The sequence below is a fragment of the Lactuca saligna genome, chromosome 8, assembly GCF_052625555.1.
Source record: "Lactuca saligna cultivar CGN05327 chromosome 8, ASM5262555v1, whole genome shotgun sequence".
Lineage (NCBI taxonomy): Eukaryota > Viridiplantae > Streptophyta > Magnoliopsida > Asterales > Asteraceae > Lactuca > Lactuca saligna.
In genome coordinates this window covers 89,470,739-89,531,686 of record NC_136424.1, presented here as the reverse complement: position 1 = coordinate 89,531,686, position 60,948 = coordinate 89,470,739, and the positions used below count along the sequence as shown (strand labels likewise).

Sequence of the window (60,948 nt, the reverse complement as noted above, 5' to 3'; positions counted from 1 at the left end):
AAATTCTAATCTAAATTCTTAATGAGCTTAACCATTCTTGGAACAAACACAATAATAGGCCTTAAGGCCCAAATCCCAACTTATAACACTTAAGGCCCACAAAATCCATCCAAAAACTCCCTTAGCCCAAAAAAATATTCTGGTGGCCCAAAATACAACCTTAAATTCCTAGGGTCCTAGATGGAGCTCAATACCAAAAATCCCAATCAACCATAGTTCAATGTTAAGTACACGAGGTGTACTCAGCTTGTACGCTAAGCGTACATGCTTAAGGGCTTATACGCCAAACATTCTCACCCTGTTTGGCTAACTTCATTTATCTGCTCTTAATCAGTTAAGACATTAGCCCAAAAGTCAGATTTGACCTATTTGAGGTGGTTTATCACGTAAAGTTGCCAACTTTACGTGCATGCATGGCTTAAAGAGGTCCTAGAGCTCAAAAGAGCTTAATAAATGACTTAATACTTGCATGGGGGGTCACAAACACCAAAATTTTTACACCTTTAAGCTTATGGAACCCATCAATCAACCAGATCTACAAGATTTAGCATCTCAAATGGTCTTAACTCTTCAAGACCAACCAAAAGGGACTAAAAGGACCATAAAAGCTAAGGAAGTAGATTTAAGCAAATCATAGGCAAGGTATGAACTTTATACCTCCACAAGCTTCCTAAGATGAAGTAGATTTAGGATCTTGAAGCTCAACCACGTCCAAGGCTTGCACATTATGCTCTTCTTCTTGCAAACACACCAAAAAAGGCCACCAAAGTCACTTTAAAGCTCAAAAATCACACTCACTAGCAATATAGGGTTTGAGGGACGATAACAAGCAGTAAAGGCTAATAAGGGTGAGGGTCCACGAGTCATAAGTTAGCTTAAATAGGGCTCAATAATTAGGATTTTTCTTCTACCACGTACACCCCACGTACGGAGTTCGTATGCCCCTCATACGTGGTTCAAGTCCACCATCACATCCGCCCTTGTACGCTAAGCATACATATATGTATGCCCAACGTATAGAGGAAATTATTATCCAACATATGAATTTTGTTACAAGGACTTTAAAATAATACCTGCATTTGATTGTTACAGCCGTGATAATCACGACCCTGGAGAATTGATATGTAAGCTTGTTTCAAGTTATTCCAAGAAAAAATATGTATGAAGACTAGGGGTATTTAGAACGTGATTGGTCTTAAGTTTAAGTTAAAAAATGGATGTATGATGCTACAATTAAGTAATTTTTCAAAGTACAACATCATAATAAGAAAAAAAAGATACAATGTTTTTAAATGTTGACTTTGCTCCACTTAATTGATCACTACAACCGTTCAAAGAATCTTGTTTCTAGTCAATACCAATAAACAAGAATTATCATTATCCAGTTAAGCAATCGAACCTTCTTGATCTTTTTATCTTCTTTCAAATCACCATCATTCGTTTCCATGCCTACGTTCGACTAAACTTGTGATTTAGAGCATCATGTGACTAAATTTGTAATTTACGCAAAAACCAACCTTTAAATGCTTAGAAAGTTAGCATATTCTTCTATTGCAGAAGCTAATTCCCTTTCCAGATGTTCCTGGATCACAAAAAGTGGAAATGATAAATATAGATTCAAACAAGTAACACTAATTATTAAGAAAAAAACAAATAACTACTACATGGATACCATGACCATGAAACGATTTAACGAAAACATATATGTAGGAAGGTCTAGCCATAAGCGTCCACGTAATAAAACTACCGAAACTACCATCCAACCCTTTAAAAAAACAAATGAGCACCTTATTAACTCCACCAACCATCATGTGCTTGCATTGTATCTATGCTCAATGGTAAAGACATATTACGTACCAATACAATATCAAACTCAAAATAGATTGGCTTGATTTTTTTTTCCAGGTATCATTTTCAAAAACTTGAACGATAATAACCCTTAATTGCAACTTTTACTGAATTATTTTGATGCATCCAAATTCTCAATAAAAATATTGGTAATCTGAGAGTCTCTTGGAGGATCAAATAGTATTTTGAATACCTTTTATCTGAAATATTTCAAGGACATTGTTGTCATCACTACTTGGATTAGTATCAGGGCCATTTTTTTTTTCATTTAGGAACTCCAGTTTCAACATATGTCGTAAAACTTGGATGAAAAATTCTAGTAGTAGCTTGCAAACCAACTGAGTTTGTAGAATTTAAAAGGAAGAGTGAGTTGAGTCTGATCCTACAAAAATAACATGTATTAAGAATAAAATTCCTTTTTTTTTCTTCAATCCTACAAAACATCAAAATGTAATCTTATCACATCATGTATTAAGAATCTACAAATAAGAACTTAATAAAGTTAGATAGTGGATTTACCTAAAGTAGAGTCATACATCTTGACTCTCCCATCCTTACGATCTTTCAGGTACATATGGCAGCTTCACATCTAATGCCCCTTCTCTTGGAAGTAGAAACAAACAGACTCTTTTGGAACAGCACATGGGACAATCTCAGATTCAACCTTTCCCTTTACCATTTGATTAAACGGTTTGACCTTGGCCAATCCCTTTCCAGTAGGAAGAGAAGACTTTTCTGGGCTTCCAATGTTGCCATTGTCAATGTCTTTGGAAGTTTGGGAGGTTGATATTCCTAACAAGTTTGCTTGACCAGTGCGCCAAATCATTGTTGATTCAGCATCAATAAGCGAATATGTAATATCAATGAGGGTCACATCATGGTCCATCATATAGTACTCCTAATGAACTCACTATATGATTCGGGAAGTGATTGAAGAACCAAGTCAATAGCCAACTTCTTGAGACAATGACACCCAACATTCCCAACCTGTCAATGCGTGACTTCATCTCCAAGACGTGTCCACACACATACTTTCCATTTTCGTGTTTACTTTCCAATAAGGCTTAAGTGACTTTGAACTTTTCAAGTCTTTGAACACGTAGGTTAAGGAGAACTATTAGAGGAGGTGGAGGAAGTGAAACATGATTTCTATTTCCACAATCCAATCGTGGAGCATCACCTTCAAGTAGAAATCTTTTTCCAATGGACTGGGGAAGACCATAGTCATTTGACATCTACAAAATGGGAGAAAATTCAAGTTAGTTGATAAGAATCCTTGATATAACACCCAAATGAAATATCAAGGCTAGAATCCAACACAATATTCTGCAATTAGGAAGAGGGATGCCACAATCCAATTGCAAAATATTTGAAGGTAGGTAAATGACGATTTACCAATTTCCACAATGAAAAACGAAAAGAAAATTAGGTTGTAAATGTTTTGAAACTTCTAGATCTTTTGAGATTCATTGAACTTTTCAATTGCATGTTTAATCTTGATTATGCCCTTCAAGTTTGTGACTGGGATGCCGAGGATCACAAACAAGGTGTGGATAACCATGCAAATTAGCTTGGTACTCTCGATGTCGATCACCACCCAATTAATGTGCCGGTTAACCACACACGCTCCATTGATCAATGATAATCTTATGAGAAACCCATTTCCATCCTTCATTGGTCACATATTAGTGTGCCGATTAACCACACACGCTCCACTAATGACCAACAAGGTGTAATGTGCAATTTCATGGATTAGCACTGATTCCACATTTTTCTTAAAGTAACTAAGATTTAGGAATTTGTAAAAGTGTTTAGTTACTTCATATTTCATTATACTTATAATGGAAGGTTGTGTCCTATCCTACCCGTTCGGCTAACAGATGTTTTTAAGCCACCCCAAAGCTCCATGTTGCAGATCCAACCTCCTAGGGCATGGTTTCCACGTAAAGTTGCAAAATTTACATACATCCATGGTCCTAAATACCAAAACTAGACTAAGGGAAATGTTAACTTAAAGGGAAAGGCCCAAGATTGCCAAATCTCATAACTTTATAGCTATAGGGACCAAGGGGAGTCCAGATCTGAAGTTACAACTTCATATCTTGCCCTAATACTCAGAATGACTCCCAAATGTGCTAAAGATAGCCCTAAACCCAAATATAAAGAGATTTAGCTAAAGATAAGCCAAGGTAACGACTTGTTACCTTTAAAATGAATCCAAGATAAAGTAGAGTCTGATCCACAAGCTCCTCTTTGCTTCAAGCTTCTTATACTTCACACCTTCTTCACAAAAAGCACCAAAATCACTCTTTAAACATTACAGTCACTTAAGAATAAGGGTAATAACGATTAGGGTTTCTCTTAGCCATCAAGGGGGTGGTAAAGGACTGGAGGAAGGGACTTAAGGTCCTTTAAATAGGGTGCAAACCTTAAAAATTAGGGTTTCATCTCCCAGCTCATACTCGTCGAGTAGATCCAATAATCCACACGGGCTAACCCGCCTCTACACGACAAGTTGGGGGCAACCAACTCGTCGAGTAGGTCCATACACACACACACACATATATATATATATAATGCTTTAAAACTTGTACTTGGGAGTCGGGGTGTTATAAAGATGAAAAAAGAAACCACCAGAAATTTGGAAATCGAAAATCATAAAAACAGAATCCAGCTTTAGGTAAAACCTATATAAAAAATACGAGTGTGATTTTCAATAAGAGGAGGCTCAAAAAAAGGCGATGAAAGACCGATATGGCTGCAAACACCAGTTGCATATTCCAATCGGATATGCCTTCCGAGTTGCCTTGCCAAAATATAACCTTCAAGTTCACCATGGTCGACAGTACACATATTTTTTATAAATAAAACTCGTCATCGCCTCAATCTTTGTAAAGAAGAATCAAAATCGGAACCCATCAAAGGAATTACATGTAACACCGTAAAATTTAAAACAATTTTTCATTTAATTTTTAATAAAACATTTCATTATTTAATCTTCCAAAAGTCAAACATCCAATGTTTCCACAAAATACATAACATAATCCATAACCCAAGATCTCAAAAACATGACATCTGCAAGTGTGTACTGATCAAGCTGGCGCATTCCCACAATCCTTGCTAGTACCTGAAACATATAACGCATAACACTGTAAGCACGAATGCTTAGTAAGTTCCCCAAAATACCACATACTGCACATGCGCCTTTTCAGGCCATAGGATCTTCCGATTCAAGTGTCTCAGGGGATTTCCATCCCAAACTCTGTTGACCTTCCGGTCCATATCATCTTGACCTTCCGGTCCACATCATACTCATATCATAAAACATATCACATATAACTTACATCACATATACATCATACACATAAGACCTTTCGGTCACACATAATTACCCCATCGGGTAAGGCATAGTGAGAAGACTCACCTTGCTGATGTCGGATAATCACTCGTGCCCAATCTCCCGACCTATCGTCCTCCTACATCATAAGTACAACTCTCATTAATACTTTCCTGACTTTGTTTGATTACTACTATCAAGTAAACACTAGTCAACCCTGGTCAACACTGGTCAACGGTCAACCTTTGACCCGACTCGTCGAGTGCCTTCGGATAACTCGACGAATTCCATCGCGTACTCACGTCCTCTAGATCCCTTTTAACTCACCGAGTCATTCCCCAACCCGGCTAGTCACCAACTGTGTGATTTGCGGGGAAACCCTAACCCTACTCGTCGAGTCTGTTCTTTGACTCGGCGAGTCCATCCCATGTACAAACCAAACTGACCTCCTGAGGTCAGATCCGTTCCATTAATCCATAGATCCGACCTTCCCAAGCATGATAATCACGTAAAGTCCATATCTTGATGCACAAACAACATCTATTTGATCCTATATGATGTTTTAGCCCCATTTATCATAACCCATGGTCAAAACCCCCATTGATCTTCATAAAGCTTGATGAGTAAGGCTCTCTGGACCTCTATGGATCCAGATCTAAAGCCTCATCACAAATAGGGACTAATTGGACATCAAATCTAGCCAATAAAGGGTCCAATAAACCCTAAATCCATATGATCATCATAACAAAAGAAGGGGAGCGAAAATATTACCTCAAATGTGATGCTTTGAGCTCCAAATCCACAGAATGTCCACCTCATTCGCTTCCTCTTGGATAGAACCTCCTTTTCCTTGCTAAACAATACTTCAAAGGTCAACAATGGCCTCCTCTCTCTCCCAAAACGCTCAAGTGATCTCGGGTTTCTCTCAAGGGACTGATAGATGCAAATAACGGCCCTAAGGGCCTTTAAATAGGTCTCAAACCCGAGAGATTAGAGTTTCATTAAACAACACAAAATCGCTGAGTCCACCCATGAACTCGCCGAGTCCGGTCATCAATCCGGATGGGAATTCGCGACCCTACTCGGCGAGTCTAAGCACCAACTCGCCGAGTCCCTCCACAAACTACAAAAATAAATGAATAAAATAATATACCTGGGAATCCGGATGTTACAATTCTCCCCCACTAGAATCAGACTTCGTCCTCGAAGTCTTACTCTGCAAACAACTTTGGATGCTGCTCACGCATCTCACGCTCTGGCTCTCAAGTTAACTCTGACCCCTTCCGATGTTGCCAATGGACCTACACCAAAGGCACTTCCTTGTTCCTCAGAACTTTGATCTTCCGATCCCTAATAGCCACCGGTCTCTCAACATAGTTCAGGCTCGCATCCACCTGAATATCCTCTAATGGTACCACTGCCGACTCGTCGGCTATACACTTTCTCACCTGAGATACGTGAAATGTGTTGGATAAGGTGTCTAAGTCCATAACTATTTCTGGTATGTACTTGACCCGACCCGGCATGGTCCATTTGGGTTGCATGGCACCATGCAATTGGATAGACTAAATGAGAGAAATAACACTTGGAGATTATTAATATATTATAAGTTCTAATATATTAATAATATTATTTGATTAGTTTGATCAATAATTAATTTAGAATTAATTAAGTGATCATAAGAGAACTAATTAAATATATGGGTTGATTATGTAAATCATCCATATCTTGTATAGTGGGTTAAGAGGCTCCATGGATTATTAAGTTGGGTTCTACCCATAGGATGCTCCATGGGAGTTACAAACCCATGGGTCATGGAAATGAAGAGTCATGACACATTAGGGTTTACATGGTGTAACCCTAGATGTGTCAACACTATATAAGGATCTCATTCTCCACCAAAATCGGCTACACTAAGGAAACAAGAGGGCTAGGCCGATTTCAAGAAGTGTGCATTCTCTCAAAAGTCTTTCCAAGAGCATTTGGTGTTGTGTGAAGCATTTGAGGCATCACACTTGGGGTGCTAGGCTCATAAGGTTTCAAGGAACATAAGCAACAACAAGGTAAGTTATTCTATCTATCATTCAAGTTAAAATTGTTCCCCATGTATGCTAGTTAGGAATATAGCCTTGGAATTCAACTTTGGATGATAATTAGACAAACATAGATCCAAGGTTATTAGGGTTGCATGTACACTTAGGAAGTGTTAGAATGCTCAAAACCCATCAGTGGTATCAGAGCCTAGGCTTGTTTGCTTTTTATTTGTGCTTAAAAGTTGAAAAAAAGTCGAAAATCTTGCTGTCTAATATATTATAAGTTCTAATATATTATAAGTTCTAATATATTAATAATATTATTTGATTAGTTTGATCAATAATTAATTTAGAATTAATTAAGTGATCATAAGAGAACTAATTAAATATATGGGTTGATTATGTAAATCATCCATATCTTGTATAGTGGGTTAAGAGGCTCCATGGATTATTAAGTTGGGTTCTACCCATAGGATGCTCCATGGATGCTCCATGGGAGTTACAAACCCATGGGTCATGGAAATGAAGAGTCATGACACATTAGGGTTTACATGGTGTAACCCTAGATGTGTCAACACTATATAAGGATCTCATTCTCCACCAAAATCGGCTACACTAAGGAAACAAGAGGGCTAGGCCGATTTCAAGAAGTGTGCATTCTCTCAAAAGTCTTTCCAAGAGCATTTGGTGTTGTGTGAAGCATTTGAGGCATCACACTTGGGGTGCTAGGCTCATAAGGTTTCAAGGAACATAAGCAACAACAAGGTAAGTTATTCTATCTATCATTCAAGTTAAAATTGTTCCCCATGTATGCTAGTTAGGAATATAGCCTTGGAATTCAACTTTGGATGATAATTAGACAAACATAGATCCAAGGTTATTAGGGTTGCATGTACACTTAGGAAGTGTTAGAATGCTCAAAACCCATCAGTGGTATCAGAGCCTAGGCTTGTTTGCTTTTTATTTGTGCTTAAAAGTTGAAAAAAAGTCGAAAATCTTGCTGTCTAACGAATGGACTCGTCGAGTCCATGGGGGGGACTCGTCGAGTAAGTTCATGCACTCGACGAGTAGCGTCGACAGATTGCAGAATTTCAACTTTAGTTGCTGGAAATGGACTAGAAACATTACCCTAAATTGTTTTGGTACTTGAAAACTTGTTTTGATGGTGTACTGTTCTTTCTAATTCATTTACAACAACTAGTTATCAAAATTACAAAGTTTTAAGTGTAATTTTGATTTATGAATGTGTTCATATCCATGTTCTTGTTCTTATGATGTTTTAGATGATCATAGGAATTATTTGTAACCTATGTGGTAGATTAATTCTTGATCATAATGTGTTTTAATGGAATCCATAACTTGTCCTCAAGTTATGGAAAACCAAGAGTCACACTTGAATTAAAACCATTAAAAAGAACACAAGAGTTAGAAAAATGAAGAGTCTTCATTTTATTACTCTATTAAACTCATAAGTTACAAGAAATGAAAAGTTTTGAAAGTTACAAAACTTGCCCTCAAGTTTTGGAACAAGTAAAGTTAAGTTAAAACTTTAGTTCCAACCCTTAGAATTTTAAAAGTTAAAATTCAATCCTTATACTTATATTATGATGATTTAATAATTATATATATATATATATATATATATATATATATATATATATATATATATATATGTATGTATGTATAAGAACAAAGTCGTCTTACCGCTAGTACGCCTCATTCACGAAGCCGGTCTATAAGGTGGGTATAAGGTTGTTGCCTATAAAATGGTGACTTAATGGGTGTCTACTCTCACCCACCGCTTGCTTGACTGGTGGAGGGTCGTTAGCCGAACGGGTAAGACAAGGACTTATAAATTCTCATTCAAAGTATGATGAATATAATAAAGTAACTAAATGTTTTATTAAATTCCCAATCTTAGTTACTTTAGGAAAATGTGAATAAGGTGCTAATCCATGAAATTACACTTTACACTTTGTCTAAGTCGTTGGTGGAGCGTGTGTGGTTAACCGGCACACTAACTTGGACTTAACAAGGTAGGTAAAGGGTGACTTAAGGTTTATTATAGTATCGGTGGAGCGTGTGTGGTTTACCGGCACATCGATTGAGTGATAAACTTAAAGGGTACCAAGTGATTTGCATGGTTACTTCACACCTCGTTTTGTGATCCTCGGTATCCCAGTCACAAAACTTGGAGGGACACTCGAGATTGAAACATGCCTTTGAAAAGCTCATTGAATCTCAAAGAATCTAGGAATTTCTAAGAACCAAACAAAAAAACCTTATACTTAAATGTTTCGGTTTTCGTGGTGGAAATTGGTGAATCGTCATTCACCTACCTTTCAAATATGGTATAGCTTAGACTACGACATACCTCTTCTAAGCTATGTTATATTGTGATTGGATCCTAGCCTTAATATTACATTTGAGTGTTTTATTAAGGACTCTCATATATCTATACTAAACTTGTTCTCTTCTTTCAGATGTCTTCAAACAATGCTGCTTCTGGCTCGAATCCTAATGGCTCCTTTACTATTATGAGCTTGTGTGGGAAAGTTACCTTTGATGGATCCAACTTCAATGAGTGGATCAGAAACATCAGGATGATTACCCGCTACGAGGACAAAGAATATGTCCTTGACAAGGAGCTTAAGGAAATTGATGAGTCCACTGCAACTCCCCAGGAGATCGCTGACTTTCATACTCATGAAAGAGATGCGACCAAGGTGGCTTGCATCATGTTAGCCACAATGACAGCTGAACTCCAAAAGTCTTATGAAGATTTCTACCCTTATGAAATGCACCAAGATTTGATGGAAAGATACCATCAAAGTGCACGACAAGAGAGGTATGAGATCATCTGCTCCATGATAACAGCCATGATGAAGGACGGGGAATCCGTCACGAGCCACATGCAGAAAATGCAAAGGTATGTGGATTGGTTGCTGAAGCTTAATGTGAACTTCCCTGAGGAGCTTGCAATAGATATCATTTTGCACTCCTTACCATCGTGCTATGATCAATTCCGCATGACATATCACATGAACAAGGAAGAGGTCACCCTCAGCAAACTTCGGGGACTTCTCAAGACCGCAGAAATAGGTCTTAAGGGGAAGTCGGTTGCTATCACTCCTACTCCAAACTCAACTCCGGTTTTGGCAATCGGGAAAAGTCGAGGGAGGAAGAGAAAGAGATCTTCGAAGGGTACCAAGGCTCGGACCCTTGATGGCTCTTCTTCAAGTGGAACTAAGAAAGGTTTCATTACTCCTTCTTCTGACCCAAAAGAGGCTGAATGCTTCTATTGCCATGAAAAGGCTCATTGGAAGCGGAACTGCCCAAAATACCAGCAGGATGTGAAGGATGGGAAAGTCAAACCCAACCATGCAGGTATTTACACTATTATTTCTAATAACTCACCCCATTCTAAATCTTGGGTCCTTGATACTGGTTGTGGTATTCATATTTGTTATGACTTGCAGGGACTAAGAAGAAGTGAGGATGTGGAGCAAGGAAGAATAAACTTGATCATGGGGAATAGGAAAGCTTCACCTGTCACCAAGATTGGAGTTTATACTTTATCGCTAAGTAGTGGGTTTAGTTTAGATTTGAATAAATGTTGTTACTCGCCAGGAATGGCAAGAAATATTATTTCCTTTCATGCTTTGTACAAACAAGGGTTTACCTTTTCGTTTAATAATGAAGTTGGTTCTATTGATGCTTTCTTTAATAATGTTCTTTATTTTAAAGCATTACCTTGTGATGGTGTGTATGAAGTTGTGTCTGTTGTAGATAACTTAGGAAATAATGTTTTGTGTATTGATTCTGCTAATAATAACAACTTGGATAAAGCATCATTATATCATTGTCGCCTTGGACATATAAGCAAGAAACGTATAGGCCAACTCCAAAAGGATGGAGTCTTGGAGTCGTTTGACCTAAAGTCAGATGATAGTTGCGAATCATGCTTACTTGGAAAAATGACAAAGTCACCCTTCACAGGCTCGTGTGAAAGGGGTGAAGGTTTGTTGGACCTTATACACACGGATGTGTGTGGACCATTCAAACATGCCATAAGGGATGCTAATCGTTATTATTTGACTTTTACTGATGATTACAGTAGATATGGATATGTCTACTTAATCAAACATAAGTCAGAGACTTTCGAGAGGTTTAAGGAATTTAAACAGGAAGTCGAGAATCAATTGGGCAGGAAAATTAAGATGCTTCGATCCGATTGAGGTGGTGAGTATCTTAGTTCAGAGTTCCTCGACTATCTAAGGGAATGTGGGATTGTCTCATAATTGACACCTCCCAGGACACCGCAGTTGAATGGTGTGGCTGAGAGGCGTAATTGAACCTTGTTAGACATGGTTCGTTCCATGATGAGTTGAGCTTCGCTACCAATCTCATTCTGGGGGTATGCCTTAGAGACTGCCGCCCATATTCTTAATCTAGTCCCTACAAAGAAAGTTGCCAAAACTCCTCACGAGATGTGGACTGGTAAAGTACCTAAACTAGACCACATCGAGATTTGGGGTTGCGAGGCTTTCGTGAGACGCGAGACTCATGATAAGCTCGCACCTCGAAGCGAGAGGTGTATTTTCATCGGCTACCCACAACAATCCTTTGGTTACCTCTTCTACAGACCTAGTGACAATGTGGTCTTTGTAGCAAGAAGAGGAGTCTTTCGAGAAAGAGTGTTTATAAGCCAAGGAGACAGTGGGAGGCAAATTGATCTTGAAGAAATTCAAGAGTCAAGTGGTGAAGGAACTTCAAACTCTAGCCCTCAACTTGAGGAGGAAACTCCTGTTGAGCCAATTGACGAATCTGTACCTCTGAGGCGTTCCACGAGAGTTAGGAGTGCACCTGAGCATTACTATGGATTCCATATTACTGCAGAAGGTGAGACACTTATTAGTGATGGGACACTAGTAAGTCAAGATGATCCTAACAGCTACGAGGAAGCCATGGTAGGCCCCGAGTCTGCTAAATGGAAAGAGGCTATGGATAGCGAGATACAATCCATGTATGACAATCAAGTTTGGAACTTGGTTGAAAATGTACCAGGTCGTAAGACGGTGGGGTGCAAATGGATCTTCAAGAAGAAGACCGACATGGATGGTAATGTACACACTTATAAGGCTAGACTGGTTGCAAAGGAGTTCTCACAAATTCCTGGAGTGGATTATGATGAGACCTTTTCTCCGGTAGCCAAGATTAAGTCTATTAGGGTTATGTTAGCCTTAGCCACATTTCATGACTATGAAATTTGGCAAATAGATGTCAAAACCGCTTTCCTTAATGGAAAATTGGCTGAAGATGTTTACATGAGTCAGCCAGAAGGTTTTGTTAGCAGCAAGTACCCTAATAGAGTGTGTAAGCTTGAGAAATCCATCTATGGATTAAAGCAAGCACCTCGCAGATGGAATCTTTGCTTTGATGAAAAGTTCAAGGAATTTAGCTTTTCTAGGAGTGAAGATGAATCTTGTGTGTATGTCAAGGATAGTGAGAGTATAGTTAGCTTTTTGGTATTGTATGTGGATGACATACTACTCATAGGAAACGACATTCCAACCCTGCAGGAAGTAAAGTCCTGGCTTGGGAAGTGTTTCGCTATGAAGGACCTTGGTGAAGCTGCCTATATTTAGGGATAAGGATCTTGAGAGATCGGAGTAAAAGACTAATTGGACTTAGTCAGAGTACCTACTTGGATAAGGTGCTGAAGAGATTCAACATGCAGGACTCCAAGAAAGGAGAGTTGCCCATCCAGAGTAACGCCAAATTGAGTAAGACACAAAGCCCTAGCACTGAGGCTGAGATAGCAGAAATGAGTCGAATACCTTATGCTTCGGCTGTAGGATCGATCATGTATGCTATGATGTGTACTCGACCTGATGTAGCTTTTGCCCTGAGCATGGTTAGCAGGTTTCAGGGGAACCCTGGCAAGGCACACTGGACTGCGGTAAAGAATATTCTCAAGTACCTACGAAGGACTAAGGACTGGGTCCTTACCCTCGGTGGGAGTGATGACTTGAGAGTTGTAGGGTATAGTGATGCTAGCTTCCAGACTGATAGGGATAATTTCCGCTCTCAGTCAGGCTGGGTCTTTACCCTAAATGGAGGAGCAATTTCTTGGAAGAGTTCCAAGCAAGAGACAGTGGCAGATTCTACTTGTGAATCATAGTATATTGCAGCTAGCGAGGCGGCAAAGGAGGCGATATGGCTGAAGAACTTCATTGGAGACCTTGGAGTTGTACCAGCTATTAAAGAGCCAATGGAAATTTTCTGTGATAGTGAAAGTGCTGTTGCCTTAGCCAAGGAACCAAGGGATCACGGGAGATCCAGACACATCGACAGAAAATACCATTTCATCAGACATCGGATCGAAGAAGGACTCCTCGTGGCAAAGAGGGTATCATCAGATAAGAATTCGACAGATCCCCTCACTAAGGGACTGACTCGGGTTAAGCATCTCCAGCAAGCTCGGAGCATAGGGCTGAAGGATGATATTAGATTTAGTAGTTAGATAACCTCGAAATTTGTAAAGTGTAATTGACATTTGATGATGAATAAAAAATGTTTTATTTATGAGTAAAGTGTTTCTATATCTTGTCGATCGTTTACTATATTTCTTTTGAATGTTTTGACTTCCAGAATAATTTTTGTTTGGTATAACATATTATTCAAACCTCCACAGTCAGTCATATGTTGGAAGTAGGTATGAATCAAGACTGTCATGTTTGGTTGTAGAGGTCTTGGGCAAGGCTACAACAATCATGAGTGCTCATAAGTTCTGAGCATTGGACTCAACCCACTCTCACTGGAATCACTTCATGGAATTCTATCTCGAGTGATCGTGAGACGGTAATATCGTATAAGTCTTCAAACCTAGAGATATGATTTGTTACTTACAAGTTGGTTATGCATTGATTGTACGAAAACGCATTGGTAACTCGATGTTATAAATCGTGCTCTTGTGTGTAATTCAATGAGTGGTAGAACAAACATATGAGTCGAAGTTTATCTGTTCCTTCTTGGATTAGAAGCTGATATCTGGGCCCCTCGATGATTTTGTTTTGACCCATGTACCGGGCCCGTTCAGAACTAAGTTGATGTGTTCAATTAAGTTCTTTGTCAAACAAATCGGAAATCGGGAAACAAACTGTTGGACAATAAGTAAGACATTGTTCCATGTATTTGTCAGACTGATATCTAAGAACAGAGGATTATATGATCACTTATCTTAAATGGCGTACCATCATCTTCTCAGTTCCGAGAAACCTTGAAAAGAGCTACGATTGCCGATCGGTTCCTGAAGTCATACTTGCAGTAATAGTTATTAGACTTATCCAAGTGGGAGACTATTGGATAAGGTGTCTAAGTCCATAACTATTTCTGGTATGTACTTGACCCGACCCGGCATGGTCCATTTGGGTTGCATGGCACCATGCAATTGGATAGACTAAATGAGAGAAATAACACTTGGAGATTATTAATATATTATAAGTTCTAATATATTAATAATATTATTTGATTAGTTTGATCAATAATTAATTTAGAATTAATTAAGTGATCATAAGAGAACTAATTAAATATATGGGTTGATTATGTAAATCATCCATATCTTGTATAGTGGGCTAAGAGGCTCCATGGATTATCAAGTTGGGTTCTACCCATAGGATGCTCCATGGATGCTCCATGGGAGTTACAAACCCATGGGTCATGGAAATGAAGAGTCATGACACATTAGGGTTTACATGGTGTAACCCTAGATGTGTCAACACTATATAAGGATCTCATTCTCCACCAAAATCGGCTACACTAAGGAAACAAGAGGGCTAGGCCGATTTCAAGAAATGTGCATTCTCTCAAAAGTCTTTGCAAGAGCATTTGGTGTTGTGTGAAGCATTTGAGGCATCACACTTGGGGTGCTAGGCTCATAAGGTTTCAAGGAACATAAGCAACAACAAGGTAAGTTATTCTATCTATCATTCAAGTTAAAATTGTTCCCCATGTATGCTAGTTAGGAATATAGCCTTGGAGTTCAACTTTGCATGATAATTAGACAAACATAGATCCAAGGTTATTAGGGTTGCATGTACACTTAGGAAGTGTTAGAATGCTCAAAACCCATCAAAATGTGTCATGAATCTGACCTAACTCTGCAGGTAGTTCCAACCGGTAGGCTACCCAGCCTACCCTTGCGATCACCCAGAAAGGACCAATATATCGGGGTCCCAGCTTGCCTCTTTTCCTGAATCGGATCACTCATTTCCAAGGAGAGACCTTCAGGAGCACAAAGTCGCCAACCTGAAATTCGAGCTCGGATCGGCTCCTGTCCGCATAACTCTTCTGGCGACTCTTAGCGGTTAGCAACCTTTGCCTGGCCTGTTGTATCTGCTCGGTCGTTTGAAGCCCAACCTCTGTACTACCCATCACACATTGCCATACCTCTCCCCAGCAGATAGGATTCCGACACCTCCTCCCATACAACAGCTCAAAGGGTGGCATACCAATGCTCGAATGATGACTGTTGTTGTAGGAAAACTCTGCCAAGGGCAAATAGGTGTCCCAACTCCCGCAAAAATCCAACACACATGCTCGGAGCATGTCCTCGAGTGTCTGAATCATCCATTCACTCTTCCTGTCACTAAAATGTAGCCTCGTACCCAATTCCTCATGAAATTTCTTCCAGAATCTGGAAGTAAAAAGCACATCTCGATCTGAGACAATTGAGATCGGTACTCCATGCCGCGATACCACCTCCCTCACGTACACCTCTGCCAACCTCTCAGTGGAAGAGCTCTCACTGATAGCAAGGAAGTGAGTGCTCTTCGTCAACCTGTCTACAATCACCCAAATTGCATCGACGCCCCTTGCAGTCCTCGACAATTTGGTGATAAAATCCATAGTAATCTGTTCCCACTTCCACTCGAGAACCTCTATTGGCTGAAACTTACCATGCGGTCTCTGGTGCTCGGCCTTAACCCTACGACAGTCTAGGCACCTCTCAACGAACCATGCGGTGACCCTCTTCATACAGGGCCACCAATACTCCCTCTTCAGGTCCAAATACATTTTAGTGGCCCCGGGATGGATTGAGAACCTCGATCTATGCGCCTCCTCCATCAAAATGGTACGCGTCCTGCCCATAAACGGTACCCAAATCCGACCCTGAAAAGTCATAAGCCCTCGACTATCGGTAACGAACTCTTACACCTGCCCGATAACCCTCTCTCTCTTATGATTCTCCGGTCTCACTGCCTCATCCTGGGCCCCTCGAATGGTGTCCAACACCGGAGTCATCACTGTCAATCTCATACAAATGTCTCCTACTGGGGCACTTTCTACTCCACGACTCAGGGCGCCGGCTACCACATTAGCCTTGCCCGGGTGGTACAGGATCTCACAATCATAATCCTTTACCACGTCCAACCACCTCCTCTGCTGCATGTTCAAGTTGGGCTGATCCATGAAGTACTTCAAACTCTTGTGGTCCGTGTATATGGTACACCGAACCCTATACAAATAGTGATGCCAAATCTTGAGGGCGAACACTACTGCCCCCAACTCCAGATCGTGAGTGGGATACCTCATCTCATGAGGCTTCAGCTGCCTCGATGCATACGCTATCATATGCCCCCTCTGCATGAGCACTGCACCTAGCCCGGATATAGATGCATTGTAATAAACCACGAAATCATCAACTCCCTCTGGGAGAGATAGCACCGGGGCTTCACACAACTTCTGGCGAAGAGTCTCAAACGAGGTCTGCTGCTCTGGACCTCATGAGAAATCAACACCCTTCCGGGTCAAACTAGTGAGTGGCACTGCAATCTTGGAGAAATCCTGAATGAATCTCCGATAATAACTGGCCAACCCCAAAAAACTCCTGATCTCGGAGGCAGACTTCGGTACCTCCCAGCTTATCACCACCTCAATCTTGGCCGGATCGACCAATATCCCTTTCTGGTTAACGAGATGCCCTAGGAATTGGACCTCTCGTAACCAGAAATCACACTTGGAGAATTTGGCGTAAAGCCTCTCTGATCTCAACACTCCGAGGATCTCTTTCAAATGTTCCTCATGCTGTTCTCTGGATCTCGAATACACCAATATGTCATCAATGAACACGATCACCGAGCGATCCAACATCGGCCTACACACTCTGTTCATGAGATCCGTGAACACCGCCGGTGCATTGGTGAGCCCAAAGGCATCACTACGAACTCGTAATGATCGTAATGAGTCCTGAACGCTATCTTCTGGATGTCCTCATCTCGCACCCTCACCTGATGATATCCCGACCTCAAATCGATCTTGGAGAACCAAGATACTCCATGCAACTGATCGAACAAATCGTCGATCCTCGACAACGGGTAACGTTTCTTGACTGTCATCTTGTTAAATTGCCTGTAATCAATGCACATCTGGTGTGAGCCATCCTTTTTCTCAACAAAAAGGATAGGCGCTCCCCATGGCGAACTACACGGTCGAATAAACCCCTTCCCTAGCAGCTCCTGAAGCTGCGAGGATAACTCCTGCATCTCCGGAGGCGCAAGGCGATAAGGAGCCTTGGCGATAGGCACAACCCCGAGAACCAAATTGATGCTGAACTCAACCTGCCTCTCGGGAGGCACACCCGGTAACTCTTCCGGAAATACATCTGGGAACTCACGCACTATCGGAACCTCATCTACTGACCTCGGTCTCTCTGAATCAACTCTCGCATCCATCACATATGCTACAAATCCCTTATAGCCCTGCTGTAGACTCTGCCTCGCTCTAGCGGCTGAACAAAATGCCGACCCAGAACGCGTACCCTCGCCGTACACTGTAAGAACTCCCCCACTAGGGTCTCGTATGGTCACCAACTGTCTCTCGCAGTCGATAACTGCTCCAAACTTGCTCAACCAGTCCATGCCCACGATGACACAGACATCTCCCATCGCAATAGGAACTAAATCAATCGGAAACTCACCGCCGAAAATCTCGAGTACACACCCTCGGATCACCTCGGTGGCATACACCACTCTCTCTTCAACTATGGAAACTCTCAGAGGTCGACTCAACGCCTCTTGACTAATACTGATGTGCTGACTAAAAGCCAAAGATACAAAAGACCGACTCGTACCCGAGTAAAATAACACCAAGGTAGGTACAGAATTCACAAGAAAAGTACCTACGCATATCATAATATAAGCACAATATCTCAGCATAAAAGTAAATATATGATAAAATACATACCAGCCACGATGCCAGGTGCTGCACAGACCTCTTGCGCTGTCAGCTGGAACACCCTCCCTCGCGCCTTAGGCGCCTCGGCCTTCATCGGCTGACCCTCACTAGCTCTCGTAGCAGCAGGGGCAGATCCCTGAGATGCTTCCTGCATCATCCCTCGCAACTGTGGACACTCTGCCTTCCAGTGCCTGGTTTGGTTGCAATGAAAGCAGACCATGAATCCCTTGGGGCAATCCTTGGCGATATGCCCCTCCATGCCACACTTGTAGCAAGTACCAGCCTTACAAACTCCATCATGATCCTTGCCGCACTTTCCGCAAGTGCGGCCCTTCTGACCCCCAGACCTCGAATCGGCGGGCTTAGCCCGCTTGACTGCCAGTTGAGACAGTACCGACCGCCGATACATCCTCTGAGACTCGGCCTCCTCCATGGCCTGCGTCTCCAACTCAATCTCCCTCTTCCGGGCATTTTCCTGAAGCTCAGAAAATGTCCGGTATGATGAGTTTGCCACAAACTCACGAATGTCTCTCTTCAGAATGCTTAGATATCGACTCATACGTGCCTGCTCGGTCGACACGTGCTCAAGGCAGAACATCGCCCTCCCGTGAAACATCTAGGTAATCACAGTAACTGACTCAGTACCCTGCTTGAGGGTCAAGAACTACTGATCCAAACGCTCCTTTTCCACTGGGGGAACGTACTCGTCACGAAACATAGCGGTGAACCTCTTCCAGGTCACCGCAGCAAGCTCTGCTGAAGAATAGTGCGCTGTCACGAACTTCCACCAGTCCTTCGCCCCCAAGCGAAGCTGGTTCAGCGCGAACCGAACTCTCATATGCTTCGTACATGAACATGTGTAGAAGCACCCCTTTATGTCAGAAATCCACCTCATCGCGGCTATCAGATCCTGAGTGCCATCAAATTCTGGTGGCTTCGTGTTGCTAAACTCCCGATACAACAATGAGTCACCCCCCTGCGGCCTGGCAGCAGCAACGGCCGCAGTGGCTGCTACAACAGCAGCATCAGAAAGAGCAGCAGGTGGTCTTAATAGACCCGAACATCTCTGGAATCTCAGCCCTGATGGCCACAGCCACCTCCTCGTGGATGATCCTACGAATCTCCTCATCACTCGTCCCGCTGATCTCTGGTGTGTGGCGTGTCCTAACCATGATCTACCTCTGAAATACAACATAAAGAAATATCAGGGACTCGCTCGAGTATACATACACTCGATAAACCCACCATACTTGTTCCTTGGTACCCTAAGGATTCTTACTTGGACTGTGCACTGACCCGATGTCTTCAGTAGTATGGGCCCAATACTACCGTCCACACCGCATCAACATCCACCCCAAGTCCTCCTCCAAGGATCCCAAATCACAAGTACTCTATCTCTTCTCACGTATAAACTACCCTTCGGTAGATTCTCATAGCACCTCACTGATACCTACTTACTCTAAAGCATCTCATGGCAACAAAAATCTTCCTAGACTAAGGCATCACAAATCAGGTCACTCTAGCCCTAATATGAATACATAGCCTACTCTAGCATGCATATCACATTTCATTATATCTCATAACATAAATGTAAGGGTATTTTGGGAAATCACCGTTCGGGTGCTGGCTGATCGTACACACTGCTCACTTGCGTATCTTTTCAATTCTTTTATTTTTCAGAAAAATTGTTTATCTTATGAAAAATCTCTCAAATCCTCAGATTGAGTTCAAATACACCTAAAGGTGAATCTGAATCCCTCAAACCAAGGCTCTGATACCAATTTGTAACACCGTAAAATTTAAAACAAATTTTCATTTAATTTTTATTAAAACATTTCATTATTTAATCTTCCAAAAGTCAAACATCCAATGTTTCCACAAAATACATAACATAATCCATAACCCAATATCTCAAAAACATGACATCTTCAAGTGTGTACTGATCAAGCTGGCCATAGGATCTTCCGATCCAAGTATCTCAGGGGATTTCCATCCCAAACTCTGTTGACCTTCCAGTCCATATCATCTTGACCTTCCGGTCCACATCATACTCATATCATATAACATATCACATATAACTTACATCACATATACATCATACACATAAGACCTTTCGGTCACACATAATTACCCCATCGGGTAAGGCATAGTGAGAAGACTCACCTCGCTGATGTCGGATAATCACTCGTGCCCAATCTCCCGACCTATCGTCCTCCTACATCATAAGTACAACTCTCATTAATACTTTCCTGACTTTGTTTGATTACTATTATCAAGTAAACACTAGTCAACCCTGGTCAATACTGGTCAACAGTCAACCTTTGACCTGACTCGTCGAGTGCCTTCGGGCAACTCGGCGAGTTCCATCGCGTACTCACGTCCTCTAGATCCCTTCTAACTCACCGAGTCATTCCCCAAATAGGGATCCAGATCTAAAGTCTCATCACAAATAGGGACTAATTGGACATCAAATCTATGGATCCAGATCTAAAGTCTCATCACAAATAGGGACTGTGGACCTCTATGGATCCAGATCTAAAGTCTCATCACAAATAGGGACTAATTGGACATCAAATCTAGCCAATAAAGGGTCCAATAAACCCTAAATCCATATGATCATCATAACAAAAGAAAGGGAGCCAAAATATTACCTCAAATGTGATGCTCTGAGCTCCAAATCCACAGAATGTCCACCTCCTTTGCTTCCTCTTGGCTATAACCTCATTTTCCTTGCTAAACAATACTTCAAAGGTCAACAATGGCCTCCTCTCTCTCCCAAAACGCTCAAATGCTATAGGGTTTCTCTCAAGGGACTGATAGATGCAAATGACGGCCCTAAGGGCCTTTAAATATGTCTCAAACCCGAGAGATTAGGGTTTCATTAAACAGCACGGACTCGCCGAGTCCACCCATGAACTCGCCGAGTCCGGTCATCAATCCGGATGAGAATTCGCGACCCTACTCGGCGAGTCAAAGCACCAACTCGCCGAGTCCTTCCACAAATTCCAAAAATAAATGAATAAAATAATATACCTGGGAATCCGAATGTTACATTACAAGTCAAGGATGAAGACCAGAAAACGTCAAAGGAAGCAATCAAAACCGCAACTCGTCAAAGGAGACGGTAGTTAACGATTCGCTGATTTCTAGACAGGCAACGAAAGTCATTACACTGCACAAAAAGAGAAGGAAAAGGGCATGTATAAGGCAATACAACAGACCCAGACCTACAACAACACGTATATGCGGGGGAATCTGGGTGCAATAGATACAAAACCCTTTCATCAAACCAAAAAAAAGCATCACATGATTTACAAATAAAGCTACAATCACCAATATCATCTTAAGAAGTCAATAGTCGGTTTCCAAGAGAAATAATTGAAGCCAAATGAGAAGAGAAACGACGTTTGCAATGGAACATTCCCGACATCAGGTTCTAACTATGGTAAAGTAAAAAGAAGTAGACAACATACCTAGAAAAGAAACAGAGACAAAGACGGAGAATAGGAACGCAACACCTGAAGAGGAAGAGTAAAAAAGAAAAAAAGAGGAAATAAAGAAAAACGAAAGAAATAGTATTGGATAAGGATGGCAACAAGGTGGCAATGAAAACGAATAAGAACAGAAAAGAAGAATAAGAAAAGGAAATCGTGATAGTTGCGTTAGAATGAAAAGAAGAAGTTCCGTGACAAAAAATAAAAGAAAAGAAAGTGCACTGTAGCCAAAGCTTTTAAAAATTTATAGGATATACGAATATTTACACGTTGACATTTAACCTTTTATTTAATCAATTCATCATGTATATACGGTTTGACACCTAGGTAGAAATATATGTCAAAATGGAACAAATAACCACACGTTATCTATTTACTTAGACATGGGATTTTGTAGTCGGATCTTCACTTTCTGTTTAATGTCCTTGTATATCACTTTCATGAAATTATATTATATTATCTCTCACCATAAAAATAAAATCCTTTTTATTTATGTTAACAATTTGGATTACTTTTTGTTTTATTGAAGGGGACTAAAAATGCAAAAATCATGTGCCGGCGTTGCATCATTCATTTTCTGATGGGCCACCCCTTGTACACCTGCCGCCACCAACCCAAGTTGTAGTATATTTTTTGTTCATTATTTATTAATTTTAAATTTCTCAAAACTCAAATGTTTATTTTATAAATATTTTAAAATTTTTGCCCTCTAAAATCTAATAGTCTTCATAATATACAATCTAATCTACCAGGGACTTTCTTGATAATAAATTAAATATAGAGAAATGCTAAAACTGGTTCATATTATTTCATTCAATAAATCATATTTATTTTAGAAAAAAGCATCTTTAAGTTTAGTATTTAATGACCTATGTTATAAGTATATAACTAAAATAGTATAAATAGCTTAATCAGAAATTAAATTTTGGAAACTTAAATTGTAAATTAATTTCTAAACATTTATTTTAAAACAAAATTTCCTAAAATGAAACACTATAATTTACCCTGTCAATTTCGTAATATGTGACAAGAAATATATTTAACTAAAAATGTATTTTATAATGTAATAAATATCTATGATATTTTATTAATAAAAATGAATATTAAACTACTAATGACTAATGCTAAGTGTCATTCCAAGCTCAAACACTCCATTAACGGCCATAATGTTTTGAAGTTCCTTTCCTTCCTCACCTCTCTCTCTCTCTCTCTCTCTCTCTCTCTCTCTCTCTCTCTCATTGGGTGTGTGCTTTGCTTTCACCATTTAACAAATCGTTTCTCGACATTGAATCTATCAGTTCGCAACATTTGGAAGGGTCAACGGCCGGCGATTCCAGGTTTCACGCTTTCCATAAGATTTTCAGTTGAATTTAATGTTTTAATGAATTGTCTCGATCGAGAACTGGTTTAAGTCAATGCGGTTCAATCGGACCAAATCAGCGAATTTCTTTGTGATAATGCGGTTAAATGCTATATATCTTGTGTCTATTAAGGTGTTTTCAAGGCGAGAAACATTTCCAGATTTGGGTTGAGTTGACTCGGTGAGTTCAGTGGAAAAACTCGTTATACTTTGAAAGACCTTAACTACCAGGGACTAGAGGTATCTTCTCATTGATTTTTAGGCTTATTATAACCTTAATTACTTGAGTCCTTTACCAGGTTATTATCAATGTATCCGCGTCCATGGTAACGAACCGACACTTGCAATCCAAGTTTTAGGTTAATCTTCTTATAATTCTTGTATTGCGTCCTTGTTTTCTTTTCTTTTTAATGGTGGAATGTCAAAATAAACGGGTCTTATACAGATTACAGAGCGAGAGCTATGTTACTCTTGTTTCTTCAACTACATTTAATTAAAGAACCATAACAATCTTATTAAAATTTGACTTAGAACTAATTAACCCATAGGTCATTGGTCTTTCTTAATTACGAGAATCTGTATGAGAACATTGCTGTTATTGAATTTGTTTTTAGGATAGGTTATGTTCCATGAAATGCTTCTGTCAAAAACTGATTTTACGCACACATTGGATTTTTCTGATTAGAATCGATTGCATCATTGAGTTTCAAAACTTGTGATTTGAGCAACCATATCTTAACTATGGAGAAAAGAGGAGGAAATATGGTCCCAAGCTCACCCTCACACACCCCAAGGTCCAGTGACAAGGCAGCAAGAGATATCAGACCAGAAGTACAAATGAATGGTAAACATGATAGAGAAAAAGGTGTTAATGTTCAAGTCATTGTGCGATGCAGGTCTGTAAATTTTTTATTAAACAATATATATAAGTAACTGAATTTGGATTGTTTTTACAAGAATTTCTTGATTGTTGTGTTTCTAAACATATAGACCATTGAGTGATGATGAGACAAAAGCACACACACCAGTAGTGATTACATGTACTGAGAACAAGAAAGAAGTTTGTGCAGTTCAACATATAGCTAACAAACAGATTGATAGATCATTTGTGTTTGACAAGGTAGTTCTCTTGTCAAATATCATTTATTCTTATTCTTTCTATTGTATTTTTATGAAAATAATGTCTCTGATGGTGTTCCCAATATATATTTATAATGTGGATAGGTATTTGGTCCAAACTCTCAACAAAGGGACTTGTATCATGCAGCTGTCTCTCCCATAGTTTTTGAAGTTCTTGAAGGATACAATTGCACTATATTTGCTTATGGCCAAACAGGAACTGGAAAAACATACACAATGGAAGGAGGAGGGAGGAAGAAGGTATAACTTTTTGTTCCATAATGGCATTTTTCAATCAACCACATTTTTTAAAAAACTTTTACTAAACCAAAATCCCTTGGATTCTGCTTTAGAATGGGGAATTCCCAAGTGATGCAGGAGTCATTCCAAGAGCTGTACGACAAATATTTGATATATTAGAAGCTCAAAATGCAGAATACAGTATGAAAGTTACATTCTTGGAACTTTACAATGAGGAGATAACGGATCTTTTGGCTATTGAAGAAACTTCAAAGTTTCCTGAAGATAAATCTAAGAAACCAATAGCACTCATGGAGGATGGAAAAGGAGGTGTGCTTGTAAGAGGTTTGGAAGAGGAGATAGTTTCAACAGCAGATGAAATTTATAAAATCTTAGAGAAAGGATCTGCTAAAAGACGTACAGCAGAGACCCTTTTGAATAAACAAAGTAGTCGTTCTCACTCCATATTTTCTATCACAATTCACATTAAGGAAAGAACTCCAGAAGGAGAAGAGATTATTAGATGTGGAAAGCTGAATCTTGTTGATCTTGCTGGTTCTGAGAATATTTCTAGGTCTGGTGCTAGAGAGGTAAACAAAATTCAAATTACATATATGCCCATTTACATGGTGGAAATTTAGAATGTGTCCTAAAGGGTATCCCTGTCTTTTTTGCAGGGAAGAGCAAGGGAAGCTGGTGAGATAAACAAGAGTTTGCTTACACTTGGCAGAGTCATAAATACATTAGTTGAGCATTCAGGACATATACCTTATAGGTATTATTATTATTATTACTATTCTGTTGGCATTATTTGAATTAAAGAAATGTAAATTAACTATATTAATGTCTTTTTTATTTTTTTATTTGATAGGGATAGTAAGTTAACAAGGTTGTTGAGAGATTCCTTAGGAGGGAAAACAAAGACATGCATAATTGCAACTATCTCCCCCTCTATCCATTCTTTGGAAGAGACACTCAGCACTTTAGACTATGCTCATCGAGCAAAAAACATCAAGAACAAACCAGAGGTCAGTAATTTTGAATTTTTTTAAAAAAAAGTTGATAGAAAAGGTTGTCCTCTTTCAGGAAAATTTGATATCTTATCTTTGTTCTTGTTTCAGATTAATCAGAAGATGATGAAATCTGCAATGATGAAGGATCTGTACTCTGAGATTGAACGACTCAAGCAAGGTTTAACTCGACCCTAAATCTCTCATTGCCTCATTGGTTGAATCCATATTTTATGTTTTTTTACATGCTTTGACTTTTTGTTGACCAGAGGTCTATGCTACAAGAGAGAAGAATGGAATCTACATACCGAAAGATAGATATCTACAGGAAGAAGAAGAGAAGAAGGTACACATCCTCATGAAATTACAATTTACACCACATCAATTTGAAATTACAGTTTACACCTTATAAATAGCAATCAAGACTGAAGTTCTTGTGATCTTCAGGCAATGGTGGAAAAAATAGAACGCATGGAACTCGATGCTGAGTCAAGGGGCAAGGTAGAGTCTGAGACTTATAATTCTCCATTTTTTCTTAAAAAAAGGACACTAATGATGATAAATTTTATAATCTACAACTGTAAACAGCAATTTATGGAGCTTCAGGAGCTTTATAACTCTCAGCAGCTAGTGAATGCAAATTTAACTGGAAAACTTGAGAGGACAGAAGTATGTTGTTATTCAAGTTCTTCTCTCGATAATACTTATCTAATAATTTTCATTTTTCTAGCATGAAATAATCATTTACTTATTGGATTTTTAGATAAAGCTCCAAGAAACTGAACATTCATTGTTGGATCTTGAAGAAAGGCATAGACAAGCAAATATAACAATCAAAGAAAAAGAATTTCTTATCTTCAACCTTCTAAAGTCTGGTAAGCCATTGCTCTATATCTTAACAGAATCATATCTAAATTTTTTTAATTAACAAACTAATTTCAAACTTTTATACTTTTATATTTTCAATTTAACAGAAAAAGCTCTTGTTGAGCGTGCATTTGACCTTCGATCAGAGCTTGAGAACGCTTCATCAGACGTGTCAAATCTGTTCACCAAGATTGGTACTTTCCACAAAAAAAAAATCAAATATAATTACAAAAGATGATATGTTTTAAAATAAAAATTGTTATTCCAGAGAGAAAGGACAAAATAGAAGATGGAAACAGAATTCTTGTCCAACAATTCCAATCTGAGTTGACTCAACAACTTGACATCTTGCATAAAAGTGTAGCAGCTTCTGTCACACAACAAGAACAACAGCTTAAAGGCATGGAAGAAGATATGCAATCATTTGTATCAACCAAGGGTCAAGTATGACTTAAATTTAGCAATATAAAATCTTTATATAACCAAAAACACATTAAAAACAGAATATAAAAACTGTTTTTTTTTTTTTTTAATGTATAACAGGCTACTGAAGAACTCAGAGTTGGTTTACACAAGTTGAAATCATTATATGGTTGTGGTATTAATTCCCTTGATAATCTAGCAAATGAAGTCAACGGAAATTCACAGTCAACACTCGAACATCTTAATTCTCAAGTCTCCCAAAATTCTTCTGCTCTTGGAAACGTATGATTTAATTTTGATTCAAGAATTCTTTGAAAGATTGTGTTACTGGTATGAAGTTATGTTTAATTACATTTATGTCCTTCAACACAGCTTTTTAAGGGTATTGCATCAGAAGCTGAGGATTTACTTAATGATCTTCAAAACATTCTCCATAGCCAAGAAAATAAACTAGCCACATACGCACAACAACAACAAGAGGCACATTGTAGAGCTGTTGAAACCTCGAGGGCTATTTCTGGCATTACTGCAAACTTTTTTGTTACCCTGGACATGCATGCAACGAAATTGACAGAAATTATTGAAGAGGGCCAAACTGTAAATGACCAAAAGTTATCTGAACTTGAAAGGAAGTTTGAGGTAATGTTGATTTTTGTTTAAACAATTATTTTTGGATATGTAGTTTTTTAGTCTTTTATTTATTTATTTTATACATGTAGGAGTGTGCTGCTAATGAAGAAAGACAACTACTTGAAAAAGTTGCAGAACTTCTTGCAGTTTCAAATGCTAGGAAGAAAGAACTGGTAATGGGCATTTTAGACAATGTTTAGCTTCAACATGTAAAGATTTTTGAGGTTGATTTATTTTTGGCATTATTTTGACCATATTGTTTGTAATTGTATTTGTAGGTTACAACATCAGTAAATGGTCTACGAGAAAGTGCAGTTACTAGAACCAAAACATTCCAACAAGAAATGTCAACCATGAAAGAATCAAACTCTTGTGTCAGAATCCAATGTACAAATTTCACTAAAAAGACAGAAACCCACTACCTTGAAGACACTACTTCGGTTGAAATCGGAAAGAAAAACCTAAATGATGTTCTTCAAAATTGGTGGGTCCCATTTTCCCCATAATAGTAATAATAATTATTATTATCCTTTACAACTTCTTATTCATTATTGATATTACAGTTTGCAAAAGGTAAAAATGGGGTCACAACAATGGAGTAAAGCTCAAGAATCTTTGCTCAGTTTGGAGAACAACAATGTGGCTTCTGTGGATGAAATAGTTAGGTAAGTCCATAAATCAAGAAACTTTGCTAATTGCCACTTTGAATAAATTTTGTATGTATATTTTTTTACAATACCTATTTTACCCTTCTTACAGGGAAGGATTAAAAGCGAATCAAAGTTTGCGCTCCCAATATTCGGTTGCAGCATCATCGGCGCTTAATGATACAAATGTCGCAAGCAATGACCTCCTGTCTTCAATTAATCGTGAGCATTTATTTACTTTTAAAAACATTTTGAGTTCTCAAAAAAACAAAATTAATTCAGTATTTTAATTTTTGATATACAATGAGTTTCAGATTCTTTAGAGCTTGATCATGATGCATGTCGGAATCTTGATTCCATGATTGTTCCTTGTTGTGGAGAATTGAGGGAATTGAAAGGTGGACACTACGATAAGATTGTGGAGATCACAGATAATGCAGGAAAAACCCTTCTGAATGATTACACGGTAACTTTTCTCATCCACCTAACATGTCGTAGAGTAGTTACAGTTTTAGTCCCTGATTTTGCTCTTTTTTGGTTTTGGTCCCTAAAGAATTTGGTTTGCTATTTTGGTCCTTATTTAAGGTTTTTGTAACATTTTTGTTCTCTGTTCCAAGTACAATGATTATATTTGAGAAGATTACATTTTTGGTCTATTAGTATAGCTGTTTTTGCAATTTTGGTCCCAAAAAGTTTTCTATTGTGATTTTGGTTCTTATTTGAGGTTCTTGTAACGTTTTTGGTCCCGGTCACAAGTAAAATGACTATTTTGGTCCCTATACATTGCCAGTTTTTGCACATTTGGCCCCAAAAGTAGTCATTTTTACTTGGTAAAATCAAGTAAGGACCAAAATTGCAAACGAAAACTTTTTGGAACCAAAATTGAAAAAACCAGTTATACTCAGGGACCAAAAATGTAATTTACTCAATAAAATTAATTAGGGTTAAATGCAAGAGGAGATAAAGAGTATACTTTGAGTTTTTCTTATTACTCGAGTCTTTTGGTGTAGGTTGATGAAGAGTCATGCTCGACTCCAAGAAAGAGGGAATTCAATCTACCAACCACCACTTCCATTGAAGAGCTGCGGACCCCACCATTTGATGAGTTATTGAAATATTTTTGGGATTCAAAATCATCGTCTCCAAGGCTGATATTAAATGGGGGCGATGCAAAGCATCTTGAAGCTGGTGCTCATTCCATGAGAGACTCACGATACCCCCTCACTGCTGTTAATTGATCCACGGGAAAAAGGATGATCATCTCTCTTTGAGGAAACTGTATATAAATATATATAATATATGATATGATTACTACACAATATCCTATTCTTTATACATACAATACAGTAGGTTTAAATTTAGGTTTGGATCTCCAATATTTCTGGGGTTCTGGTGTTGTTTGTTGAAATATGGTGTATGATTCTTGTGTATGTATTGAGAAAGATTGAAATCAGAAGGTTGTGGGAAAAAATCAGAATCGATTTATTTGTCACCATTGAAAAAATAAAAATCGATTCATATCGCTCTTCAATCGATGGTGGTGAGAGAATACGATGATTATTGCAGAAGAATTGCGTGTCTCATTGTCTTCTCCTATGATTTTGTTTTGGCTTCATTTTATTTCGTTTTTCCTCTCAACTCCTCTACATGATATATGAGGCTTTTTTTTTCTCTCATTGGCACGACCATGTGTATAAGAAGAATTTGGGTTTGCTAAACCGTTCTAAGAAGAACTAGGGTTTGCAATGCCATATTTGCAAGAAAAACTTATTGATTGAATATATGAATTTGATCCTTCAAAATTCTATGGTATTTATACATAAGGATCGAAAATGAAATAAGGTAATCTGTTTAACAAGCTGTACAACTGTCAACATACAATTTAACCTTCTACTATAAGGTAATTACAAAGTATATCTTTATGCTATTTTGTAATTGTGATGCTTCTAGTACTTGATATTGACCTTCTTTCTCTTCACCTATCTTCAATATCTCTAATTTATAACTATAAACACCATTTAAAGTGATATCATATTGGTGATTATGGCCTTTCAGGACTTGCCCAGGTACAAAGAAATGAGTAACTCATGAATGAGGAAACGACTGATGGAAGATTGTGATGATAGCCACTATACATACACATTTACATCAAAACTTCTGGAACCATCCTTTTCTAACATAAAACACATGCTATCCGATACCAAGAGCAATATTGGAACTTCAATCGAGATTCACAACCCTAAAGATGTATTCTGCATGTAGATGTTAATTTCTAGGAACCAAAAATGTAAGAACAATCGCCTTTTAGAAGTTCTCCTTGTGGAAATCAAAGCGAGTTGAGGTTTCTATGCTAAGTTCTTTGGCAAGACTTTCCAATGGTCTTACAAGGGTTGGGGCCCCACAATAGAATACACCTGTGGATCACCAATGGTCAAAAGGTTGGCAACAAACATGAAGAAACACTATATCACATACTGAAACAAGGTGTTTACCAACTCTAGCAGAATCATGGTTGCTTGCCAAAGTGTTGAATACTCTCTTCCAGTTAGGTCTTGAAAAATGTGTTCTTATCTGTTATGCTCTATTCGTTAGAATCAAAATTCTAGTTGGAAAAAAAAAGGATACAAGATCATGATTTCAAAGAAAACATACGCGACTTTGAGAGACGACATCAACTCCATTTTTGGCATGTTGCAAAGACTGCACCATGGCAATAAGCGCCGATCGTGCATCTCCTTCTTCATGAACACAGGTTAAGTAGGTATGCATTTCGATCAGATGCTGTAATTAACATTAAAATCTCCCATTTAAAACAATTTTTTTTACTTTTATTCATGTTAGGATAGTGTATATTGAACTCTATAGAGTTTGATGGATTATCACATCATCATTCTACTTTTTATATAACTTTTATAATTTTTTTCTACAGTATTTTCAACTCTAAAAATGTTCAATAGAACAATTTAAAAAAAAATCATTTATTTATCAATCATTTTATGTTAAAAAAGTTTCGTTTTTCCATTTAACAATTCAATTGTCATTCAAGTTCATATCCATTGAATGCCAACATGACATAGCTTTATGGTTGAGTTTAGTCCATTAAATACTAGCTAGGCTTGTACCTCATTCAACCATTACATTTAACTCTGCGTTATGGATGCTCTTAAAAGAACAAGAGATAATTCATTTTTCTTAGAACCTACATTTTTATCGTACTCTGCAATATCATCCATAACTCCTTTGAACCATTCGAACGAGCCTTGCTCCCTTGTCACCCAATAGAAGTATGCTCGATCTGGGCCCTTCTCCTCAAAACCCTATAACAAAATTACTATTTAGCATATAAGTATATACCCATGTTTATGCTAACATGATATTTTACTACTTACTACTGCTTCTCTTTGGTGGTTTAGGAGATCTTTCAAAATGCTTATGAATGGAGTTGCTCCTATACCCAAGCCAATTAGTAATAGGATGTCGTATTTTCTATAATCCTGAGCCGGCGCTCCATATGGTCCTTTGATGATAATTTTAGGGTACCTAGAAGAATAAACTGTGAAGATCATTAAACGAAACAAAAACGTTTAAACAAATTGAGCAAATTTGAGCTGGTTTTGATGCTCACACTGATTGTGCTTCCTCTATAGGAATATTTACATTCGCTTTAGTTTCCAATCGAACAAGGTTTCCTTTTATAGCTCTTGAAGAAGAAGCAGCAATTTGAGGTTTTTGTGGTGGAGGCTCGCAGGCCTGCATTTCTGTGTTTTAGAATTCAGATTAACAGAAAAAAAACAAAGGTTGTAGATGAAAGAAGTATAATGAAGCTTCAGAATTTGGTACATTTAGCCTAAAATATGTTCCTTTACCTTCGCGAATTCTTCTTTAAGGGCCGTTGTCCAATCTCCTAAGGTCCGGATATGTACACTTAAGTAGTCGTCTCCAGGTGCAGAAGTAATGGAGAATGGATGCCTGTGATAACAAATCAATCAATTATATATATATATATAACTTTTGAAGATCAAAGTGGTGTATGTATATATACCATTCAACGCCTGATATATCCGGACATTTAACAAAGAGATACATCCCGCTCTTGTACTTGAATCCATGGGGTCTACTCATGTAGAGCGCTAGCACGTTTCCGGTGTATATGATAGCCTAAAGTAATCAATACAACAACCTCAGAAGGCACATTGTGTGTTAAAATATCATCACTAATTCAATAGAACCAATCTTAGTATCTGTTAGAGGTTAGATTGTTCTAGAATCCTCTGGAAGATTCTAGACTACTATGGAAAACTATGGAAGATTCCAGAATATGAATATACCGGTAGACTCTAGAATATTCTAGAAAATCATGGTTCTAAAAGACATTGAAAGATACTGTAATGTCCTAGACTTCTTTGGGGCACGATGAACATTCTAGAAGCTTTTAATAGATATAGAGTACGGTATAAATGAAAGTAGCATCATTGTTCACCTTAACGATATTGACTCGATGTTGATGATCACCGGCCGTAAAGACTCTCTCAGTTGAATACATTAGCATCGGGACCACAAGATACATCCATGTCTGCAAGGTAACTTTGCAGTTATTCAAATCTGGAAGAGACTATTATACTTACAATAAAGAAAAGAGGGTAAATCGTTCCATTGACTTACTGTTTTATTATACCAAAATGTCGCAAAGACCAGGAAGTATCCATGAAGGATCAACAAGATGTATACGATAACCAGAAGATGATGAGCATACCAAAAGGAAGTAAAACCAGCTAAGTGGTTAAACGGCCATGGCAAATGGATCACATTTCTCCTGAAAGCGTGTGTGGCGAGGAGAAAGCAAAAGAACATCATAACATCCATTAGAATCCCCGTAGATCCTGGGACTGTTAGTAGTAAGTCCACGTATGTTGGCTGCGCTGGCAGCAAATTACCATAAACACGCTGGAAAGTGTCCGCAGGGCAAGTGGTAATCCTTATAAAATTGCAACCCAAGTGAGCAACAGTATGAGCTATAGTGCCAATTACAATGAAAACCGCAATGACTTTGTGGAAGTTAATGTTATCGTCAAAAGGGAAAATTTTGCCAAGAAACGTTTCACGTAACGCAGTGAGTGTTCTTCTGCAAACTGGAACGAGAATTAGAGCCATGTTAAGCTTTAGGGTTTCACCCGCAGCCTTGGCTGTACATACACAATAACCCATGACTTGGAACGTTGGCAATAGGCTATACTGATGGAATTTCCATGCAAAAAGCGCGATGTTAAGAAAGAGGAGTAAAATTACTACGAATATTCTTTTCCGGTTATCTATTACAGCTTCTGTCCATTCGTTCATGCGTCTGCTAATTGGATTGCGATACTTTGATGGGATCATCGTTTTTACTAGAATTGTGGTTTCTTCATTCTTCTTCTTGATGTTCGTTAATTGGGGGTTTGTTTCATTTGACACCATACCCGTAAGCAGGATTTCAAGTTGCCACATCTGTTCCAGAAATAAAACACTTCAGAAAAATAGAAAGCACATGTTAAAAACAAGAAACATATATGCACCAAAATAGTATATGTTTGTAACCTCTATGTAGCCACGGTGGTCGGGATCCAACTCGTCCATGATTAGAGCTGCATAGGTCCCGGCTTGGTTCTTGAAATTCGAAAGCTTGTTTGCCGCAGCACTCATTATAAGTACCTAAAACAGGAGATGAACTTGAGCTTGGAGAAGCGAATTAATTAACAAGAAAAAAAAATTGGCTTCTAATTAATGTCTCACCTCTTTTACCTCATCTTCTGATAATATCCCATCTCCGTTCTTGTCACACCTGACATTAACTCGTTTAGAAGCTCAGATTATAAGAATCGATTTTCATTGTGATTCTAGTTTGATTTTTTTCAAAAGCAAACGTCAAACACATAAACTAACTTACATGTCAAAGAAGATGCTAAGCCGAGCGTCAAGGTCTTTCTTTGTCATCTCTTCCCAAAAACTCCTGACTTGATCTTTAGTGAGCCCACCTTCGGCGTCAATGTTCCTACGCCTAGCCATGGCATCATACAATTCTCCCGCAAACTCAATGCTATCTCCCATTCCTACAATCATAAAGGAAATGTTGAACAAAGAAGTTATATTGCATTAATCTTGGACACAATATTTTCAAATCTTTCTAACCAACACAAATTCCGAATTTATCTCTAGGCAGCTTTCCATCCACGGAAAACTGATTGAAACGTCGATCAATTGCTCTCCATGCATCCCCTTCTTTTCCAGTTACCGTTCTATCAAGAAACCGCAAGCTGTTAAGCCCTTTGGCTGCACTTGAGGTTGTTCGGCCCATCTTAGGAGCCCCGCCACCAGGGAGAGCCTTCTTTCGGGTAGATTTTGCCTTACTTGAGTTGCGGCTCAATATTGGTAGCAACCCGCCTTGCTTGCTTCCATTATCTGTGACACGTTTTGATGCTCGGTCTTTTGCATTTGCTGCAAATGATTTTTGATCCATCGGGTCGATCTCAACGCTCTCAAGATCCACCCCCTTCATTGTGTTTCAGGTTAACTTTTCGAACATCAAAAAAAAAAAAAAAAAAAAATTTTGTTTTGATTTTGGAAATGCAAAAGAAGGAAAGAAAGATGAAGATGAAATGTGTAATGGGGAATGTATGGGGAAATGAGCGGGAGGAAATGAATGGACTAAACATGGGAAAATCTTAGAGGTTGTTAAGTTGCTTTTCCAAAATTAGAAACAAACACACATATTTCTTTAATTTTATGAACCATAAATTTGACTTGAGTTGAATCATATCGACTCTAAGTTAGATATTATTATGTTTTTTGGTTAATCGCATAATATCTATTTTTGGCTATTTGAACTTACAGTGTTTAAGCAAGTCAATGAAAACCTTTATAACTTTCAATTGCCAATGGATATAACTTTCAATTTGTAAGTTACACCATGGGATACTACTAGAAAATAGGGGTATTATACTTCCAAAATTTTACTCTAAGGATAGAAAAGCCCTATTCTTTTACAGTTTTCCGAGGATGGTTTTCCAATGGTCTTCAAAGCCTTCGTTGATATGTCGATAATTTACCAATGGATTTTAATAACTTTATATTTGTGGTAATTTGAAATGAGCTTGTGTATGTATTTTTGTTATGTTTTGGGTTTCGAATATTAATGAAAATACTTCGATGATTCAATGATTGTGTATACAATATTCTTTTCAAAATCTATGATTTCGACCCAATTGTTTGGGATTTTACGAAATTTAATTTAGGATAATCCAAGAAAATTGAATTGGAACATGCCTATTCCAAATCCTAAAACACAAAATTACCTTGGTTTGTATTTTTTTTTTTATATATAAACTCGCATACTTTCACATTCTAATTAGTGATCACAATACAATGAGTGAGAAGACAAATGGACAACAAACCTCTTTGCATGATAAAGTCAATTTTTTTAAAGACTACGTTTGTAACACAGTGAAATTTCAAAACAAATTTTCATTTTAATTTAATAAAAATACTCCAATCACAAATCTCAAAAACGTGTATCAATTGTTTTTACATAACATAAGTGCAAATCAAAATCCCCAGAATCTCAAAACATTTCCACCATAAGTGTGTACTGATCATGCTGGCACCTTCCCGCGATCATCACTGGTACCTGAAACACATAACACGCAAACGGTAAACAATAATGCTTAGTGAGTTCCCCAAAATACCACGTACAGCACATACGTCTTTCCAGGCCATAGCTCTATGGGATCTTCCGATTTAAGTGTCTTAGGGGATTTCCATCCCATAACTCTGTTGACCTTCCGGTCCATGCTCTGTTGACCTTCCGGTCCATATCATCATACTTATATCATAACATATTACATATACAACATACATCACATTTTCATCATACATATAAGACCTTCCGGTCACACATAATCACCCCATCAGGTAAGGCATAGCGAGAAGACTCACCTCGAAGATGTCGGATAATCACTCGCGCTCAATCCTCCGACCTAGCTTCCTCCTATAGAATAAATACATCTCTAATTAATACCTTCCTGACTTAATTTGACTAATGCCCTTAAGTCAACACAAGTCAACTCTGGTCAACGTTGGTCGATGGCCACCCCCTTTGACCCAACTCGTCAAGTCAGGAACTGACTTGGCGAGTTCAGACGTGAACTCAAGTCCAGTAAACCCCCCCTCTGACTCACTGAGTCACTCTCCCAACTCAGCGAGTCATCAACTGTGTGAGTCACGGGACAACCCGGTCCGACTCATCGAGTCTGCTCATGGACTCGGTGAGTTTATTCCATGCTCGAACTCAAATGGCCTTCTGAGGTCATATCTGCTTCTCTAATCTATAGATCTGACCTTCCCAAACATGATAATCACGTAAAGTTCACATCTTGGCACCCATGCAACGCCTACAAGGTTTCTTTTGGTGAAATGACCTCTAAAATGGTAACCTAAGTCCACAACTCAAAAGGAAAGGCATAAAGCAGAGCATTTGGGACTCTCTGGACCTTCACACATACACATACATTCATATACACACATATACATACATATGTATACATTCATACATAATAATAATAATAATAATAATAATAATAATAATAATAATAACTAGAAAGGATTCACCGGCGTCGCCGGGGTCGGAAGGTATTGTTTTGTAAAATAAAGTAGCATGTTGAATTGAATTGAGATAATCTACTAAAGGAAGATAAACAATGTCATCTAATTACATAAGTAAAGAAATATAAATAATTATGTCTTACAATAAATGAGGAAAATAAAGAAATGATGTCACAAATTGAACTTTATTGCCATGTATGGCAGCGGACGGAAAACCAATCCGGAGAATATAGACCGTTGCTTTTTGTTCGTTAATGTGAGGGTAATTTTTTCTTTTCAGGTAGTAGAGATTGAATTTGTGACAACGCGTAAACCATATGGACCATTTATGTAATTTTGGCGGGCGGTGGTGGTGGTGGTGATGGCAGATGGTGGGTGACTTTATGGTATTGGATGGATATTTTCTAATAAACAAAACATTAATTTAAAACGAAAAAAGAGAAATATAAATTAATAAAAAAAATCGGATTAGGAGTAAAAGAGTAATTTCGGTTTCCATCGTTGTCCTCAATGGGTTAAATCTGGTAAACCACATGGACCAAAAAAGACAAAAAGGAAGCAACGTTAAAATGACTAAAATATAGTTGAGGGACCATTTTTCAAACCAAAGTGAAAGGTTTGTTTGTGAACAAAAGTATAAAGGTGAAAGGTCAATGTTGTAAATAGAAATACTAATAATATGTAATAAAAGGCGAAGTTTATGAAAAATTCAAACCAAAGTTAAAGGGTTGTTTGTGAAAAAAACATAAAGGTGATTGGTCAATGTTGAAAATAATGGAGGACCAAAAGTGACCAAAAATGTGTCACTTTACTATTAAAATTTTTCAGAATAAAACATTAATTATATATATATATATATATATATATATATATATATATATATATATATATATATATAATAATAATAATAATAATAATAATAATAATAATAATAATAATAATAGCAGCAAAATATTATAAAAATGACGGATTTGCGACGGATTTGTAACGGAAAGTATACAAATTAGTCTTTTCGTCAGTGTCATAGCTATTCCGTCGGTATTTACCAACGGATTTCCGACGGATGTGACATCCGTCAGTATTCTGTAGCTGTTCTGTCACAATATCGTGAGTAATTTAGGGCAACGTTTTCCGTCGGAATTGCGTAGGTAATTTCCGACAGAAATTTTCAATTTTCGTAGGTATTTTCATTTTTTCTAGTAGTGCGCAAGGCATTTTTTCCTAACAGATATAATCGGTCGGTAAGGGCTCCCTATAGTGATTATTTGACGATTCTAAAAGTCACTGATGGTTAATTACATATAGGTTCTATAAATTGATTAAAGATTGTTTGAACATAAGTGACGGAATGGCCATTGTATTGATGCTATTAAAAGGATCCATTGTTCTTATACATTTTCCGGAACATTAAAAAAATGAAAGATTAATAAACTCTTCTAGATATTACAATAACAATGAAAACCAGCCCTCCATCGTCGTGGGAAATGTATGAAAACCATGATTTTGCGGAAAGTAAAGACAAGAAGGAGTCTTGTCTTGTTTAATTAATTCCATCTATTTAGCACTTGGCTTATGGAACTTTTGTCGATTTTTTTTCAAGTCTTATGGAAATCCTAAAGAATAGGAGTAGATGCATGTTTTTCTCCAAAACTAAATTATAAGTCTTTCCACTCATTACTCAATGAGATTGTATCCCATTCACTTCCTCAAACTATATCTCATTCGTTTCCCCCCAAAAAAGAACTCCATAAACATAAAGAACGCAAGTATAACTTTCTTTACATTCTGAAAGACACAATACAACAGTAAAAAAATGGATCTTGATCCATCTGAACAACGATCCATAATGAGTGATCAAAGAGGAATGTCTTCGATTCGAAGTGGAGGTCTTTCAAGAGAACTTTCGACTCGGAAATCAATGCTTCAAATAGAGGACACGAGGTTATCGGTCCCAGGCATGCTAAGCAGAAACGCAAGCAAGAGAGCTAATAGTATAAGGAGGCGTGATGGACCAATGTTGGAAAGGCAAGTATCAAGTGCAGCTAGAGGTCTTAGTGGCTTGCGATTTCTTGATAGGGTCATAACTGGGAAAGAAGGGGATGCATGGATGGGTGTTGAGAAACGGTTTCATCGGTTTTCAAAGAATGGGAAGCTACAAAGAGAGAAATTTGGGATTTGTATCGGTTAGATTGATTCAAGTTTTTTTTTTTTTTTTTTTTTGGATCTTAAATAGTTTCTTTATGGACTTATTTCCATTAACTTTTTATGCATTTTTTTTTAAGGAATGGGAGATGGAAGTGAGTTCTCGGGGGAATTGTTTGATGCCCTTGCGAGACGTAAAGGGATAGACGTGTCCGAAGGGATCACGTTAGGACAAGTGAAAATATTCTGGGAAGATTTGACAAAAGAGGATCTTGATACTCGATTTCATATTTTCTTTGACATGTAAGATCACATTTCGATATCATTCAAGTTTTTTTTCATAGTGGCAATACAGTTGGCTTCGGGCTAGTATACTTGCATTAAACGTAAAGAGTTTAAGTCATAACATCTGTCAGTGTATGAGTTCTAATTCCAATGTGGATTTGGTTCCTTGTGGACTCGAGCCCGAGCGGGTTTTTGTTTATCTGATTTACCTCTCACATGACGAGCAGCTTTAAGATTAATATTAATTGAAGAATAATCTTTTTGCAGAAAAATGTCAAACTAAAACCTAGTGGCTAATAATTAAAGTTTTATTCAGGTGTGACAAGAACGGGGATGGCTTGCTAACGGAGGAGGATGTAAAAGAGGTACATATTATATATTAAGTAGCCATTTCTGATAAATTTTCCTTGTTAATTCTTCTTAATCTAAATTGCAAATCATTGTTTAAAGTTTTCCGTTTTCTTTATTTTGAAGGTGTTGATAATGAGTGCATCAGCCAACAAACTTTCGGCTTTCAAGAAACAAGCCGGAACATATGCAGCTCTAATCATGGAAAGACTCGACCCCGACCAACATGGCCACATAGAGGTAATTATATCCTAATAACTAGTTGATCAACTTCCTACTTAATTTAAAACATCTAATCATATATTTGTTTTAATTAATCTGTTTATCTAACAGATGTGGCAACTTGAGACATTGTTAAAAAGCACGACATCTAAGGAAACATGCAAGTTAACAGCTGAGGACACGACCGATCTAGCAAAAACGATGATTCCAGAAGATTACAGAAACCCCATGAGAAAATTCTGTACAAAAATGTTCGAATCAGGGCTCGAACATTGGAAAATAGTGTGGGTATTATTTCTCTTTTGGGAAATGAACATCGCACTGTTCATGTGGAAATTCCACCAGTATAACTTGATGCCATCTTTTCAAGTCCTGGGTTACTGTAGCTGCACTGCAAAAGGCGCGGGTGAAACCCTAAAGTTCAATATGGCTCTCATTCTCCTTCCTGTATGCAGAAGAACACTTACATCCATTCGAGAAACTTTCCTTGGAAAATTACTACCTGTTGATGAGAACATCAACTTCCATAAAATCATCGCGCTTGCAATTGTAATAGGGAGTGTGGTTCACACAGTGGCCCACTTGTCGTGCAATTTTATAAGGCTGTCAACTTGCCCTAATAACCAGTTCATGGCTGTTTTTGGAGCTTTGTTTACACAACAACCAACTTACATGGACCTATTGTTAAGCACCCCAGGGTGGACTGGAATTGCAATGATGATTTTAATGGCTATTTCCTTCCTCTTCGCTACAAGTTCTTTTAGGAGAAATGTCAATAATTTGCCTAGGCCATTTAGTGATTTGGCTGGGTTTACTTCCTTTTGGTATACTCATCATCTGCTGATTATCGTTTACTTCTTGTTCATCGCTCATGGCTACTTCTTAATCCTCACCGTAGGATGGTATAGGAAAACTGTATGTCACTTTACAACTTTTCTGTACATACACACACAAACGATTTTTGCTTTTGATGAAAAGTTTGACAAAATTTTGTCAAAATTGCAGACGTGGATGTATCTCTTGATTCCAATGGTGTGTTATGCTAGTGAAAGAATCCTTACAACTGATCATACACTGAAAGTTGACACCATTAAGGTGACTCTATAACTCTCATTCAAGTCCTTATATTTCTTGTTTATCTCTGCTAGAAAACCCTAATTTGTTTTGTGTGTAAATGCAGGCTATCATATACACGGGAAATGTTCTAGCATTATATATGACTAAACCTCAAGGATTCAAGTACAAGAGTGGAATGTACCTTTTTGTACAATGTCCAAGAATATCACGTTTTGAATGGTAAGTGTTAGTTAGATTCATATAACATATATAGAGACATATATATGAGATAGTTTCATGTTACTTGGATCTTAAATTGAACCAAAAAAAAAAGGAATTATTCATAGGTGTCGATTTACTATGACAGGCATCCGTTCACTATCACTTCTGCACCTGGAGATGACTACTTAAGTGTGCATATTCGTACATTGGGAGACTGGACAAAAGCACTTAGAGAAGAATTTGCAAAGGTCAAACAATGTGTTCTATACATATCTCCATTCACTTCTACCTCTTCATCAACTGCATGTTCTCTCTTAATCTGAATTCTAAAACACAGAAATGCAGGCCAGCTGTGAGGCTCAACAGAAGAACAGTGTAGAAGGAAATCTTGTCAGAATGGAAACTAATGCCAAGGAATCACAAGTAAAGTGAGTTTCCACAAAAACTAGCCTAAATCACCTACTTTTACATAAATTTATTTTAATTCACTTTGTTTTGGTAGGTATCCTAAAATCTACATCAAAGGACCTTACGGAGCACCAGCTCAACATTATAGGAATTACCAAGTCCTGTTACTTATTGGCTTGGGTATTGGAGCCACTCCATTCATCAGTATTTTAAACGACCTCCTACACCACCTAAAACAATCGGTATGTAAAAAATAGCTACTAACATTTTAGATAATAAAAAAAATCTGAGAGTGCACTTGTTTTTACTGCAGAGATTGGGGGATTTTAATCTGAATAAAAGAGCTTACTTTTATTGGGTAACAAGGGAGCAAGGCTCTTTCGAATGGTTCAAAGGTGTAATGGATGATATTGCAGAACATGATCACAATGTGGGTCGTTAACATTAACTTTTAGTATTTTATGTTTTTCGTTACCAATTGCATACCATTTCATTTAATTAATAGGTCAAGTATGTATTCAGTATTGTAAACTTGAAAGATATTGTTATTTCTAATGAGGTTTTTGTATGTGAATTATTACAGAACATAATTGAAATGCATAACTACCTAACGAGTGTGTATGAACAAGGTGATGTGAGATCTGCACTTATTTCTATGGTGCAGTCTCTGCAACTTGCTAAAGATGGAGTTGATGTTGTCTCTCAGAGTAAGGTATAAACTTTCTTGAAATATATGATGACTTAAAACTTAATTTTGTTGTTTATTTTCAAGGATTCATTTTCTAACAACAAATAAATCACGGCAGATTAAAACACATTTTGCAAGACCTAACTGGAGAAAGGTATTCCAGACCTTGGCAACTACGCATAAAGGTTCTAAAATTGGTAAAGCATCACACTCATTACTACTATCTTTTCTAATATTGATTATAATTGTTATATATTTGGTTCTAGTGTCACGCTCTATTGGGAAAATTGTCTCATAAATTCCCAAAAATCCGTCCAATGAAAAGAAAAAGAACTTGAACATCGAAAACTAGAGAAAAACTAGTCTTCAGAGAGAAAAATTCACTATAAGATAAATTATTACAATCACATAGACTAATCTCTCAAACCAACCCCAAATTACACCCACACCCTCCAAAGATTTAACTCACACCTTTCCAAAGATTTATACTCTACCGATGTAGGAAAAATTCCATACTAAATATAAGCCAACAAATCTCAATAGATATACGTTGTGTGTTCTTATCATCATCTTATAATTTCCGTTTCCATCGAACTGCAGGTGTTTTCTATTGTGGGGCCCGGGCACTTACAAAACAACTAAGAAATCTCTGCAAAGAATTTAGCCTAACGAACACGACTCGCTTTCATTTCCACAAGGAGAATTTCTAAAAAGAGATGAAAAAAATGTACAACAGTTTTTGCTATGACATGAGATCATTAGTAGATCTGAAGGTCTCTATCAAAGGTCTAATGACAGCGGGATTAATTGCTACTTTTTGAGAAGAAGAGCTTTTGTTATAGAGCCTGGTAGCAGCTGATCTTTGTGCTGCTGTTGGAGAATTGTTGCATGTTTGGGCAACCTTATTGTCTTGTGTTTTGAAGACCCAAGTTGGTAGGTTAATAAAATCTGCCTCTTCTCCTGATTCCCCAAAGATAAAATAAAATAATGAGGATTTATGCTTAGTTTAGTTTATCAGGCAATGATTTGTATCGTTTCATAAACTCCCTCAACCTTGAGTTTAACTTTTTAATTGGTTAATTTACACTTTTATAGCAATTCAGGTATAGTGACTGAGGTTTTGCAAATGAAAAAGGTATACCAATGAGAAATAAATTCCTTTTGCATAACGGCATTAATTATAAATTCACCATCATGGCATCATCAAAACAGCATAGAACTAAACCAATTTCTCACAATCGAAAATAATTCTTCAATCAGTAACAAACTAACAATTTAACAATAAATACCTAACTATCAGGACCAATCATCAGCTTCGAACTTCAACATCATTGTTGTTGATACTCCTCAAGCTACCCCTTCTCGCTTTTCTTAAATACATTCATTGAGGTATAGGAGCTGCTAAAACGCCGGAGATGGTGGTAAAGGTAAGTAGACGCCGACTAAAAACTGCATTCTCGGAGGTGAACCGTTTCCCAAATCCCAATTGGCAAGAATTTATACTTTGTTTTGAATTGCATATCAACTGAATTTTACAAATAGCCCCTATAATAAATGTAAACATATATATGCAGTCCCTCACTAAAATAAATGAACCATTTGTTGGAAAATTTGTTTATTTAAAAAACCAAAGAATATGAATAATAAATCTTGTTCATTTAGTTAAATGAATGAACACGGAAAATATTATCATTCATTCATTTACGCTCATAAACATTTACGTTTGTTCCTTTGTTTTATTATTATTATTATTATTATATATACACGCACGTTCATCAACGTTTAGGTTTTGCTCCTTTGTTTTATTATAGATAAAGTGTATATACATACAAACATATCTACGTACACACACACATTTACATGTGTTTGTATGAGTTTGTTCGTTTGTTTTTATTTTATGTTCATTTATGTTTGTTTATCAACTTAATGAACAAACACAGACATAAAACTTTTGTTTGTAATTAAATTGTTCATGTTCATCTATTTATCATTTAAAGTTAAACAATTAAACATGAAAAAGCTTATGCTTGTCTTTGTCTTCGTTCGGTACGTTACAACCTAAATGGCAGTCACTAGTGAAAAACAAACCTTTAATGACATGCTATTTACGATATGCACTGATTAATGATACGCAAAAGTGCGAGGCCTAAAAATAATGTCAGACCTTTAGAAATTTGAAGAACTTAGGACACGCATTTTTACGTGCCCTAAAATTTGTGTCACAAAAAGATGAAGGGCACTTATTAAAAAAAAGTGTCGTATAAGCATGTCATTTTATAAACTTTTTATGAAACGTGTGCTCTCTATTAATAACAAAGGGGGGAAATGAAATCCCAAAAGTTAAAAACCCCGCATTATGTTCTTCTCTCCCTTATTTCCACCAGTCGAAAATGCCTTCTCCTTACAAGTCCTACGTCTGATTGACACAGAAGTAGGTCCGTCTCTTATCTTCTGCTTACACAAAGGTATGTTGTTCATCTACCTTTTCTCCATCCACACTCGCTACCTTTTTGTATCTGGAGTCGTCAACACTATACGTCTCTGTTTCTTCCTCTCATACCGACAATTTAGGGCAAATTCTTCACCATCTTCAATAAGCTATGGAGACTAACAACACAAAGAACTATGAGAAACCATAGTCCAAATCGAATTCTCTTAGGCATGAGTGGGTAGAGATGACAAAGAAATAGACTAACCAAGTTCGATGGAAGGAAATAATGAAAATGAAATATAGTTCCAGTTGGACTGAAAAACTGTATTTTCTATCATTTAGATCTTTGGATCATTGTTGTGTTTTTTTTTCAGGTAGCTATTCTTCCTCAAATCTCTACTTTTCATCTGAATCGGTTGCTATACAGAAACACACTGTAATTACACTAAATCTTCATCTAAATCGCGTCACTGATCATATAGTTTTTGTTTTCCTCTTCCTTCTTATTAATTGTTATCGTTTATTTGATTTATTCTGGTAAATATTAGCAGTCTTAATTCGTGATTATATGTTATCTTGAGCTTGATTTTCGATATTAGAATAGAATGTAGGGGTTAGTTTTTAACTATTCCCAAATTTTTGGTTTCATTCGAATAAACTTATTCCATACAGATGCAATTTTGATTTACTATGTTATCGTAGAAAGGGCTAGGGCTTGATTTCAAAATTAGTACTTATATACACAAAAGTGGCTTTTTTCAAATTTAGCATTTAGTGGTATTGACTATTGACTTTCATATTTTTGTCATTTTTAGTCTCTTGTGACTTAGAATTTGTTAAATATGGTATATCCTTTCTTCTCATACTATTCTATGTTCCGTGATTTTAAAATTTCGTGTAACTTTTGAAATTAAAAAAAAGGGAAAATCTATACAGTTTGTTCAAGTATCTAGAGAAGCCATGGACATGCATGCTCGAGCTAAACTTCATGGTTACCTAGAAATGGATGGACTATAATTTGTATAAACAAAATTCATACTTTTTCACCACAAGTAAATCTCATGTCTTCATTTTCCATTTGTACATATTGATTCCATAATCCATTAAATAACAATTTTCCAATTACATTTATTGATTCTATTAACTATTTATTCCTTCAACTAATCCAACTCTTGATATCTCTCATTAGAGCATAAATGCTCTATTAGTCTATTTGGACTTTATGTGTCCAAGTCAACATAAAGAACTTGTTGATTGATGCAAATAAGTTTATATTGGTTGTTACATACTTGCTTTGCTAAAAGCTATTTCCATTGACAGGTTAAAGAAGAAGATGATGTAAATATTGTAAGCTTATATGCCGTTTGGATCTGGACATATACTGGTGGATTATTATGCTACAACGTAATTTGTTTAATTTACTTGCATGACTGATAAACGAATTACAAAAACATAAGTTGTTTCATTTACTTACTTGCACTCTGTACAAGGTACTTTACATACTTTTAAACTACCTTTTATCATTTGTGTTGTACTCTGCTTCTTATGTTAATTATGCATCTGTAGAGTGTAGGAATGCAAGCAATTGATGAAATTGTCCCAACACTCCTCCGTGCTTTGGAAGATGATGACATGGCAGATACTACCCTTGATGGCCTTAAACAAATTTTGAGGTACCAAGGCCCCAATTTATAGTTTTAAGATAATCTTACACTTAAATAGTATCAAATACCAAAAAGCTTCTTGGAATTATGACAGTGTCCAAACAGTAGTTGTGTTGCCTTATATGTTGCCAAAGCTCGTTTATCTTCCTCTCTCGTATGTACCTGTCATTCAAGTTTCCTTCAGTGATAATGGAAAGAACTTGTGTCACCTGTTCAAGGTTTACAACTCTACCATTCTTTTGTAAATTATTCAAACATCTCATAATTTTATGCCAAGGGTAGTTTTGTCATTCTAAGTAATTTTGTTTTCTGCACCAGGATTTAACGATTCTTGAATATTTGGTGATAAATGGGTCGGAACGTGTCATTGAAGATATCGGATAACACGCAAACCAAATTACTGTATGTTTTTATTCCTTTAACTTTATTATTTATGAGTTTCTTTTTTATATGTTAATGTTTTTATTTTTTTAATATGTTTTGGCTTCTTTTCAACATATTGATTCAACGGGGAGGGATCAAGGGAGCAATATAAGGAAGAAGTCTCCGATTCTTGTTGCTCTTGTGAATGATAAAGAGAAACTACAATAAGCAAGAGAGAAGGAAAATGCCAGCAGGAAAAAGTGAGTAGTAAAACCATATCTTAGTAATTCTTATTAGATAGTGGAATGACTTTTTAAACTTTTGAAGTAGATTCTGTAATACATCGAGAGATAAAAACCCTAATTCCTTAGCTTATGGACCAAGCAGCCCAAGAATCTCTATCCAAGAGCCCTTGGACGAAAATTCTAGGGCCTTAAATAATATGAGTTAATTCATTTTTGATTAATTATTACTTAAATAATATGAGTTATAATTAATATATTATTTCTATAATACATTAATAAATCATTTATTTCAATTTATTAATCAAATTATAAATTCAACCTCCCTCCAGAAGTTATCCTATCTAGTTACTAGTTATGAGGGCAACCCAAAAGGACTGTGCTACTATCAATTCAAACATATACCAATTATAGTTATAGGCTTAGACACCTAATACAATAGTTACTTGATTGTGTGATTGTTACATGTATGTTGATTAGTTGTATATGTTCGGGATTAAATAGCCTTAGAATGATCGACTTAGCATTAATTCATGTTCCTTGTTTGGTTGTGGACTTAGGGCATAGTCGATTATTCGACAGTCTTTCTAACCCTGTATTGTATACAACAAGCATGCACAAAAGTAACCACTAGTGTGGGAGTGAGGATAATCCTAGGAAGAGTGCCTAAGAAGTTAATTGTAGCTCGTAGGAGAAGTAGGTGTTAGCACACCTAAGAGTGGTCTAATGCAGTGAACTAGGATCTTGGGACGAATTCCAAATCAAGTACGGATAGGTATGGAAGGTAGTATGGGCCCATACTACTGAAAGCACAGGATCCGTATTAGGTTCGGGAGGAATCTCGATGCTACTAAGGAACTAATAGGAGGGTGGCCTGGTGTATTAAGCATTGTGTTTTGATGTCTGATCTTTCCATGGTGCATTTTCAGTATGGCGGCTATTGGAGGTTCAGGATCAGGTGATGATGTCACTGTGAGAGCAAGTCTGGAGGAGGAAATTTGTGGGATCATTGTTGTTGAAGTGGCCTTGGCAAATAGGGAGACGATTTTGGTGTTGTTTGGTTCAGTCAAGACCGCATTGATCGAGAAGTTTGACCGACACTATGTCATCGTCATGCAGATAGCTACTTCCGCAGCTACAACAACCATCACCATTGTAGGATCTTAGGGAGGAGGGGCGATACAGTACCGAGAGTTTAGTTATATGAAGCCTCCAGAGTTCAGAGGCGACAGGGACCCGATCATCACTTTGAGGTGGATTTCTGACGTGGATGGATGTTTCTTCACATGTTCATGTACTGATTCTAGAAGGTAAATTTTGCGTTGAATCTTCTTCGTAAGGGTGTGAAGGATTGGTGAGAGTTTGTGACCCAGGTCTTTTCACATGCAGAGCGAACTACATTGACTTAGGAGCAGTTTCTACATATATTCTGACCAGAGTATGTTCCTCTTGTGAGCGGAAGTGACTGGCACAGGAGTACCTGATGCTCAAGCAGATGACTGAGTTAGTGACAGAGATCACCAAGATGTTTACGAAGAGAGATTTTTCTACCCTGAGTATGCCGCTTCAAAGCATGCGTAGATGTTGCGATACTTAACTATGCTCAAGATGAAGATTTGAGAGTTTGTATCAACTCAGCAATAGGAAACCAAGATGCAAGCACTAGCAGGAGGGAGATTGAGTTGGAGATTCAGCAGAAGGGGGTGGGAACAGCTTCAGGACAGTATCAGTCGGCGACTAAGCGAGTCAAGTTCGCCGACCTGGGTTCAGGATCACTTAAGGGGAGGAGTTCCGAGTGTGGGGGTGCAAGAAGTTTCATGATAGAAGGTGCCGATGATTTTTATGTCGCATGAGTGGCGATGAGGGTCATTTTGGTAGGGATTGCAGGTGGAGTACATGGGTTTGTTTCTATTGCGGCCAAGAGGGCCACATAAGAGCTCTTTGTCCATTTCTCATTTTCGGTGAGGTGTTGGACCCTACACCCCTAGCTTGGAAGTTACTCGATGTTCTTCATGGGACAGCAGGAGTTTAGGGGCCGAGGTTTGAGTTATCAGTTCTTTTATTTTGCCGATTGTTGCAGTGATGGTATTTATTTGTAATTTCTATTTTGTTTCAAGACCAGTTTTAATTCGAAATGATCATATGAATGGAATTATCTTATTTAGCTTTGTTTTAAATTTATTTCTTATTATGAGTGGATTAATCATCATTGTCCTCGGATTGCATGCGTGTTGGAATTTGGGAATGTTTTGTGGGTTCAGATTTTCCTGTGTATCTTGATATCAGTTGTTGGGATCAAGTAGTAGAGTGAAAGTTGGTTTGGGTATCAAAGGATTGTGAAGTTGTCAGATTCTAGCATACTTCAAGTGGGAGAGAGTGGAACCTCGCAGCAGGAAGACCCTATACCAAGGTTCATTTCTCAGTCGGATTTCTCCAAGTTCAAGACTTCTACGCAACTGTTGAATTTTCTAATTTTGCATGAAGATCATCACCAATTGTTGGATTTCCCTTACAGTTGTATTAGTTTTAGGTGTGATAGAAATCTATAGTGTGTGATTGTTCTGTAACTCTAGGGTGTTAGGAGCCGAGGTTGAGGGATGTAGTGAGGGCTTCCTTGTCTTTTCTTGTTTGATTAGGGCTTGGAAGTCTGAGGCACGACCCAAAGGCCTGGTAGGTTCAGTTAAGTCTTGTTGGGATCGATGTGTGTCTTGTCAAGCTACGAGTACTGTTGTTGGTTACTGGATCAGGGGTAAGTACGAGTGTTGTTGTTGGTTAGTGGATCGGGGTAAGCCCAAGTGATGTTGTTGGTTAGTGGATCAAGGGTGAGCCCGAGTGTTAACAATAGATAGCTAAGTAGGGTTTTTGGAGCCGAGTAGGAGCGTGGTCTAGTTTAGTATGTTATTAGTTGGTTTTCGTTGTGATGGTACACTTATGTACGGGACTAGCATGACGGCGTTTAACCGAGAAGGTTTTGGGCCTATCAATCTGCAGATTTTCGGTCAGTTTAGTTGAGGCGAGGGTTGCATCAAATTTTGGAGTCTTGGTTTGTTTGACTTGAGCGTAGGGTGGAACCATTATTGATGATGGTTTCATATGTTGACATTTCAGTAACTTCATCCTTATTTAAGGTGTAACGCCCCGATTCTCAAGCATTGATTTATATAAGAATTTTCTTGATTTCAAGGTCTACTTGACGAGTTGGTTGCCCTACTCATCGAGTAGCAGCGGTTTGGTCCACGTGTTTTAGTGATCCACTCGCCGAGTCCAAGAATTAACTCGACGAGTAGGACTTGGCTGATGAAACCCTAAAATCTGGGGTATTGCACCCTATTTAAAGGATCATTGGCCTCCCCAGCCTCCCTTTTACAGCTCCTTGGCACCCTTAAAACCTAAATCGTGTGTGTGTGTGTTTCTTTGGTGTGATAAAGCTTGGAAGAGGGATCTTGGTGAGGAAACACTTGGGGGAAACAAGTAAATTGAAGCTAGGAACTCATGGGAAGCAAAGATCTACTTCATTTGACACTCTCTTGAAGGTATTAGGCTGTCTCATTGGCTCATTTCATCTTTAATCTCTTTTGGGTGGGTTTTAGGAAAGGTTTCTTGTGTTTGAGTCAAGATATGAAGTTGCAAATACAGATCTGGACTCCCTTTGGCCTCTAGATCCATAAAGTTATCAGCATGACAAGTATGATCCTTCCCTCAAGTGCAAGACTTTTTTGCAAGCTTAGTTTTGTCATTTTGAGGCTTTAAAGCTTTGCCTACACGTAAAGTTTGCAACTTTACGTGATAAGCATGTCGTGGGAAAGCTGGATCTGCAATATGGAGCCTTTGCATAGCTTAAAAAGCATCTGTATAGATGAAAGACTGAAGGGAATCGGCGAGAGGGATGGTCGACTCAACGAGTCCGATGAAGATTGTCGTGGGCTCGGTGAGTCGGATGAGTGACTCGGCGATTCCGATGGGGTTTCCCCAACTGCTGGATATATATGAACTTGGTGAGTTGCAAGGGAAAGTCGACGAGTCAACCAAGGAGTTTACGACCGCAAACCTTAGGAACTCGACGAGTAGTTGAGGGTACTCAAGGAGTTGAGGTTAACATGGACTGTTGACCTTGACGGTTAACTTTGACTTTGACCAAGGGTTGACCAGTTGACTTCTGGGGACATTTTGGGAGATTGGAAATTTACAAGTATGGTTTACATTGAATATAGGTGGTGGAGTTCGTGGCAGTGATCTGAGAGTTTGAGCTTATCTTACGAGTCAACAGTTGCGACGTGAGTTATCTTCACTATACCAATGGGTCTAAGGCACCAAGGCTGACCCTTTATATATTTTTATCTGGTTTATGGCATGATATGTTTATTGATTACATCCTGGTAGTTAGGATGTGGTATGTGTATGCTTAGTGACCTGTTAGGCCAATTTCCTGGTTATAGGATGATGCTAAGTTAGTGACTGGTTAGGTCTGTATCCCGATTATTCAGATGTTGCTATGATTAGTGATCTGTTAGATCGGTTTGACTGTTATATGATATGAGCTAGTTTATGATATTTATGTGCACATGCTTGTTTGATTGGGGTTTGGGTTAAGGCGGTCCTGCTTTGTGCTGAAGGCCAACATACCTGGTGAGCGGCCCGGATAGGCTGTAGGCCCTACGAGGCGGTCCAGTCATGCCGAAGGCTCGGGAGCGGTCCAGATAGGTTGTAGGCCCTGCGAGGCGGTCCATTCCGGCTGAAGGCTCATTATGCATGTTGTTATGTATTTGTTATATGTTATGGTTATATTGGTATGGCATTGGTATTTTGGGGTAGCTCACTAAGCTTTCGAGCTTACAGTTTCAATTTGTTGTTTCAGGTACTTCTGGTGATCGATGGAAGGTGAAGGCCTGATCGTACCGCTCCTCCTGCTGCTATGTTTTATGATTGGAAACTGGGATACTCTGGTGATTATTATTTTGAAAACAAATTATGTAATGATTAAATGGTTTTTAAGTGTGTTGAAAAAGTTTTAATTTGGCATGATTTTACGGGTGTTACAGAAGGAGTCAGATTTGAAGGACCCTTAAGGGGTTATATCATGAAGTAGAAGCAATAACTGATTTCGAGGACGAAATCTAACTTAAATGAGGAGAATTGTAACATCTTGTTTCCTATCATTTCTTATTTATGGGATGTGGGTTGGACGTTGATTGTGTAAAGGCTTTGGGCCTTAAGGAGGTAAAGTTTAGACCTTTTGGAATGAGGTAATGATGGATGAGAGATCTTACCCTTGAGTTGTGTATTAGGCAGAAGGGTAGAAAGGGAAAAGCCATAGTTTGGGTTTCTTGCATGAAATATGGATTTTAGTTCGAGAAGTATATAGTCCAAAGTAACTAGATTAGGTGGTGGAGCTCTTCAACACATTTATGTGCATATAAAGAACGCCAAAATATGAGTTGAATCGAAGAAGTTGTGGTAGTTTGAATTTATTTTGAATTTAGGAAGAAGGGTAGTATGTTGGGCGTACCAGAAAATTAAGTCGTGCCTCTAGAAGAGTAAGTTAGGCGTACCATTTGGTACGCTAGCCGTACGTAATCTAAACCCAAACCCTAAATCTGGGGTTTTAAACCTTATTTAAGTTCCTTAACTCCTCTAAACCTCTTCCATTCTCAGCCTCAATCTCTCCAACGTCCTCCCTTGAAACCCTAACCCTTGTTTGAGCCTTGTGAGCTAAAGAGTGCAGTTTTTGGTACCTTTGAAGGAATACGAAGATGGTGATAGTGCTTAGAAGCTTGAAGCAACTTTAGGTCTGGAAGTTATCCTCCCTCATTCATCTCCAAAAGGTATGAAGTTTTTACCTTTATACATCCTTGATAGATCTAGCTTAGGTGTTAAAGTTATCTCCTTTTTGTCCCACAATTTGGTCCATTTGTGTGTGTGTGAGTGTGTTATCCCAGATCTTGTGAGGTGCATTTCCATGTATATATGAGGTTGTTAAGTCATAAAAATGTAATATTGATCTTTTCCTTCCATTCATGCATGTGTTATGAAGCTTAGAATCTTATGATAACTTAGGGTTTTAGAGTTAGACTCTTCCTAGCCATGCAAAATCATGAAATTGGAAACTTTATGATTTAGGTTGTTAATTTGGACCTAAATCTGAGCTATGGACAAAAGGTCTTAAGGAATAAAGTGCTTAATACAATGATGGAATCTGCTAGCGTACATTGGGCATACCTGGGAGTATGTTGGGCATACTAGACTCAAATCACGTACGTCGGGTGTACTTGGAGTACATTAGGCGTACTCAGCCAGCCTTGGACCTTGAATTTCTTTGACTTACGTTGATCGATGACTTTTTGACCAAGTCTGGGTCAAACTTGAGGGTTTTAGGCTATTGATTAAGATTTCATCTAGTTTTGGTGATAGTGGATTCGTGGGAGCAAGCAGTACAGAATGGAGCGTATCGTAGTGTTTTAGGGTTCTTTGATTCAGGTGAGGTTTGCCTCATTATACCCGTGGGTCAAAGGCACCAATGCCGATTTTGGTTATCATTTAGTAGAGGGATGTCATAGGTGTTGGATTAGTGTCTAAGTCCATAACTATTTTGATATGTACTTGACCCGATGGTGCATGGTCCTTTTGGGTTGCCTTCACCAAAGCAACTTGATTGGAGAAATATATATAGAGAGAGGATAATATGATTTATTAATATGTTATAAGAATAATATATTAAAGTAGAAATCATATTTGTTTAATTAATATTGGTCAATAATTAATTAGGAATTAATTTTGTGATCAAGTGTAATTAATTAAACTAGAGGGGTTGATTTGTAATTATGTGATAGTTACAAAATAAGGTAAGGATTATCTTATATATAGGGTGAACGAATTTAAGGAGATAATGCCTTAGAATTCGACTATGATAAGGATTCAAGGATTATCTTATGGGTTGCTTTGTGGATAAGCAACTAGATAAGGATAATGACTGAAACCCTATCTCTACACCTATATAAAGGCCCTAAGGCTCATGAATTCGTGTATCCCTTCCCAAGAAGTCATAAGGACAAATTCTAACCTCTCTCCTCTCTCTTTATACCTTCTCCATTTGCTCTTGGTGTTTGTAAGCCATTAGAGGAGTGACACTTGTGACTCTAAGCCTTCCAAAGTCAATTCAAGGAGGAATTAGGATTGTTATTGCTACATAACAATCAAGGTAATATCTTAAACCTAATTATATGTTAATATTGATTTCCATATGCTAGAATTAGGTTTTATAGTCTTGGATTCAAAGCATGTACAATAGAGAAACCTAGATCCAAGCATTAGGGTTTGTATGAGCACATAGGATGTCTTATGACCAAAAACCCATCAGTGGTATCAGAGCCATTGGTTTGGTTTCAATTGTATGAACTTGATATATTAGGGTTTATTTCCAATAAACCCTAAGAGACTAGGTTTTTTCGAGATTAGAGTTTGCAAACCCTAATTTGCAAAAGTTTGAATAAGATCTTCAAATCCTTTCCTTAAACCCTTAAATTTCGAAATCTAGGGTTTGTTATAATCCCTTGATTTTCGAAATTTGCCTCCTCCCCAAGATAAGGTCCTAATTTTTAGGGATTTGGATTATCCCATATCTTGTTATTATCCTCTAATTGTTATATATGGTAATTCAAGATCTTGCATTATCCATTCATATTTTCGAAATCTATATAGATATTTAAGGGATTGGGATAACTTAAATGTCTAAATGGTAATTATCCTCATTATTTAGATAATCCCTTATGATTTAATAATTAAATTAATAGTCTAATTCAAGATAATTATTAAATCAAGAGTTTTAATATTTAAAATTTTAATTTAAATGTCATAAATTCGGAATTTTAAGATAGATTAAAACTAAATTGTTTTGAAATGTTTCAAAACTTGCCCTCAAGTTTTGGAATTTAAAAGTTGATTAAAAGTTTAATTAGGAATGTTAAATTCTAAAACCCTAGTAATGTTTTGAAAAGTTCAAATCACACCCTTATGGTTTTATTAATTAATTAAGGTGTATAATTAAAAGAGATTTAATAAATCCATAAAAGTTTAGGTTTACAATTTAATTGAATTAAAAGTATAATTGTTAAACTTGATCACCTAATATTTTAAAAGTGTAAAATGCACCCTATACTATATATATCATTAAAAGTCTAACATTATATATATGTATGAGTAAAAGTCAGTCTTACCGTTAGTAGGCCTCATTCACGAAGCTGGTCTATAAGGGGTGTTTAAGGAAATTGCCTATAAAATGGCGATTGAATGGGTATCTACTCTTACCCACCGCACTCTTGACTAGTGGAGGGTCGTTAGCCGAACGGGTAGGATAGGACGAAACCTTCCATTATAAGTATAATGAAATAAAAAGTAACTAAATGTTTTTCAAATTCCTAATCTTAGTTACTTAGGCAAAAGTGAATTGATGCAATTCCATGAAATTACACTTTGTGCCCTTGCGAAGACGTTAGTGGAGCGTGTGTGGTTTACCGGCACACTAAATGGTTCTAAGCAAAGGTTGCAAAGGGCGACTCAATGTTTGTCATAGTTCGGTGGAGCGTGTGTGGTTTACCGGCACATCGAATGGGTGATTGTAACATGTGAGGGCACCATGTAAGTTTGCATGGTTATTCACACCCGCTTTGTGATCCTCGGCATCCCAGTCACAAACAAGAGGGGCATATTGAGATTTAAACATGCCATTGAAAGTTTAATGAATCTCAAAGGATCTAGGAGTTTTCATAGATTTAAAACTTAAATTTCTTTTTCGTTTTTCGTGGTGGAAATTAGTGAATCGTCATTCACTTACCTTCAAATATTCTGCAATTAGGGTTACGACATCCCTCTCCCGAGTTGTAGAATATTGTGTTGGGTCCTAGCCTTAGTATTTCATTTGGGTGATTTACTAAGGACTCAATCTATCAACTAACTTGAATTCGTTTTTCTCCCGTTTTGTAGATGTCAAAGTTCGACAACTATGGTCTTCCCAAATCCCGTGGAACAAGCATTCCACATGAAGATGATATTCCACGATTCGATCGAGGAACAAGAAATCATGATTCACTTCCTCCTCCTCCTCCAATTATTCTCCCTAACCCACAAGTTCAAAGGCTTGAAAAGTTCAAGATCACTCAAGCCCTTTTGGCAAGTGAACATAAAGAAGGAAAGTCGGTGTGTGCACACGTCCTAGGGATGAAGTCACACATTGATAGGTTAAGAATGTTGGGATCCATTGTCTGTGAGGAAATGGCTATTGATTGGGTTCTTCAGTCACTTCCTAACTCATATAGTGAGTTCGCAAGAGAGTACTATATGATAAACCACGATGTGACCCTTATAGATCCCACCTATATGCTTATTGTTGTTGAATCAGCAATGGTTTGTCGCAATAGAAAAGCAAAGTTGATTGGTGAATCTGCCTTCAGGACCTCTATGGATATAGACAATGGCAATGAAAGACTTGCAATGATCGAAAAGTTTGATCATAAGAGAAAGGCGATGTCTGAAGTAGTTCCATGTGTTGTTCCAAAAGAGTCAATTTGCTTTTATTGCCAAGAGAAGGGGCATTGGAGACGAAGTTGCCCTATTTACCTAAGAGATCTAAGAGATGGGAGAGTCAAAAGTATGACTACACTTCAGGTAAAATCCACTATCTAACTCCGTTAAGTTCCTATTCATTGATTCTTAATACATGATGTGATAAGATTGCATTTGAATGTTTTGAAGGATCGGTGAAAAGAAAGGAAGCTTGATAAGAGAGCAAGATGAATCTAATCACAAGAGATGGATCTTGATCGCATGGACTTGAAGATTGGATTTTGAGCTTAGATAGTTATGATAGAGTTGTTAGAAATTTTCCTTTTACATAGTTTTCAATAGATTTTGCATTGTAAGGACAAATGTTTTTCCGCTGCTTTTATAAATAAAATAAATTTTGTTTGACTTATTTATTTATTTATTTATTTCCTTGCGATGAAATCGTTATGAAAATTGATGTTTGCATATTTCTACAACGAATATGTAACGACCCGTTTCCGGTATGTTAATTCCTTGGTATTTGTTTTGAAGTTTTGCAAGAGGGACTCGGCGAGTTCATAGCCTGACTCGCCGAGTAGGGTCGGGGTTTCGAGCACGTGTTAGCTGGAGACTCGGCGAGTCCATATTCCGGACTCGGCGAGTCTGTCCGTCTAGGTGAAACCCTAAATCCCCGGGTTGTCCACTATTTAAGCCACCTTATGGCCCTCATTCTCGCCTTCTTCACCCTCAGAAGCTGTGAGAAAAACCCTAATTCGTCCTTGAGTGTTTGTAAGTGATTTTGTGTGCATTTGTGAAGGTTTGAAGAAGGAGAAGAAGAAAGGAGCAAGAAGAAGGATTGTAGAGCAGAGATTCAAGGGAAAGCAAGAGCTCTTTGAGGTATTCTTCTAGTTTCTTTCCCTTTTTATGCTTAAAAGCCCTTTTTAGATCTAGTTGATGCCTTTCACAAGCTTTGTGTTGATATGGAAGCCTTCTTATGCCGAGATATCTTTAGATCTGTATATTTGGGAGTTGTAGAGCTCAGATCTATTGCCTTTTTGGAGCTATTTTGCATATTAGCCCTAGATCTACCTTCTTTAGGCATCTTTTAGCCTTTATTCCCTTGTTAATGTGTTTGTGCACGTAAAGTTGGAAACTTTACGTGGTAAACTAGCTTATTGGACTCAGATCTATCATTTGTATGTTTTGGTTTTGAGCAGAAACGAGTGTAGAATAGTTGCATGGCGGTGACTTGGCGAGTCGGAAGAACGACTCGGCGAGTCGAGTCGCGAGTCCCCGATTCCTTCCTTTTGAGCGGTGTCTGTCGCGTGGGACCAGTGAGTAGTAGGGTGGACTCAGCGAGTTGAGGGTAGACTCAGCAATGGAGGGACTCGGCGAGTTGTTCATACAACTCGGCGAGTCCAAGGCAATCTTCTTAAGTTCAAGAACAACTCGTCGAGTTGTTCATATGACTCGGCGAGTCGGATGAAGATTGTCTGAGTTCTTGGATCGAGAGGGTACTCGTCGAGTCGATGCCATACTCGACGAGTAGCAGCGAGTACGGTTGAGGTGTGAGAGTAGAGACTCGGCGAGTTGGCGGCCCAACTCGGCGAGTCAGGTCAAATGAGAGTTGACTGTGACCAAGGGTAAAAGAGTCATTTTACCCAAGTGCAATGTTTAGTATTTGATTGAGTGTGTTTATGGACTTGTAGCCGGGGAGATACCGGAGCAGCAGCAGTTAGATTCCAGAGTCATACACTCAGCAGCCAGTTTACGAGGTGAGTTTCCTTCCCGTAGTTAGAGTGCTTGATGTCTTTGTGATACAAGCATGTTTGTGTTATGTGTTCCGGACTCTGTTTTGATTCAGTATGCAGTATATGTGATTATGATAGTGTTATGTTTTATGCTATGCCATGATCGCTCAGTTCCGGACTTCGGTCCGATGCAGTCAGTTCCGAATTTCGGTCCGATGCAGTCAGTTCCGGATTTCGGTCCGATGCAGTCAGTTCCAGACTTCAGCCCAATGCAGTTAGTTCCGGATTTCAATCCGATGCAGTTAGTTACGGACACTGGTCCGATGCAGGGGACAAGGTCCCAGTCAGTTCCGGACTTCGGTCCGATGCAGCTAGTTCCAGACTTCGGTCTGATGCAGTGGGCAAGGCCCAGTATGTGCTTATTTATATATTGTATGGTATGTGGTAGTTCGGGGGAGCTCACTAAGCTTCGTGCTTACAGTTTCAGTTTTGGTTTCAGGTACTTCCGCAAGAAAAGGGAAGAGCTCGGGGTGATAGCATCGCACACACCACAGCTTTAGCTTTTATCCTGGGAATTGATTTAGTTGTTTTGATTTGACATAGTATGATACAGTTTTCCGTACAATGTTTTATTATGTTTGGGATACATCACGTATGGTTTTATGATATGACACTCAGATTATGGTTTTGGTTATATTGAAAAACGAAATTTTTGGGTCGTTTCAAGTTGGTATCAGAGCCCTGGTTTGAGGGATTCGGATACACTTCCGGGTGTATCTGAACTCAAACTAAGGGGAAATAAAAAGATTTTAAAAAAAAGAAAAAAGAAAACGTCTTCTAAAAAGAATTTTGAAAGCACTTAGAAAGAAAGAAATTTTTAACGAGATAGAGGTGTGTGCATGCGATCAGCCGAGCTCAAGTAAGTACTCCCAAATTACCCATACAAGTTATTTGTTCAGTTTCAGTTTCAGTAGAACAGCATGCTAGTATAGGACTAAGGATCTAGGAGAATGCCTTATGTGTCTGCTTTATGTGTTACAGCTTTATGAGTATTGCATGCTAGTATTGAGTAGACAGCAGTAGGATAGTCTGTTTAGGTTATGCCTGATAGTATGAGCTTAGCATCCTATGCTAGTACAGTTTCTTGTTATGAGAATAGTTTTGCCTGAGTCTGTTTCCCTTATCCGAATGTTGCTTGCTTCGTGCTTTGTGGGGTTCTGAGTGATGGGAGTTAGCTATTAGGTGAACACGTCACACCACATGTGATCAGGGTTGGATAATCCCAGAGTGCTGGAACTGGCCCTATTGCGCAGCTCTTGTTTGAGTCCAACCGTTATAGGGACGGGTCTTTTACTTGAAAGATTATCTGATCCTCATCACATGTGATGGTGTTCAGGTGGTGGCTAATTGGCATTATAAGGAAACCTTCAGCAGCTGAGGACCAGTTGTGTTGAGCCTGAGGTTTCCCTAGGGCAAGCCTAGGACGAGAGTAGCAGAGAGCAGCAATAGTAGAAGTGACTTGGTGGAGTCAAGGCAGTTCTTGAGGAAAGTACGGATAGATGTGGAAGGTAGTATGGGCCCGTACTACTGAAAGCAGAGGATCCGTACTCGAATCAAAGAAGGCCAAGACAAGACCAGGAAGCTAGTAGTAGTATCATGATCCCTTGAGATATTTCAGTGTTCTGATGTTGTTATGATATGTTTCAGAATGGTAGTTCTACGTCCGAGACCAGCAGTCGATAGCTCAGATGCCGGAGGGGGATCAGGATCAGGATCAGGCCCGGAGGTCGGGCAGATGGATGAGCAGACCAGAGAGTTCCTTTCTTCTGAGGTTACCCGCATCATACTGGAGCAGACTCCTGTGATCTTCGGTTCGATCAAGGAAGGTATTTTAGAGCTGATGGATGAGAGATTGGGTATTTTCCGTGCCGAGATGGTGGCCATGATGGGATCGCGCACACTTACGTTCAGGGAGTTCAGGGCATGCGGAGCTCCAGACTATCATGGGGCGCGGGACCCCATAGCGAGTACCAGATGGTTAGCGGATCTGGCCAACGCTTTCCGCTCTAGCAGGTGTCCCGAGGGGGACAAGGTCAGATTGGCGTCCTGTCTTCTGAAGCACAGGGCACGGGATTGGTGGGAGGAGGTCGGACATGCCATCGGGGATGATGCGGCATTGGACGCCATGACCTGGGCTGATTTCTCTACCAGGTTCAGGGTGGAGTTTGCACCGGTCATTGAGGTGCAGCAGTTAGCTAGGGAGTTTCAGGATCTTACCCAGACTACAGAGATAGTGGCGGAGATCACCGCCAAGTTCAGGGAGAGGGCTCTTCTTGTTCCTCAGTATGCAGCCGATGAGGAGATGAAGAAGGCCCGTTATCATGAGATGTTGCGGAGTGATATCCGCATGTTTGTGAGCCGGTCCAGCTGTAAAATGCTGGATGACATGATTGCTAGAGCTCGGGAGAGGGAGATTGATCTCGAGATGGAGAAGAAGAGGAAACCGGAGGCGGTTTCGGGTTCAGGCAGTTCGGGCAAAAAGCCCAAGGTATCTGATCACAGGTCCAGGAGTCAGCAGAGCCATGGTCGATGTGGCAAGTGTGGGAGATTGCACGAGGGAACGTGCAAGGCAGGGAGTTCCGGCAGCTATAAGTGCGGTCGAACTGGGCATTTGAGCAGGGATTGTACGGCCCCTGCTACTGCTGTTGCAGC

The 60,948-nt window shown here is 38.3% G+C and overlaps 3 protein-coding genes across 5 annotated transcripts; 2 read left to right on the top strand and 1 right to left on the bottom strand.

Annotated features, from left to right (window-relative positions):
- Positions 1-23,102: 23,102 nt before the first annotated feature.
- LOC145012134 (kinesin-like protein KIN-5D) lies at positions 23,103-29,727 on the top strand. 3 transcript variants are annotated; one of them, XM_078970915.1, is made up of 24 exons: positions 23,103-23,287; positions 23,444-23,491; positions 23,610-23,669; positions 23,996-24,206; positions 24,301-24,430; positions 24,535-24,690; positions 24,783-25,259; positions 25,347-25,444; positions 25,541-25,697; positions 25,791-25,860; positions 25,949-26,025; positions 26,127-26,180; positions 26,268-26,348; positions 26,443-26,554; positions 26,654-26,740; positions 26,815-26,990; positions 27,090-27,251; positions 27,342-27,608; positions 27,689-27,772; positions 27,878-28,083; positions 28,163-28,264; positions 28,359-28,468; positions 28,561-28,712; positions 29,257-29,727. In XM_078970915.1, exons 4-24 carry the CDS (start codon positions 24,052-24,054, stop codon positions 29,482-29,484), a joined length of 3,141 nt encoding a protein of 1,046 aa, XP_078827041.1. In that variant the 5' UTR covers positions 23,103-23,287; positions 23,444-23,491; positions 23,610-23,669; positions 23,996-24,051; the 3' UTR covers positions 29,485-29,727. The 3 variants fall into 3 exon arrangements, with proteins under 3 accessions (XP_078827041.1, XP_078827040.1, XP_078827039.1); XM_078970914.1 differs by having other exon boundaries at positions 23,444-23,550; XM_078970913.1 differs by lacking the exon at positions 23,610-23,669 and having other exon boundaries at positions 23,444-23,550.
- Positions 29,728-30,046: 319 nt separating this feature from the next.
- Positions 30,047-34,810, bottom strand: LOC145012135 (putative respiratory burst oxidase homolog protein H). Its single transcript, XM_078970916.1, has 14 exons — positions 34,412-34,810; positions 34,170-34,332; positions 34,016-34,064; positions 33,821-33,934; positions 32,909-33,730; positions 32,727-32,819; positions 32,289-32,404; positions 32,113-32,215; positions 31,872-31,996; positions 31,636-31,786; positions 31,450-31,563; positions 30,899-31,027; positions 30,739-30,817; positions 30,047-30,660 (listed from the first exon to the last, which is right to left on the bottom strand). Exons 1-14 carry the CDS (start codon positions 34,776-34,778, stop codon positions 30,551-30,553), a joined length of 2,535 nt encoding a protein of 844 aa, XP_078827042.1. The 5' UTR covers positions 34,779-34,810; the 3' UTR covers positions 30,047-30,550.
- Positions 34,811-37,073: 2,263 nt separating this feature from the next.
- Positions 37,074-43,238, top strand: LOC145009876 (putative respiratory burst oxidase homolog protein H). The gene is made up of 16 exons (XM_078968506.1): positions 37,074-37,142; positions 37,709-37,832; positions 38,899-39,063; positions 39,163-39,325; positions 39,624-39,672; positions 39,782-39,895; positions 39,989-40,792; positions 40,883-40,972; positions 41,058-41,173; positions 41,301-41,403; positions 41,501-41,583; positions 41,658-41,805; positions 41,877-41,993; positions 42,147-42,275; positions 42,370-42,448; positions 42,852-43,238. The coding sequence occupies exons 1-16, from the start codon at positions 37,074-37,076 to the stop codon at positions 42,959-42,961; spliced, it is 2,463 nt and encodes an 820-aa protein (XP_078824632.1). The 3' UTR covers positions 42,962-43,238.
- The last annotated feature ends 17,710 nt before the right edge of the window (positions 43,239-60,948 follow it).

Excerpts from the sequence above, each read along its gene's own strand:
- LOC145009876 (XM_078968506.1), top strand. The coding sequence starts at position 37,074 with ATGTATGGCAGCGGACGGAAAACCAATCCGGAGAATATAGACCGTTGC. Across the intron at positions 39,896-39,988 it reads ACCAACATGGCCACATAGAG|ATGTGGCAACTTGAGACATT; the intron begins GTAATTATATCC and ends TTTATCTAACAG. Across the intron at positions 41,994-42,146 it reads TTGCAGAACATGATCACAAT|AACATAATTGAAATGCATAA; the intron begins GTGGGTCGTTAA and ends GAATTATTACAG.
- LOC145012134 (XM_078970915.1), top strand. The coding sequence starts at position 24,052 with ATGGAGAAAAGAGGAGGAAATATGGTCCCAAGCTCACCCTCACACACC. Across the intron at positions 25,861-25,948 it reads GATTGAACGACTCAAGCAAG|AGGTCTATGCTACAAGAGAG; the intron begins GTTTAACTCGAC and ends TTTGTTGACCAG. Across the intron at positions 28,469-28,560 it reads CCTCCTGTCTTCAATTAATC|ATTCTTTAGAGCTTGATCAT; the intron begins GTGAGCATTTAT and ends AATGAGTTTCAG.
- LOC145012135 (XM_078970916.1), bottom strand. The coding sequence starts at position 34,778 with ATGAAGGGGGTGGATCTTGAGAGCGTTGAGATCGACCCGATGGATCAA. Across the intron at positions 34,065-34,169 it reads CTTAGCATCTTCTTTGACAT|GTGTGACAAGAACGGAGATG; the intron begins GTAAGTTAGTTT and ends AGTTAATGTCAG. Across the intron at positions 32,820-32,908 it reads CATTTTGGTATAATAAAACA|ACATGGATGTATCTTGTGGT; the intron begins GTAAGTCAATGG and ends GTTACCTTGCAG.